At 39.3% G+C, this 72,089-nt stretch overlaps 1 long non-coding RNA gene across 1 annotated transcript; it reads right to left on the bottom strand.

Moving 5' to 3' along the window:
• Window positions 1-34,707: 34,707 nt before the first annotated feature.
• On the bottom strand, window positions 34,708-53,430 carry LOC140712609 (uncharacterized). Its single transcript, XR_012094322.1, has 5 exons — window positions 53,321-53,430; window positions 42,827-42,918; window positions 36,524-36,605; window positions 35,868-35,954; window positions 34,708-35,690 (listed from the first exon to the last, which is right to left on the bottom strand). It is a non-coding gene; the product is annotated as an uncharacterized lncRNA (long non-coding RNA).
• Window positions 53,431-72,089: the final 18,659 nt, after the last annotated feature.

Genomic DNA, 72,089 nt, shown 5'->3' with positions numbered 1-72,089 from the left:
GATAGACAGTTCTCAATCTAGGCTTTCCAATAGGACATTCCCCTTTCTTAGTTAAGATGGTGGTGAGAGCTTTGTGGCTAAGGAAGTGCCATCTAGAAAATGAATTATCTTATCCTGTCAGCGCCAATGCCAAAGACTGCACTGGGTTTACCACTGCTTTTCAGACTCTGGCCTATGGCCACCTTCATAAGAATCACCAGTGTCTTAGTTAAACTAGAGATTTCTGGTCTTTATACCAAAACTAGTGGGGGTGTATCTTGAAAATATGCATTGTAAAAATACTAACATAGATGCAAAAATCCTCAATAAAATACTGGCAAACCGAATCCAGCAGCACATCAAAAAGCTTATCCACCATGATCAAGTGGGCTTCATCCCTGGGATGCAAGGCTGGTTCAACATATGCAAATCAATAAATGTAATCCAGCATATAAACAGAACCAAAGACAAAAACCACATGATTATCTCAATAGATGCACAAAAGGCCTTTGACAAAATTCAACAGCCCTTCATGCTAAAAACTCTCAATAAATTCGGTATTGATGGAATGTATCTCAAAATCATAAGAGCTATTTATGACAAACCTACAACCAATATCATACTGAATGGGCAAAAACTGGAAGCATTCCCTTTGAAAACTGGCACAAGACAGGGATGCCCTCTCTCACCACTCCTATTCAACATAGTGTTGGAAGTTCTGGCTAGGGCAATCAGGCAAGAGAAAGAAATCAAGGGTATTCAGTTAGGAAAAGAAGAAGTCAAATTGTCCCTGTTTGCAGATGACATGATGGTATATTTAAAAAACCCCATCATCTCAGCCCAAAGTCTCCTTAAGCTGATAAGCAACTTCAGCAAAGTCTCATGATACAAAATCAATGTGCAAAAATCACAAGCATTCTTATACACTAGTAACAGACAAACAGAGAGCCAAATCATGAATGAAATCCCATTCACAATAGCTTCAAAGAGAATAAAATACCTAAGAATCCAACTTACAAGGTGTGTAAAGAACCTCTTCAAGGAGAACTACAAACCACTGCTCAGTGAAATAAAAGAGGACACAAACAAATGGAAGAACATATCATGCTCATGGATAGGAAGAATCAATATTGTGAAAATGGCCATACTGCCCAAGGTAATTTATAGATTCAATGCCATCCCCATCAAGCTACCAATGACTTTCTTCACAGAATTGGAAAAAACTGCTTCAAAGTTCATATGGAACCAAAAAAGAGCCTGCATTGCCAAGACAATCCTAAGCCAAAAGAACAAAGCTGGAGGCATCATGCTACCTGACTTCAAACTATACTGCAAGCCTACAGTAACCAAAACAGTATGGTGCTGGTACCAAAACAGAGATATAGACCAATGGAACAAAATAGAGTCCTCAGAAATAATACCACACATCTACAGCCATCTGATCTTTGACAAACCTGACAAAAATAAGAAATGGGGAAAGGACTCTCTATTTAACAAATGGTGCTGGGAAAATTGGCTAGCCATAAGTAGAAAGCTGAAACTGGATCCTTTCCTTACTCCTTATACGAAAATTAATTCAAGATGGATTAGAGACTTAAATGTTAGACCTAAAACCATAAAAACCCTAGAAGAAAACCTAGGTAATACCATTCAAGACAGGCATGGGCAAGGACTTCATGTCTAAAACATCAAAAGCAACGGCAACAAAAGCCAAAATTGACAAATGGGATCTAATTAAACTAAAGAGCTTCTGCACAGCAAAAGAAACTACCATCAGAGTGAACAGGCAACCTACAGAATGGGAAAAAATTTTTGCAATCTACTCATCTGACAAAAGGCTAATATCCAGAACCTACAAAGAACTCAAACAAATTTACAAGAAAAAAGCAAACAACCCCATCAAAAACTGGGCAAAGGATATGGACAGACACTTCTCAAAAGAAGGTATTCATACAGCCAACAGACACATGAAAAAATGCTCATCATCACTGGTCATCAGAGAAGTGCAAATCAAAGCCACAATGAGATACCATCTCACACAGTTAGAATGGCAATCATTAAAAAATCAGGAAACAACAGGTGCTGGAGAGGATGTGGAGAAATAGGAACACTTTTACACTGTTGATGGGACTGTAAAATAGTTCAACCATTATGGAAAACAGTGTGGCAATTCCTCAAGGATCTAGAACTAGAAATACCATTTGACCCAGCCATCCCATTACTGGGGATATACCCAAAGGATTATAAGTTATGCTGCTATAAAGACACATGCATATGTATGTTTATTGCAGCACTATTCACAATAGCAAAGACTTGGAATCAACCCAAATGTCCATCAGTGACAGACTGGATTAAGAAAATGTGGCACATATACACCATGGAATACTATGCAGCCATAAAAAAGGATGAGTTTGTGTCCTTTGTAGAGACATGGATGCAGCTGGAAACCATCATTCTCAGCAAAGTATCGCAAGGACAGAAAACCAAACACCGCATGTTCTCACTCATAGGTGGGAATTGAACAATGAGATCACTTGGACACAGGAAGGGGAACATCACACACCAGGGCCTATTGTGGGGAGGGGACAGTGGGGAGGGATAGCATTAGGAGATATGCCTAATGTAAACGATGAGTTAATGGCTACAGCACACCAACATGGCACATGTATACATATGTAACAAACCTGCATGTTGTGCACATGTACCCTAGAACTTAAAGTATAATGACAAAAAAATAACATTAAAAAAATACTCTTCAGGTGTTTTTTGTGCACATTAATTGTGAAGAAGTAGTTTGGACCCTGGCATGGGTCTCATGATTTATGATAGAACTCAAGAGATGTTGCTTTGTGAAGAAAAAAATGTCCTCTGTTAACTCACAAAGGGGGCCCTCTTGACCCATATACCCCTTTTAGACTAAAAAGCACAGGAAGAATAGGAAATAGAGGATTCTCACCACATACTTGCAGAGGGATAGGCAATGTTATATTTTTCCATAGGAAGAAGAGACTTGGTTATCTAGCAAGCTCACAGTCATTGTTGGGAGCCAGCTAGAGCTGCTTTTAAAATATACTTGGGATGTTGGGAGCTGGAGAACCCTAAAGGTAGCAAGGATGTAACTATTTTAATACTTTGGCTTCAAACCTTGGATTTGTGTGGAAGTTTGTGAAATACAATTAGCTACTCTAAACACAAACATTTCACTTTATATTTTGCCTTTTCCATATCAGGGCATGCAGGTAAAAGCAAAATTCAGGAACCAGGAAAACAAGAAGTGCTGTAATATAATATAACCCTCTATTCTGTTATGACTCAGCAGAATCACAAGATTTGAGCTCTGGAGGTGTTTTCTGTCCATCAAACAAACAAAGCCCATTCCACAAAGGTAGTATGTATGCAACAATTATCTTCAGCTTCTCAAACAGACATACACAAGGCAAAGAAACAAACAATTCCCCTCCCCATGAAACAGGGGCCAAGGTCTGACAATGCACATGACAACTGAATGGCTGCCAACACTGCTTCTTTCTCTGAGTTTTCCTGAAAGTCTTTTTCTTTTTGTGTGTGTGAATAACTAAAGGAGAAGCAGCTGCCATAGCAAATAGGATTCCAAACCCCATTAATGTTGGTGACTCATCAGCCAGATTCTTTTCTCCATGTCTGAAAATGTCAGGAAATTAAAAAGGCACCGTGGCATCTCCAGGAGACGAATCCCAAATCAGAACTGTAACCACTTCTAAATATTCTTGGCCTCATTTGGAAATTGGCTATCACCTGAGACATGGCCTGGTTTGTAGTCCCATCTGTAGAGGGCAGGACAGACTATCAGTCTCACTGAGTGAGCCACTTAGCCCACCTTCCAGTAGTGCTGGGATTATGGGGTTGGAGGTATTGCTTGCTATTTGTGGAGTAGATAAGGCAGCTAGGTGCGGCCTGGGTACTCAATGAGGCTTCCTTTAGAGAAGAAAAGACAGCAGTAGTCAAAAGCTGAAGCCACATGCACTCTTCACTTTACTAAATGACCAGCTGAATAAGACATAGGTAGAGACAGATATTCAGAAACATCTGGATAATGGCTCTTTAATTTGTAGTCTTTCCCTGTAGATTTAATCCTAACATTTGACTTCCCAGTCTGTTAAAACAGACCTTATGATCCCATTTTAATTCAACCAGCTTCCTCAACCTACAATATGGGGGCCAGCCACTTTTTGTGTATACAACGAGAAAAAAAAAAATGTGTCTTCAGAAAAATAAAATTTCAAATCCTTCTTACAACACTGGAATGAGAAAAATATCTAGAAACCATAATATTGCTTATAAGGTTGTCAGATTCTTGGCTAAAGTGAATCTTGGCTAGAAATCATTTATTTAATGAGCTCATTTTTAATTGGAGTTCCAGCTCTGAGCATGGATGAGAGGAGTAGCTAAGAAGAGTCTCTGTTCAAAAAGGAAAAACATGTCATGAACATCTGTACCAGAGCATGGGCTGTGGGAATCAGGGAAGGTTCGAGGGAGTTTATAGCAGGTGAGCCATGCTTTGATGGACTGGTAGCAAAGGGCATGTTGAGATGGTGAGGAACCATCTGGGAAGAGTGCAGGAGGAGAGGCTTAGAGTTCAGAAAACAGCCAGACTGAGGTTTGGTGTCTAATGGGGAAATGAAATTGGAATTGTAAATTATGAAAAGCCTTGAAAGCTAAAGGGAACAGTTTGGATGTCATTTTATGGTCAATGAAAAGTCACTGAAAGTCATCAGGAATAAGAGGATTCTTTTATTTGTTTATTTACTTTACCAATATTTATTGAATACTTACTATGTGCATTGATCACAGGCATACTTGACTTAGCAGTTTAAAAAGAAGCCCTTGTTGGCTTGTACTCAAAGAGAGAGGAGGGGAGACAGATAAGAAGCAAAGAGAAAATAGACACAACACAGCAGAGTGAAGAAGTGTGCTATTTTAAATAGGATTGTGGTAAGGGAAGGTCTTTCAGAGTCAATGTCATTTGGTGAACGAGCTGAAACAAGTGACAGAGTGTGTGAATCATATATGTCCGAGGGAAAGTCAGTCTAGCCAATGTCATTCCAGCAAATGCCAAGGCCCTGAGGCAGGGACTCATGCAAGGAAGACCAAGGAAGCCAGTAGAGTAGAACAGAATGAGCAGGAATAAATGAGAAGAGATTGAGGTCAGAAATGATTGGGAGCTAGACCCTTTCCAGCCATTTGATGGACTTTGGGTTTTACTCTTCATGAGATAAGAACCGCTGGAGGGTTTGAGTATGAAAGTCACTATGTCTCAGTTATGTTTCTAAGACATCTCTCTAGAGAATAGATTTTAGAAAGACAAGGACAGAATCACGAAGAGCAGTCAGGGGGTTTTTGCAATAATACAAGGGGGAAGTGAAGGTGGATTAAACCTGGGTGGCAGTGATGAAGGCGGTGAGTAGGGGTCAGATTCTGGACACACTTTGAAGGTAGAACCAGTGGGATTGCTGGTAGGCTGGATAGGGCAAGTGAGGGAAACAAAAAGACCAACAATTACTGCAAAGCTTTTGCCTTGAATAATAACTGAATGTAGGTGACAACTCAGTTGGGAAAAACTGTATAAGGAATGGGTGTGGAGGGATCAGGAGTTTGACCAGAGTTCATTGGGTATAAGCAGATTAGTAGCTATCTACTAATATTGAGTAGATATTAAGCAGAGAGTAGAGGATTTGAATCAGGAGTTTAAGGGGGAAGCCAAGACTGTACATATACATCTGAGAATTGTCAGTATATAGACGACATTTCAAACATGAATGTTGTGAGCTCACTTACGGATTGAAGGAAGATGTGAGCTCACTTACGGATTGAAGTTTTCAGAATGGAACTAACAGTACTCCAAAGTCTAAAGGCTAAAGAAATGAGGAATATCCATTTATTAATTCTAAGAAGGAGAAGTAGCGATGTAGGAGAGGAACCCAGAAAAGAGTGGAGTCCTCACAAATTCCTTGAGGAAGGCATCATTGTTACCATCATCACCTCTTTAAAAAGTGGATCCATGTTTCCATAGCTGGTATGTAGCAGTGCCCATGCTACTAACCATTATACATACTGTATCTCACGAAGAGGTAAGGGTTATCTGCACGAAGTGGAAACATACAAAAGCATTTTGTTTTGTAACCAGGTTTTTGAGCTCCATAGTCTAAAGCTATGTCTGACTCATGAATCTACTCCAGTATTTCTGGAAAGGAGGAAACTGGTGCTACGTCAAGGAAGAAAGAATTCATTTTGAGACTACAGAGTAAGATTTTTAACAGCAGAAGGCATTGCAGTATTTTTTATAGACATTAGCTAAATAGTTTACTATTAATGGTCAAACAAAAGAATAATTTACTGTTAATTGTTGAACAAATGAAAATGCTATGGTAGGAAACTCTAGTAGTAAACCGAGATTAATTTTATTCTGATTGAGACAATGAAGATATTGGGCTGCTAATTATATTGGGGAGTGAATTGATATATCTCATTTTGCTTTTATCATATAGAATAACTGACTCTATATCTTGTTTTTCTAACAACCTAAGCTACATTGTTTCCAGTTCTGGCCCTGGATTATTGGACTCACTAAGTGACCTTTGGCAAGTCACTGAACATCTCTGGACTCCAGTTTACCCGTCCAAACCTAAGGGGTCTCGTGAGTGAGATCCCTTTCAAGACCCCTTTCTATTAGGTTAGTGCAAAAGTAGTTGCGGTGTTTGCTATTAAAAGTAATGTCAAAAACCTCAATGCACCAACCTATATTTCTAGCATCTAGCATCCACACTTCACTATTTATGGCAAATGTATTCCTATACTGAATTCCTGCAATACGATGCACAACTCCCAAATGCCACGTCTTTCGAGCCTTCTAAATTACTTTAAAATAGAAATGCTGAAGGTGGCAGCCCTGTAGATAAAAATGTTAAATACTCCAAGTCAAGTTGAACAATTCCTGAAAACTCATGTTCTTTGTAATTTCCTTTTGGCTTTAATTTTCTAGGTAAAGGAAAAATGCCAACCTCTTCCTCCTCTAAACTCTCACAGCACTTTATCTTTGTCTGTCTTAGAACATTGATTGCTTAAAAAACTTACTTGCACCTACACACCTTAAGTGTTTCCATTATGAAGCTGTGGTTGAATAAACCATCTCCTCAGTGTATTCTTTCAAACTCAGAACAAAGTACCAATGGGTGGCTTAAACAACAGACATTTATTTTCTTGCAGTTCTGGGTTGCTAGAAATCTGAGATTAAAGTGTGAGCAGGGTTGATTTCTTTTGAGGTCTTTGTCCTTGGCTTATAGACGGCCAACTTCTGCTATGTCCTCATTTGATTTTCCTTTTGTATGTCTATGTCCTATTCTCCTCTTTTCATGACACCAGTAGCATTGGATAGGCCTATCCTAATGACCTCATTTTAACTAAATCCCTTTGTTAAAGGACCCATCTCCAAATAAAATCACATTTTGAGATACTGCAGTTAGGACTACAACATATGACTTTTCAGGGGACACAGTTCAATCTATAAGATCCAGGAAGCACATGTTTCCAATTCCCAACTTGATCTTGTTTCTGTGCACCACAGTGCTGACTGCTCACCCTCCATTCCTGAGAAGTTGCATCTGTGCTCAACTGATTTATAGGTAAGGTGGGATTCAAAAGTGATATTAGTAATAAAAGAAGTAGAAGCTGGCCGGGTGTGGTGGCTCACGCCTGTGATCCCAGCACTTTGGGAGGCCGAGGCAGGCAGATCACGAGGTCAGGAGATCAAGACCATCCTGGCTAACACGGTGAAACCCTGTCTCCACTAAAAAACAAAAAAAATTAGCCGGGCATGGTGATGGGCGCCTGTAGTCCCAGCTACTCGGGAGGCTGAGGCAGGAGAATGGAGTAAACCTGGAAACTTGTAGTGAGCCGTGATTGTGCCACTGCACTCCAGCCTGGGCGACAGAGCTAGAAAGAAAAAAAGAAGTAGAAGCTAATCTTTGCAGTTTAGTCAGTACTTACGCCTATCTACAAAGACGTGCTTCACTCCAACTTTGTAGACTTTCTAAACTTTATGGACTTCACTCTAACTTTATATAGACTTCCACTCAGTCTTTACAGAACTCTGAGGCTCTAACCTAAGAAACAGATAGTGTGTTTTTGATGAGCAAAATCATTCTTGGTCTTAGGGCAACATTTTGCTCCGAAAGGGATTCTGTTGCTTTCAAAATAAGCATTTCACTTGCTCTTTTGGAAGTATATTCCATATCGTTTACCTGATGCTCAGAGGTAAATGTATAAAAACGCTTGACCCTTCTCATACCTGGAGAAAGTCATGATGTATTCAACATGGCATTTAATTTCTGATAACTATAATCAAAGGCAGAAAATATTGCCTTAACACGTGTGTTTCCCTGAACAATCCATTATAGCTCTCCCATCTAAGCTTCTTTAACTCATTTTGGAGTCTTTTATAGAATTTTAAGCCCAAGGAAACTGTTAAGAAAAAGGCTTCCATATTTTGAATTAAAGGTATTATTTCAGTGGCATTCGGGAAACAGCAATGAGTTTAGTGTGTTCATGTTTCAACTTAGGTCCTACTCTTGGAGCTAGAAGATCAGAGCTTAAGTCACAGGTAGGCTCAGACCTTAGGAAATTAACTCCACCACTTCTGAGTCTTAATTCTTGAAGTAAGCAATTAGTGTAATGATTTTCTGCCATTCTTAACTCTTGGATAGTGTGAAATACAAAATGACAGAATTTGTTATTTTTAACAAGCTGAAGAGTGGGCTGGTCAGCTGCTCTCATCTAGGTGCTCTCATATGTCTATGGTCAGCTGTGAAAGGTCTAGGATGATCTCAGGTGGACAACTCAGCTCTGTTCCTTGTGTGATCTTGTGTTCCAACAGGCTCGTTTCCTCAAAGACAGAGGAACAAGAAGGAGAGAAGAGAATCAAGGCCTTTGGAGGCCTTGACTCAGAACTAGTGCCCTGTCACTTCTTCCTCATTGTAGAGGGCAAAATATATGACAAGCCAGCCCAGATTCTCCAGCCAGTGTTATGTTGATAATCTCAACTCCAACCCTTAGCCTACCTCTTCCTGGTCACGGTCACTTCTGCTGGTTGTAGCCTTTATCACTACTGCCTGCCAAAATTCAAATTCAAATATGGGCCCTCCTTTTCTGCTATGCCACTTTCCCTCTCTTCTTCTTCCGTTATCTCTACAGCCACTTGCTTCCCTACCACTTTCCCTGTGTTGGAGGAATAGGAAGAGAAGACTCCATTCTTGTCTAGAGAAGTTTCAAAATCATTTGGAAATGAGTGTTGACACAGGGCAGAATCAGATTGGGGCCATTTTGCAAACCATTTACTACCACAGGAATAACTGAACAATTAGGCCTCTGTTCCCATACAATTTGTGACTACTGTCTTTCTTAGGCTTTCCATGTACACAGTAAAACATTTTCCCATGATTTGATTCTAGTTTCTTGCCCTCTTTAGATGTGGAAACCATGCAGATAAGCTTCTTTCTCTGTAAGGTTACTATTTGGTGTTTTCTATCACTTCTAATTGAAAAGATACTGCATTTTTTAAAATTATAAAGTTTGGGATGACTCAGGGGAAATTTTAAGAGTTCCATTAGGAGCCACATGAGGCATACTTCACAGTTGCAACATAAACACAGTGAAAAGTGTACACTTTATTCTTTCCCTTCCTGAGAAGGCCATTATTATTTCCATTTCATTGTTTTCAAAGTAATTGAAAATGGTCAATTTTATGTTCCTCTATGGTAAACATATTGAGTGGAAAATTTCAAATTTAGCTATTTCTCCTACTTGAGAACAAGATTTGTATTGTAAGTCATTTGCAGTAAATGAACTGCTTGAACTATTAAACTGGAGGATCTCAGAATATATATATTTGTCAGCTATGATTTAAATCCCACCTTTTTTCAAAAAGAGATCCTCATCATTTATAATAAAATGAATGTATAGTAAGTTGTTTAAAATAGTTACAGAAGCATGAAGAAGAGGGAAAAGTGAAAACAGAAAAAAGCCCAAGCCAACAAAATTACTGTAATTTAGCATTAAATTAGACTTTATGCCTCCTAATTAGAAAGAAACAATTGAACTTCCAAGTCAGGAAAGTTCAATTTATTCTCTAGAGCAGTGCTCTTATCCCAGGGTTAATAACACAATAGTGCCACAAATAATTTGCTGTTAATAACTGTTAAAGTTGTTGAAGTATTTCCTTTTTAAAATATAGATAGAATGGTGTTTGGAAAAAAACTCTCAAATTTTTTTCTTTGCTCTCATACCACACAATAAACATAGACTTCTGTGACCAAATGTGTGTGCGTGGGAGGGTTTCTCTCCACCACCAAGTGAGCAATTAATCTTGCATCAGATATCAACTGGATGTCCTCCAATTCAGTGCCAACACTATCTACCTAGAGATAGCATCAGGTCTCACAAATTGAGGGCTCAGTCCCGTGAGGCTGCCCTCTTCACTTCAGACACCAGTCTCAATTCTGGGCCTTTGGAACTTCTGACCCACTGGCTTCAAGTTGGGGTTCCCATGACTCCTCTTTGGATTTGGTTAATTTGCTGGAACAAATCTCAGGCCAATGCTTATGCTTTACTGTTTTATTATAAAGGATATTACAAAGGATATAGATGAAGTGTTGCACATGGAGAGGTAGTAATGCATGATTTTTCTCAATCCCTTTGTTGGACTTGTGATGTGGGTACCCCATCTACATGGCCCATCGCGCTCAACCCCTTGCAGGAGGGAGCTCGTGAGTGAGAGACTGTGGGATCTAGCTGGCTGCTTTGGGCACTAGCAGAAGCAAGCTCTGTGTGGGCCCTGTGGTGGCACCCAGGTGGAGGTGTCTGCAACCCCTGAAACCCCAGAGCGCATGTACAGTGCTCTCTTAGCTCCACCATCTGTGGACAGCAGTGTGTTATCAGCTCAGTGGGCCCCTTGCCTCATCACATAGGGCAGCTGGCCTGTGCCAGTGAGGGCAAAGGGCCAGTGCGACAGCCTTTTTTTTGGTACCTGAACTCGGTGGGTCCTGAGCTTTTGTCCAGCGTCCAAGAAGAATGAGGTTGCTGGAACACTTGAAGGATGATGAAGGTGGAGAATTTTATTAAACAATGGAAATGGCTTTCAGAGGAGAGGGGAGCTGGAGTGAGGATGGGATGGGCAGGTAATCTTCCCCCAAAGTCTAGCTGGCTCTGGCTGGCTCTTCCCCGACATCAAGCCATCTCCCCAAAGTTAAACCATCTCTCCTCCAAAGTCCAGTTGTCCCTCTGAAGTCAAGTTTTCTCTCTCCAGTCAAGCTGCTTCTGTGTCTCTACTGACTGAATTTGGGGTCTTTATAGGCACAGGATGGGGGATGGGGCAGGTCATAGGTAGTTTTGGAAAAGGTAACATTTGATTGGTAGAAAGACATTATTCAGAAAGAACCAATCAGGAGACAGCAGCCAGACAGGGAGAGAAGTTCTCACTTTAGGCAGCAGGTTTCAGGCTTTTTGGCTTGAAGGTGGGTTTTCGCCAGGGATCTGCCCCGTCTGCCTAGAAGTTTTCTGCCTCCTATGTCTCTCAGTAGAAATGGAAGAGTACATTGGGGAGCTTCTGTGTCCTCCCTGGGAGCACCACACTCAAATAACCTCCACTTGTTCAGCTATTTGGAAGCTCTCTGAACCCTGTCCTCTTGAGTTTTTAAAAAGGATTCATTAGTTAGGCATGATTGATTAAATCGTTGGCCATAGGTGACCAACTTGACTTTCAGTCCCCTCTCCCCAGAGGAGAAATTAAGGAGGTGTCAGTCCCATCTCCCATTCATATTTTTGTTTTTTCTGTGACCAGCCCTCATGTAAAGCTATCAGTCAACATTAGCATATAAAAAGATAGCACTTGGGGGATTCCAAGGATTTTAGAAGTTGTATGCCAGGAAATAAGAAAGAAGACCAAATATATATATTTCACAATATCACAGATGGATTCATTTTCACCCACTTACTTTTCTAAGTGGGAAAGAAATGTATGTGTGTACAACTAGGTTGCTGTTTTATATCTATAGGAATCTAGCTACGTGTAAAATGTAAGTCATCTGATACATACATCAGAGTGGTGAGCAGATTGAAAGCTGCTGCCCAAAAAGATTCTTTGCCTGTGATCAGTTAATGCATATTGGTTTTTTGCCTGAATTTGCAACCTTGGGAGAATATCATAAACTTTCAAAATCCACAGCTGTCCAGGGATCGCCTATAAGGAGATGGTCATGAGTGGCAAATAGACAAATACTAACGATGTCATCATCACCTGGAATAAAACACTTTCAAAGCTGTTTCCTGCTTATTATTTCATCTTAGCCTCCCAAATTCATAAGAAGTTTAGGAAGGTATTGTTTTCATTTCACTGATGAGCAACTGGGACCCAGAGAGATGAAATACCTTGCAGAAGTTCACATCTTTTAGGAGCTAGAGCTAGCTTGATTATTTTTGCTCCTGAAATTGCTGGACTGCTCTGAATGCCCTGAATTTATCTTGGTAGAGGCCAGAGATCTCCACTGAATGTTCTTCTTGATTGGATAAAACCAACCTTGGCCTGAGAGAGGCTCACACTCACTTTAAATTGTGAGTTATAACCTTACAGCTGGCCAGGGCAAAGACTCCCTGGTTCAAGCTGTCTCTGTGCTCAGTGCGTTGAACCATTTATGTGAAAATCCCAAGGAGTTGCCAGGACTGAACTGAAAGAGTTAAGGTCTTCCCCAAAATGCTTGGTCTTGCCAGAGCAACTGACTCTAAAGGCTGGTTTGTTACCAACCCTGCATTCTTGGACCTTCAATGCAATATAAGTTGACATGAGGCCTAAAGAGTTTTCCCAGACAAGGCTTCATTGGAACTTACACCAGATCATAAAGGAGGTAGCACAAGAGAGAGAGAGAATTTTCTGGCTGGCTCCCCAGAGGGAGATGAAAAGGCAGTTTTAAAAGGGCTGAAGAGGGAAAGGAGTGGTGTTTGGGCATGTAAAGGCCGGGAACTGTTAGCACTTGGGCAGTTTGAGAGCATGCTTCTTCATAGGTTGCATGTCTTATTTGCATGTTGAGTCTCTACCCCTGGGTGTGATTTTTTAGTATTTTAATGAAGCTGAGGTAAAGGGTTGGTCATTCTCCTGGCCTTGTGCATATGTGGGAGTTAGGGTGGACTCTCTTGAGTAAGATTTATGGTGGAAATTGCTTATTTTAGCTTCCTCAAGGTCCTGTAGTCGGTGGTTATGGCTCCGTGCACAAGATTACGATGCAGGGTCTGAATGATCTGATTGGGGTCTCTGCTGGCCAGGAGCCCTTACCCTCAGCAGCTTGCAGTCCTTGGTGGGACGTGGTTGGGGGAAGTCTCATTCTTACTCTGTCTCAGGATGATAATTAAAAGGGATATCTGTTATGTCACCATGTATCTAGACCTCATTACTAAGATACCTTTAGCCTGGAAGAGACTAGAAGACAAAGCATTATGCTTTCTCTGTCTTGTTTTTTTTCCAAATGATTCATTAGTTAGATAATTATTGAATTTAAAGCATTTTTAAATCCTGAAATAAAAAATTTTATCTAAAGCAACAGAAAGCAGATGGTGTACGTGAATAAGAGAACCAGCTCAGAGTTATACACAGCTGTATTCTCTTCTCTGCTGCCAGAAGTGGAATTTGATTATGTCCGTGATTCACTTCCAAAATGACACATCCTTAACATCCTAGTGTAACACCAAGCTTTTGGCAGCGATGAAGCTAATCTTTGTCCTGAAAATAATACTGCCTTCTCCTCCTTACTCAGGAAATTAATTTAGTGACAAATTAGAGTGCAGTGTTCTTCATCAGCATCAAGATTTTCTTTAATAACTAGTAAAAAGCAGTGAATATAATAAAAGTGTTTACAAAGATAATCAATAATGTCAGAATGCAATAACTGAGATTCTATCAATATCAGGTTCATTTTGGGGTAGAGGTCTAGTATATTGCTTTAGAGGGTAGCCTCTGGCATTTGACAAATCTGAGTTCAAATTCCTAATTACCGTGTGAGATCAGAAAGTTGTCTCGCTTTTTCTCCTTTGAAATCATATAATAGGCAAGACGCAGTGGCTCACGCCTGTAATCACAGCACTTTGGGAGGCTGAGGTGGGCGGATCATGAGGTCAAGAGATCGAGATCATCCTGGCTAACATGGTGAAACCCTGTCTCTACTTAAAAAAATACCAAAAAAAAGTTAGCCAGGCATGGTGGTGGGTGCCTGTAGTCCCAGCTACTTGGGAGACTGAGACAGGAGAATAGCGTGAACCCGGGACGCAGAGCTTGCAGTGAGCCGAGTTTGCGCCACTGCACTCCAGCCTGGGTGACAGATCGAGACTCCATCTCAAAAATAAATAAATAAATAAATAAATAAATAAATAAATCAGATAATAATATTTACCTTAAAGAATTGTTGTGAGGATTAGGTAAGATTATGGAAGTAAATTTCTCACCACCGTACTAGGCATGTAGTGAGCACTTAATAACTGGTAGTTGAAAACAAAAGTTAATGGACTAAAAGATGGGTATCCTTTTGGGCCTTTCTGATAATCAATAATCACTTGCATAATTCTGAAGATGTCCATTGAAACAAAAGATATCCAGAATATTGTGGTACTTAGACTTAGAAATCGTGTTTCTAACATCAGTACATGGTTGACTTTTTGGTACTTTCTATGGTGCTACCAATTAATGTCAGGAAATAGTAAACGCAAACAATTACTTTTCTTTCCAATCTCTCTCTCTCCTTTTCTTTCTTTCTTTTTTTTTTTTTTTTGTATCTCAATCTTTCTCTGATGACAAGTGGCATTTAATCTACTAGGGCTGCTTGAACAAACTACACTATCTCTAAGCTCTCAGTAGCCGACAGCTAAATCTAAAAACAGGTGATTAAGCTGCTGGGCTTAGAATTGAAAGTATAAATAAGAGTTTATAAGACTTGGATGTTAACAATGACTCAATCTCAGGATTTTCCTTTTAAGGTCACTGTTCATATGGGGATAGAAGGCTGGGATTTTAACGTAATGCTCCACACCATGATTTTGTGCCCCAATTCTTCCACCATCAGGGACTGTTGTTTCTTGGTACTGGAGGTGGTGTTTCAAATGATTACCAGGCAGTTAACAAGGAAACCCAGGTGCCTGATGTTTTATTCCTGCCTGTCTGACTCATTGCTTTGTGAGTGGTAAATGTCAGGCAACAAGAGAGCTGGTGACATCTTATGGGACAGCACAGGTATGGAAGTCTGGGACTGATTTATATACTGGGCCTTGCCACTCATGATTTCTTAGACTCCAGTTTTATAATTTCACATAATTGAATAACAGTAAGGAGAGGCTTCTTCCTGAAGAACATTTCTTATCACGAATCAGCCATGTGGCCCCCGTTGAATTTCTTTGCTGGTAAATTGAGACTCTTGGCAGGAAAGTTAGAGGAGGGGAATACCTGCACTCTGTGTGTGTGTTGAGGGGATGCCTTCAGTGCCTACCTTATGACAGACACCAAACGTCAGTGGGTAGGAATCCTCACATCTCAAGACTTTGGGATTAAGCAGAATTTTCACTGGGGGACAGGGCCCAGATATATCTCCTGATGTGTCAGAGAAGGTCAGGTGGATGCGTCAATGGGTGAATGGGTCTCCACAGCCCTTCCCTCCTTGACAAGCACAGTTCAGTCACTCAAAGAGCACACTAGCACTTCAACCCTGGCTGTTGCCACCACTATCTATTAATGCACTTGGACTGTGTTGGTTCTTGAACTTTCCAAACAATCTGAGATCAACTAACAAGCTGCATACGAAGGGATTTCCAGGGTAAAAAAGAAAAGCTATTTGTACTTCATTAGTTACTTTTACTAGTATGAATAACCATATGGCCTTCTCGAGAGTTTCTGCCTCTGACCTAGAGATTTGTGTCTGTTCTAGTATTTTATCTGCCTGTACTAAACCAAAAGTGAGATCAAGCCAGATATTGGCAGATAGATTTGAAGAAGCACCTCCCATTTCTGATGATAACACCTCCTGTTGGATCTGAAAAGAATGTCTCTTTATTTCCATAATCTGGGCATCTTTTATATTCTAAGTCAGTAAACTAAATATACTTCACCAACATGGACTGAAAGGAATGACACCAGCACACAAGCTATGAAGGCCCAGCGTGTCCTGAGAGGGCATATATTCAAATTAGCCATCTTTTACAGATGAGGGACCTGAGGCTCAGATCATCATGGCTAAGCATATTCCTACAATGCACTTAGTTATAATTTCTTATTAAAAAAAAAAGCAACAGCTATGTTGGAATAATTGAAAAAAATGTCACAACATGTGAAAACACTACAAATAGAATATATGATCATCACGACACCTCAGTGAGAGTATTCTCACTATTTTATAGTTAAGGATGCTAAAATGTGGATTCCAATCTTGGCTCTCATACTTATGCACCTTGAGTCCTTGTTCAAATCGCTAACTTCTCTGGGATTCAGTATGAGGAGGTTAGACCATTTTCTATCTAAGGTTTCTCCCTGGGCTAAAATCACATAATTTGAGAGTATCATATAGCATAATGTCTGTGAAAAGCATTGTGAATTATAAAGCAACATTCAAATATTGGTTGGTGTTGTTATCTCTTCATGTTCCCGTCACAATGTAACCTCAAATGCCTTCAATAGAACATCATTTGTCTGAGTTTAAGTTTGGGGCACAAACAGGGAATTAAATTATTCAGCAGAAATAATGAACCTGAAAATACCCTTATTGAATGAGGAAAAACACATTTTGACAGTGTAGTTAGGACAAAGCAATACTATTGCTTATTTTTATAGGTAATTCATTTGCTGAGCAATCCTATAGAAACGTTTTGGTATGTTTTATTCTCCATTGGCCATGATGGCATAAAATCTGACTATGTAATATTATTCTCAGAAATTGAACCAGATATCTGAATACTAAAGTGAAATGGAGAAGAAAGAAATAAAGCTGAAATATAAATTGATTGGTCAAAAATTCTTTATTTTAAAATAATTTCACATATAAATAGAATTAGAGTAATTGTTGATTTACTTACTGTGAAATTAAAAATATACTATGATATATTGGACCTACATTTGTAAAGTAATAAAACTTAGATGGTATCTATTTAAGCTGTTGGTTGGAGAATCTGTATTGAGAAAGCTGGACATGGTTTGCTTTAGCTGGCTTTTTGCCAGCGCAAACCTTAGCGTGGTTCATGGGAAGTAGCCTGACAATAGCATAGTTGTGGAAACTTGTTCAGCTTTGAAACAAGTCTTTGTGATCTTTGCTTCAATATGGAATGCACTAGTTCTGAGAGATATGTTTAATCCCTTTTTCAAAAGACAATGTGGATAGTTGAATTCATGTTCCCTGTATAAGGACCCTGATTTAAATACAGCCACAGAAGCACTATGAATTCTTTCTGTGATGAGAAGGGACATAAACAAACCCAAAGACCAAGGAAATATAGTTTTGTTGATTCTTGCGCTTTATATATGGTTTCCATTCCTTGCTTCAAAATACATTCGCTGAAATTATGCATGCATTCTGGTGTGGAAACATTGATTGAATTCCATGTTAGCTCAGGGTCACAAGCCAATCAGGAAGTAGCATCATGGAGAGTATTAATAACCGCAAGTAGTGAGTCAAATTTGGCTCACAATAGTAAGTCCTTAGAACGTTAAATGCTGATTGAACCAGTGGAAATAAACAGCCATTTTCCTCTGATTAGTAGATGCTAAGAAAACAAAAGGCAGAGCTGACAAAAATAGTGATTATATTGATTATGTTGGGGCTCACATCCTTTACACAGATGAATTCTGTTGGCCAACCTATACCTTCTTAAGGAATCACAACATGAAATAAAGCCAAGGTTTGAGTCATAGTCCTGCGTGGTGTTGAAGAAACTGGCTTTTAAGTCATGATTCGTGAGGACTTTACCCTCGGGAATTAAGAAGTCTTTCTTCTTATCTAAAAGTTAAAGAAAAAGAAACTTTGATTCTTGATTGTTGTGATCCCATGGAACAACAAAACAAGTGCTTTCAAGTTATTATGATCATTTGTATTTTGAATTATATTAAATACATGATTAAACTTCATATTCTATTTGTTTTAAATCTAAAGGAGTTAATTGTCTAGTAACTCTGGCCTTGAGCTAGAAATTAGAAGTCCAGAAAGACTCATTTATTTGATTTTTAAATTAACTGCCTTTGCTAAAAAGCCTGGGATAGAAGCACTAAGGCATCATTAAATATAAAAAATATTTAGGTCGAGAGATGACAGTAGTAATACAAATAAGAAACCAGGGCAGTCGAAAAACAGCCCTCAGATAATGGTGCCTCATTAGTATATTGGAACAGTCAGGATTTTAAATAATGGTCCAAAACAGAAACTGGGCCACTTGATTGAGACTGGGGTGAGGGTTATAAAGACAAGGTCCTATCACAAGAACAACATTTTTGGGGCAAAATCCTTGCTTCTATTTCTTTGTGTTATAGACAAAAAATAATGAATGGCACAGTGCCACAACAAATCTCAACTGTGGAAAAGATAGTAGAGAAAAATCTGATCTCTGAGGTTGCCAGGATTGCAATTACAGTAGATCTTAAATAAATCCAAAAGAGCACTGCATGTGTGGAGAGAATATTTGGCATTCTTTGGTTGAATACCCAACATCTAATTTCAATGGTACTTCAGTTTCTTTTAGGGGTGTTACCTTTCCCTTATTCTGCATTTTTTGCGTGTGTGCAAGGTTAATCCCTTCTGCATGCCTCCATTTATAGAGCTGAGAGGTCCACAGCGTTTTTCTCTTCATTCTGACGTTTCAGTGGAATAGTCTTATGACCTAACCTTGACTGACTGGGGGCTTTCTTTTAGGACTTCGAAACTTGAAAGCATGAAGCAAGGGCAGAAGAAGAAATAGCTGAATAGAATTCTTTATGGTGGCAAATACGGAGTAATAACCATATACATTTTGGTATGAGACAATTGTCTGCTACTGGGTCTTAGCCTTCTGATGTTCCTTTACTATGTGGTTCTCCTACTTCTATCAATTTTGTGAGACTCTGAATTCTTTCCAATAACTTCCCTTTTGCTTAAGTGTCTATTTCTGTTACTTCCACCATGGAACCACAACCGTTCCACCATGGACGTTAAATATAGCCAGATTGCAGGAATAAATCTCTGCAATGAGCTCTAAGTTTCCCTGCAGAGTGGGGGTTATTTGAAAGCTCATGGAGATATTTTAAGAGTGAAAGCACTTTGAAAGGAGATGCATAATATTAGTATTCACATACCTTGGGTGTCTGATAATAATTCTTCCCAGGGATGAATTGCTCCTGGAAAATTTAAGACCTACTGAAATGCTACATAACCTAGACCTTGCAGGGTTAATAATAGAAACCACTTTTGTACCCACAGAAGAAAACACATAACTGTATACGGAAACACACTGTGCTCTTGCTTTTATTATTAAATAGGAAATCTTACTGATCCTTGTTCATAGCATTTATCTGGTTAAATATCTACATAAAAGTATTTAGCAAAATATAATGAATTAGTAACATATATTCAAAATTGGAAGAGACTGGAAATCATACAGTCCAGTCCATTTCCTGATGCTCAGATCCCTTCTATAACACACCCTGAACAGCTGTGTTGTTGAGTGAACACCTTTAGTTATTGAGTGTTTACTACCTTGCTAGGCAGCCTACTCGGTTGCTGAATAACTATGCTAATTTACAACATTTTTCTTGACTTTGCACCTAAATCTATTTTTCTTTAAGTTGTACGTATTTAGTAATCACAAAATTGGTCCCTGGTGATACAAAGAATAAATTTACTTCAAATATTTGCTTATAATTTCTTAAATTCTTTTTCTTTCTATATCTGTATCACTAAAGATGAAAAATGAGGCAACACAGATGATACTATCTTTTATACAGAAAATACTAAAGAAGCCACTAAAAATAACTGATGGTAGTAAACAAGTTCAACAAAGTTGCAGGATACAAAGTCAATATACAAAAATTAATTGTGTTTCCATACAATAAAAATGAACAATTTGAAAATGAAGTTAAGAAAACAATTTCGTTTACAGCAGCATTGAAAGGAATAAAATACTAAGGATAAAATTAATTAAAGAAGGGCTAATCTTATACACTGAAAATTAAAAAGATTGTTGACAGAAAAAAGAATATCTAAATATTTCTATGGAGTCTTCTGACACCTCGTTTTCATGAATCAAAAGATTTAATGTTATTAAGATGGTAATATGCCCCAAATTGATACACAGATTTAACAAAATCCCTATTAAAATGATATCTAGCTTTTTGCAGAACTTGTCAATCTAATCCTGAAGTTTATTTGGAAATGCTAGGAACCCGGGATAGTCAAAACAGTCTTGAAAAAGAACAAAGTTGGAAGACGCACAGATCCTGATATAAAAACATACTACAAATCTGCAGTAATCAAGACAGCATGTTATTGGCATAAGAATAGACTATAGATTAATGTAATAAAATTGGAAGTCCAGAAATAAATCTTTACATTTATGGTCAATCAATTTTCAACAAGAGTGCCAAGAGAATTCAACAGAGGAAAAGAACAGGCTTTTCAATGAGCAGTGGTGCTGTAAATGGATATTCACGTACAAAAGAATAAAGTTGGACCACTGTCTCACACCACATACAAAAATTAACTCAAAAAAGGGTCCTACACCTAAATGTAATTTTTTTTCTTTTCTTTTTTTTTTTTCCCGGAGTCTCGCTCTGTCACTCACGCTGGAGTGCAGTGGCACGATCTTGGCTCACTGCAACCTCCGCCCTGCGTTCCAGCGATTCTCTTGCCTCAGCCTCGCGAGTAGCTGGGACTACAGGCGCGTGCCACCATGCCCGGCTAATTTTTTGTATTTTTAGTATAGACAGGGTTTCACTGTGTTAGCCGGATGGTCTCTATCTCCTGACGTCGTGATCCGCCCACCTCAGTCTCCCCAAGTGCTGGGATTACAGGCGTGAGCCACTGCGCCCAGCTCTAAACGTAAAATTTAAAATTATAGCAATGACTCACGCTTGTAATCCTAGCAGTTTGGGAGGCCATGGCGGGTGTACGGCTTGATCCCAGGAGTCTGAGACCAGTTTGGGCAGCATGGTGAAACCCCATTTCTACAGAAAAACAAAAATTACCTGGGCATGGTGGCGCAGGCCGGTAGTCCCAGCTACTCAGGAGGCTGAGGTGGGAGGATTGCTTGAGGCCAGAACGTGGAGGTTGCAGTGAGCCAAGATGGTGCCACTATATTCCAGGCTGCGCGACAGAGACAGACACTGTCTCAAAAAAAAAAAAAAAAAAATTAATAAAATAAAAATTTTAAAAACTGTAAAATTATAAAGGTCTAAGGAGAAACATAGGATTAAATCTTCATGATCTTAGATTGGGTAATGGTTTCTTAGATATGACGCCAAGGGCATGTGTGAAAAAAATGAAAGTAGATACACTGTATTTCAAATTTAATGCTTTTTTTTTTTTGCTGTAAATGACAGTATCAAGAAAATGAAAAGTCAAGTATAGAAGGAAAGGAAATATAAGAGACTTATATTCACAATATATAAAGAACTCTTAGAACTCAGAAATGAAAACACAAATAACCAAATTTCAAAAATGGGAAAAGCATTTGAATAGCCATTCCTCCACAGAAAATATACAAATGGCCAATAAGCACATGAAAAGTGCTCACTAGCCTTTAGGGAAATGTGAATCAAAACCACAAGATACCACTTTACATCCACTAAGATGGTTATAGTCAAACAGTATCAAGCATTAGAGAGAATATGGAGAAACTGCAACCCTCATACATTGCTTGTGGGAGTACAAATTATTGCAGCTTTTTTTGAAAACGATTTAACAGGTCCTCAAGGATGTCATATGACTCAACAATTTCATTCTTAGGTATATATCCAAGATAAATAACAAAACATATGTCCACACAAAAATGTGTACAGGAATATTCATAGCAATATTATTCATAACAGACAAGAAATGAAAACAACCCAATGCTTATCCACAGATGAACAGGTAAATAAAATGCTACATTCATATAATGAAATATTATTTGTCCACAAAAAATGAAAATATCTGTACACTCGTGTTCAGAGCAGCATTATTTATAATGGCCAAAAAACAAGCCAAATGCCCATCAAGAGATGAATGGATAAACATAATGTGGTATGTACATTTAATAACATATTATTCAGCTTTTAAAAGCAATGAAATTCTGATAAATGCTACAACATAGAAGAACCTTGAGAACCATGTGCTGAATGAAAGAAGTCAGACACAAAAGACCACATATTATATCATTCCATTTATATGAAATGTTCAGAATAGCTAAATCTACGGATACAGAAACAAAGTTAGTGGTTTCTTGGGGCAGTTGGGGGGAAATGGGGAGTGGCTGCTAATGAGTGTGGGGTTTCTTTCAGGGGTGATTAAAAATGTTTAAAGATTAGATATGGGGGTTATACTACCCTGAGAATATATCAAAAAGGGTTTACTTGTACACTTTAAATGGGTGAATTTGAAGGTATGTGAATTACATCTCAATAAGGCAATTTAAAACAAGTTAAAACAACAAATGAACAAAAAAATGGGCAAGACCAAGTATAAATCTTTTGACAGTTTAGATACTCCTTTTCTGTTATTCTCCATCTCCATCACCCCGTGTGATTTTTTTGCAGCAGCAATCCGAAATTTTGTAATTTCATCATTTGCTTCCTTATTATTACCTGTTTTGTTGACTAGCTTTTGAGTTTCTTGAGGGCAGGGATTATTTCTAGCTTGTTTACCACTGTATCCTCAGCACTTTATATAGTGCCAGACCCATAGATATCCAATAAATATTTGTTATTGTTGGTGGGCAAGCTGAAAGTCATTTCTAAGCTGAAACTAATATGTTAGGTAACTCATGCAGTAATGTCCAAATGGTTAAGTATTCACCGAGTCAGTCTAAGCTGCTCTATATTGCTCATGAAAATATTTTGAGACCACATCAACAGTCACATAGAAATCTAATACTTAATATCCATGGTATTGCACTGGAACATTAACAAAATGGAATTAGTTGAGTTGGCATAATGTTCTTGATGAACCTGAAACAGCACAGGAGTTTCACAAGATGGAGATGAGTTTATCAAGAGTTCAAGAAGCTCAAGGACCGTGTATCAGCCAAAAGCTTTACACATAATCCCCGTGCCAATGATTCCCAAAACACTGACATTCCAGTAATGATAATATTACAGCATTCTTCAGTTTACAAAGATCTTTCACATGTATCTTCATTTGGCCAATAGCCAAGCAAATACAAGTCCATCCCAAAATCTAGACAATAACCTGGGGTCCTCCTCCTAGTAAAGATTCTAGTTGCCTAATCACTGTGTATAATAAAGGACAATGCTCTCATATGTCAGTAATAGGAACCCTGGAGTCACTGACCATGTTTTAAATTCTTCAGGGACACTTACAAATCCTGCAGGGAAACTCTGTGCTTCATTCATCCAGAATCTTGCTCTCTGTTATCTTACTTTCTGGCTTCCCTGCATGGTATCATTTAATATATATCACCTATCTATGATCCCCCTCTTTCAAAACATTTTTTTAGGATCCATGGCCTAATCACTATTCCCTGCTAACAAAGCTATCACCAGGTAGTTCCCTTATCATCTCCACTTTCCTATGGACTCATCATTGTTGTGATGACCATTTCCTAGTGGTGGGAACTTTGATCTTTCTCTATGGGTCTTTTTGAAAACCATCTAAAGATATATGTGGTCTTATTTCCTAGTTAAACAGTGACTATCTTTGATCCAAATCAGTCATTATAATATTTTTCTTTATACTAAATATTAATACTGATAATTATTAAGAAAAGAGAAAAAAGGATTGGAAATAGGAAGCAAATGAGTGCTGGAACAAAGATAAAATTTTTCTTTGCTTAGTTAGGAGAAGGCCAAAATGAAGCCAACATTGCTTTATATTGCCGCCTCTTAATAAAGAGGAATTTTTGCTTTCTGCTTTGGGGACTAATTATTTAATTTTTAAGCATGTCATTGCTTTTATAATAGGTACAATCATTAAAATATTGTCATTTAGAATAAGTAAGTGAAAATGATTAATCGACCCTAACCCTTAAAGGGGACAGAACAAATATTTCTGACTCTCAAGACCATTTGATTGACTTGGTAAATGTTTCCTAAACCTGTGGCTTAATAAGAACATATTTTATTTTTTAAATGAAGAACTTCACAGAAACCTACAAGATTTATCTAAGTAGTCTCTTCCATGTAAATAAATGCCCAAGTTCTATAACTGAAACAGATTTATTGCCCCTTCCTCAAAATTATTTTAAAATTAAAGAAGTGCTTTGAATCCCATGGGAAGGGAAGGCAGGGGATCAGATTTGAATTTCTTCACCAGTGTGCCCTTTGGATGGTCATTCCTTGGCTTGTGTTGTAGAGGAAAAATGTGAGATGAGTTAGAATGATTTCTCCTTGATCATGAACTTAAGACAGTATAAAAAAATAAAACTTTAATTTAACCTAGATTTTCTTCCCCAAAGACACAAAAATCAAGTTATTTTCCCTTTATAGAATGACTATTATATGAACAGGAATCAATTAAAACTCCTGCTGAACAGAATTATTTGTTGGGTAGAATTTGCTGTTAAAAAATTCAACAAAGCAATGTTCTTTGCATCATTCCTTTAGATGTGAAAATTGCTTTGTTGTATAGAATGCTTCTCTGCAATGGTTTTTGACTCTACTAGCACTTCAAGATTCTATTATTCAGTATGTTGTTTCATGGTATTAATATCTCTTCCTTTCTAGAGAAAATGTTAACAAGGTTGAAATTACCGTAAGCTGATCTGTGACTACCAATATTTCAAGGGCTCTGATGATTTTAGGGCTTGATTTTGGTGCATTACTATTTCTTCTCCTGGCTTGATTATTGTACAGTACTTGGGATATTGTTCAGTCTTTTCTTTCATAGTAAATAAAATAATGATTTAAACTGTGGAAATGAACACTGGATTTGGCATTAAATGAACAGAAGTTGAACACTACCTCTGGCACTAATTGTCTGAGCTTGAAAAATCTACTTAAATTCTTGTATTCTGATTTCCTCAAGCAGAATATGGAGATAGATTGTAGTCCCTGAAATGCAATAATGCAAGTGAAATGTCTAGAAACTAGAAAGCACAAACAAATATTATGTGGCTTTATTACTGTGAACTAGTTAACCTCCAAAGGTTCCTTTTTTCAGTTTGTTATTTATTAACAGCAGAACTGTTACTTACTAATATTTATTATTTTATTGAAAATGTACTATACGGAAGAGATTTTCAAATTTATTCAGATGGTGGCGCACATGAATGGCATGGTGCTCTTCGCAGAACACCATGAAATACTGACATATTTAATTTCATCACAGAAAGTAGTAACATTCAACTAATCAAAAATATGTATTAAATCTATGGATGTAATGTCAAATCATAACCAAGAGCACACATGTCTATGAAAATAGTTTTTCCATTTATATTGTAGATTCTTTGTTCATTCATCATTGGTAATTTTTCTGTCATCAGTTAGTCTTCCTTGCAGATAAGAAGCAATGGTTGGCAAAGATTTAAGAAATACTAATGAGGGAAATTCTATTTTTTCCTCTTTTTACTTTTTTTGTAGAGACAGGGTCTCACTATGTTGCCCAGACTGGTCTCAAACACCGAGGCTCAAGCGAACCTTCCACCTTGGCCTCTCAAAGTGCTGAGATTTCAGGGATGAACCACTGCACCTGGCACAGAAATTTTTAAATTGATAATATATTCCAAGAGTATAGATTCAACTCCTCTCTCCCTCAACTCTTCACTGTAATTGAGACAGGACTAACTCATGAATCTTCAGAGTTGTATGGGAGCAGAGATTGAGGACTGCCATCATAAAGAATGATTGTGTACCCAGGCCAGCCCACAGACATCTAATTAATCCATAATGTGGCTGTTCTAAAGATTATCTATTTATCTATTGAGATAAAGGTAGAGATAGGGACAGAAATAAAATTGGGGCTTGTGGGACAAATGTTCTAGACTCTGCCCAAATCTCTTTTGAGACTATATTTTTGCAACTACAGACTGCATAGACATAATAAGTACCCAATATATATGTGTTGGATAAATTAATGAAAGTATAAAGGAATAAAATGGAATTAGGGCCAGGAACATGACTTTACAGAAGGGAGTGAAAATTAGGGATAGTGAATAAATTAGTAAAAGTGTATTCTGATGTAGGTATAAAGCCCTTCCCCTGTCTTTTGAGCTTTATCTACATTTTCATGCTTAGTCTTTATGCAGAAGAGGAGGATTTCAATGAATAAATACAGGGTTCATTGGTAGAGACAGTGTACTTTGAAAAAGTGAGGGACCATGTGAGAAAGGAAAGAACTGAGTGGATGCCCCTGGAGGGAGACTCTCTTACATGCCCACTGAGAAGAAGATGGGAATGACTGGTAAAGCTGGGATGCATGGGAGATTGTGAGGTTGGACCAGCCCTGGGCTCCTGCTCTTTCGGGGGCAATGAGAAAGCATGAAAGCAAGTGTCCAGGGCCTCTCACAGCATACAAAGCTAAACAAGCCCTGATGTGGTTTGGATCTCTGTCCCCACTCAAATCTTATGTTTAATTTAATCCTCAATGTTGGAAGTGGGGCTTGGTGGGAGGTGATTGGATCCTGGGGTGCGATTTCTCATGGCTTAACACCATCCCCTTTGGTGCTGTCATCAGGATAGTGAGTTCTCCTGGGATCAGGTTGTTTAAAGGTGTGTGGCACCTCCTGTCCTTTCTCTCTGTCCTATTCTGGCCCTGTAAGGCAAACCTGCTTCCTCTTCACCTTCTGCCAGGATTGTAAGTTTCCTGAGGCCTCCTCAGAGGTTGAGCAGATGCCAGCACCATGCTTCCTGTACAACCTGCAGACCAATGAGGCAATTAAATCTCTTTTCTTTATAAATCATGTAGTCTCAGGTATTTCTTTATAGTAGTGTGAGAACAGACTAATACAAGCCCCAGCAGTCTTTTGCGCTCTAATGAGGCTCACCAACCACTTTGTTTGTTTGTTTTTCTCTCCATCTGGCAACAGGAACTTGGTAAGCCCATGGGTCCCATGAATCCTTTGGCTCTGAAGTATAGAAATGCTTTGGCTCCTTGAGGCCATATCAATAAGGGCTTGGCTAATAAAGGTGGCAGTAACAGCACAGGTCATTTATAAACTCAGTGTTTTTAGATTAGAAAAATGCTGTTTTTGAAATGTCAATGAAGGTAAGTTCTAATCGTCTTTATGGGTGCTTTTACGATTAAAGAAAAGCAGCCTATAGATTCTTCCTTTACACAATGATGAAAAACACTGAGGCTGAAAGCCCTAAGAAAGCTTTTATTGTTGCTTATATTAGAAAGAAATAGTCTTACTACTCCAGCGAAGACTTGTTTAATGTAAAAATTGCACTGTTTCTCTTCTCTCTTTCCCTATTATCTTATCTAACCTTTTCTATATAATCTCAGAAATGTATACTATTGCCAAAAATCTGTTGGCTATTTGGCCAAATAATTCCCTGAACTAGAAGAGTCAGGCTTAAAAACATGCCCTTGATTTAGGAAAATTTGATAATCTATCTTGCATCTTCTACTGACACATGCTAATTAATTACTATCAGAAGTGAGAAGTTAAACTGTTTTCCTTGGAAACATCTCTGTTTTCATGGCTTGTGCATTAATTTTCATCAGACTTTTACCTTCTTCTCCTCCTGACCATAATGCATCATGGCATAAAGCACCTTATGCTCACTCAAAGGTCACCAAACTCAGGGTCAGGGGACTGAATTCTGATCCAGACATGACCCCATTGGATAAGTAACTCTTTTTCTGTGGACTTTTATTTCCTTATCTTTAAAACAAGAGAATGAGACACAGGGAATACTGTCATACACTGAACCAGAACTATGCTCCATCTTCCATAGGCACCGGGGTCCTGGACCTGGCAGAGCTCAGCTACCCTCCTCTCTATTGTACTTACAGGCTGATGTGCATGTATAGATGCCCTAATTTCCCTAAAGAATTGGCAATGCATGTGTTATTCATGAATGTCTCTAATTAATAAAGGCAGTAGGGATTTTCATGCTCAGTGCGAGATGGCTCGTTATGCTGGCAATGTCAAATTTGCCAAAAAAACAAAAACATAAACAGCTTCCCTCAGGTAGTGCTGAAAGAAGGACAAAACAATAAAGATAGTGACTTAGTTATGGGCAAATATACCTCATGGAAATTGTGCAGGACAGAGTGGAATCATAGCCATGACATGGTGTCCTCATGAAAGATAAATGGTCTGATGTGTTGCCCCCAGTCCCTCTCAACCTATTTAGGGGCACTCAGGAGGGTGGCTGGCTCCCATGATTATCGGCATATCCAAGACTATCTGGAAACCAAAGGAAATTAAGAAAAGCAGACAGTTATTTTATTTTATTTATTTATTTATTTTTGAGACAGAGTCTTGCTCTGTCATCCAGGCTGGAGTGCAATGGCGCAATCTCAGCTCACTGCAACCTCCGCCTCCCAGATTCTCCTGCCTCAGCCTCCCGAGTAGCTGGGACTACAGGTGCCAGCCACCATGCTCAGCTAGTTTTTCGATTTTTTTAGTAGAGATGGGGTTTCACCATGTTGGTCAGGTTGGTCTCGAACTCCTGACCTCAGGTGATCTACCCGCCTCGGCCTCCCAAAATGCTGGGATTACAGGCATGAGCCACGGTGCCCGGCCCAAAACACAGATTTTAAAATGTGAACTTGACATAACAAGAAGCTAATTATTCAAGATTGAATTATTGTTTGAAATTCTTTATGCTCTCCCTGCATCTGTATCTATGGTATCTATGTGCATTGCAGTGTGACTCGGCAGAACCACCCACCAATCTGGTTGAAATCTGTTTTCCTACCCAGTGATGCTGGACTGGATTTTGTGACTTACTTTAGCTAACACAATGTAAGTGGAAGTGGCAGTGCCAGGTTGAGACCTGCGTTCTATGATTTGTCACCAGGACATACCCTGTATTGCTGCTGTTTCGATGAGAATGAAGAGTCATGTTGAGCAGATGTGAACCCAGCCCAGAGCTTTCAATCAAGCCCAGGTGACCTGAAATCCAATGCAGCACCCTTTTATCCACCCTTTAGACTCATGTATTCAAAAAATAGTTATTGATCACTTACTACGTGGCAGATACTGCTCTAGTCACTTGCGATACAGAAGACATAACATTTCTTTTTTGTAATAAAGTTTGTCTTTATGTAACATACGTAAGCCCTACATTTTGCTGTGCGTTGTTTAATCTAGCCTCATTGTGGCCATAGCTGACCAAAATCCTTAGAAAGGTGTACTTAATGTGTCATGAGATGAGAATAGTCACTAAATTGGATGGTAAGTCTCTCCACTTTCCCCTTCCTTCTCTCTTTCTGTCTCCTTGAGCCCTTTCCTTCCTCCTTCATTTATCTTTTCTCTCCCTCCTTCCCTTTCTTCCACAAATATTTATTTAAAGTCTACTATGTGTCTAAAAGTGTTTTGATGTTGAGAAAGGAAACCAACACAATCCCATCCTTATGAAACCTGATGACTAGGATGAGTGTTTTAAAGAAGTGCAGTGTGACAGGTGTATCCCAAGGAGGTTAACCTAGGTTGGAGTGTCAAGGAGGATTTCCCAGAGGACAGGAGAGTTCAAGATGGAAATGTTGAGTAACCTGTGTGGACCGAGGAGTGGAGGGTTGAGGGAGGGTGGGAGAGGAATTTTCCATGAGACATAAGAGTGTGCACAAGAAATCGAAGACAGGGAAATGTAAGCTTTAAAAACAAACAAAACAAAACAAACATCATTATCGTCAACCACAATCAAAACAGTAGAGTGTAAGGCAGAGATTGAGGGAAAGTGATGTGAGAGGAAAGTGGACTTCATGACTTACCTGGGAATAAAACTTGAGTCGTTATAATTAGTAATCACTGAGAATCAATTTAACCCAAGAGTCATATAACTATTTTAGGAGAATGGGAGATAATAGGAGAACTAGGAAGAGGGACATTTCCCATTTTCTTCTAAGAGAGAATTTAATAGATAACTTATAAAACTGGAAAAATAGCTGTGTGATTCTGTTATTTGAAAGTTTTGAGATGCAGATTTAAAGAAATAGCTAAAGAAGATGATAGTGAATGTCAACGAAGAGGGGTGGGGCAAAAAGATGATTATTTTTTTCCTCAACCATAAACCTGGTAGAATTTAACTTTAGAAACCATGTGCATGTTTTATTTTTGCTTTAAAAATGGATGCTTAAAAAAGCAAAGACAAATGCAGTTGTTTGGCTTCTGATATGCACAATTTTCTTTTACTGTAATATTCTGGAGAAACACAAATCAGTAACTTAATCTGACAATCTGGGTTTCAATCATTAAATTCTTCAGGGCAGGAAATAGCTTCTATTGCAGAAGGGCATGCATGGTAACCAGTGAGCTGGAGTCCTCCTGCAAAATAGTCGCAAAACTTGCCAGAGGGCTCATGAACACCTGCCAGTCAAACCCTGGAGTGCGGTCCTCTTCCCTGGCCAGCCCTCATCTCATCTTCCTTGCCTTTTGACCTGGACACATGGGAATTTAGTCCAATTCTTCCTTCACTGCTGCCACCTAATTCTCCAGATCGGCAGCCCCCACTGCCCTGTGGCTGCTAGAACACATGGAAAACCTTTCCAGCTTCTTGCCTCCCTGCTGTTTCTGAAGTAAGCAAGCAACCTCTTTTGGCGTCTTGGACTTTTTATATCTCCCTTCTTCAGAGAGCAGATGGGGAATGACAAAAATAACCAACGTTAGGGAAATGACTGGGCTCTAAGCATCTCTCAGAGTAAGTTCTAGCCCAAGTGGTCATGGTGTTCACTAAACAGTAACAGAGCCTGGCTTGCTCTTCTCCTACTGCTTCTTAGGTTCTTGTTCTGAGGAGTTCTTAGGGCTGCCTGCTCTGTAAAAAGGTGGATCCATGTAATGATGAGTTTTATCACGACACAATTGGACTCCTCATTCAACACATACTGTTATTCATGTGGTTCTATGGGCACTAGCCTCCTGGCTGTTACTAGAACACATCAAACACCCTCCTGCCTCAGAGTCCTCTCTCCTTGGGCGACGCCTCTCACAGATAACCACGTGGTGCAAACTTTGATTTCTTTCAGATCTTTTCTCCAACATCACCTTGTCCATATGGCCTTTCCTGACCACGTTATTTAAAAGCACAACCTTCTCCAAGCAGTCCTTGTCCCCAGTCCTGCTTTACATTTTCTGTAGCACTTATTGTCATTTAAAATGCTGTATTTTACTTATTTGTTCATTGCCCATCTTTCCCTTCTAGAAGGCAAGCTCATGACAACAGAAAATTTTATCTCTTTTGTATCCTAGGTGTCTAGAACAGTATCTGGCATATAGTAAGTGCTCAATAAGTATTTTTTGAATACATGAAGTAATAGTATCAATCAATAATAGATCTAAACTCAAGTCCAGTGAATAGTCCAATTTATTGAGCATTTTCCATCAAATGAAGACCAAAAATGTGAGAAATACTTTTGATCGATTCAACACTTTACCTCAGGTCCAAATAATGGATAATGTAAGAGGGAGGAGAGTTATGATTATTTTCTAATAGAGTAGTGGGTATTTAATAAATGTTTGCTGGATGACAGCTATGGATAGCAGAGGACATGCTTCCACTGAAATATATATTCTCAAGTTGCTCCTAAAATTCAAATAAATTCATTGTAAGTGAACAGTCTTAGAAGCTGAGCATGAAGGATGTGTGAGGTGTAAGGAGAGGAAGCAGAGGCTGAGCAGCTGACACCAGATTGTGTTTAGTCCTTTTGGCCATGTGAAGTATTTTTGATCTTTAACATGAAGTGATTTGGTCAGGTTTGTGTGTTACAAAGAAATCTCCCTGGTAGAAGTGGGTAAGATGCATTGGGAAGCCTGGCAGAAATGGCTAGGTCAATCAGTTGATGGTCATGCTTCAGGTTAGAGATGGTGAGGACCCGAATAAGGTATTGATAGTGTGATGGAGAGGAAGGTGCAGAAATTTCAATATTCAGCAAGTCAAACCTTCATACACTTCCAGTGGGGTCGTAAAATGGCACAGCAACTTTGGAAAACTGTTTGCCAGTTGCTCAAATATTAAATATTGGAGTACCATGTGATCCAGAAATCTGACTCCTTAAGTATCTACCCAATAGAATTGAAAACACATCCGTACAAAAACATGCATATAAATGTTCACAGCAGCAGTATTCATAATGGCCCAAAGTGGAAACAACCTAAATGTCCATCAACAGATGGAAGGATAGATACAATATGGTATATCCTCCCGACAGTGGAATATTATTCAGCCATAAAAAGGGATAAAGAACTGATACATGTTATCAGGTAGATGAACCTTGAAAACATTACACTAAGTGAAAGAGGCCAGTCACAACAGACCACATATTGTATGATTTCATTTATATGAAGTATTCCGAATAGTCAAATCCTGGAGACAAAAAGTCAATTGATAGGCACTTGGGAGGGGGAATACAGGGACTGACTGTTAATGGGTACAGGATATCTTTTTGGGGTAATGAAGAAAATGTTCTGGAAATAGAGAGTGGTGATGGTTTCACAACTCTTTGAATATACTGAGAGCCACTTGACTACATTTTAAAAGGGTGATTTTTGTGGTATATGAATTATGTATCTATAATGCCATTATTTTAAAAAAGGACATTCAGCAAGTAAAATGGACAGATCTTAGTGTCCTCTGGTTGTGGAGGAGGAAGGCAAAGGTAGAGTAGAAGAAACTCGAGCCTTTCAGTTTGTAAAGCTGATGAGCAGATGATGCTCCTTTCCCAAAGAAAGCATTTTTAGGGAAAATAGGGGGGATACGAAGGGAGATGCTAAGAAATAAATAGGAGGCTGGACAAGTGGTGCCCAGGGAGTAAACCAATGGATGGAGTAAAAAGTAAAATTTTTTTTTGTTTTGCTTTTTAGAAAAACATTTAAAAATATTTCTGGGGAAGGAGAAGTGATGGAAAGAGTACAATACTTTTTAAAAATATAACCAAATAAATCAAATTTGATTAAGATGACAAGTAAAAATTGGCCAAGAAATACTAAGAAATACTAAGAAGTAATAAAAAAAAGTCATTTGGAGAGAATAGGTTAGAAATGGCACAACTTTAACAAAGAGATTTATTTTGGCCCATGAAATTTAGTTCATATTTTACCACATTCCACTGGATAAACTGCATGGCCAAAATGGAAAAAAAAAGTTAAAGTCAAATTTGATCTTTAAAGACTTTATGAGTTTAGAGGCCCAGAAGAAACATTCTCAGACATAAACATGCAGATCTTATTTCGTGCCAATTCTGTCAACTTTAGAATCTGATAAGAGCATGAATACTTTGAATAAAACTGACTTTCTTCATAGGCTGCACAATCTCCAGCACTGGCTTCTCCTGACCCAGCTTGCTGCTGTTTTCATCAGTGCAGGGACAAAGTAAAGGGGTTGGATCTCAGGCATGTCTCCACGTCTAAGCTCCGAGGCCGAGCCTTCCTCCCTAGGACTCCTCCATGTTGCCATGGTATCTTTGAGTCACCAATACCACATCTCTATCCTTTATGGTGCAGGATAGTTTGAGTTAGAAGGAGTTGGAGAGGAAATTCCTATTTTTATGTAGGAAACTGTGTCCCCTTCTAATCAGGTGAGCTCATTCATGCATTAAAGGCCAACCCCAAAGAAGTGTGGGAGAACCATGTGACTTCAAACCATTGCTCTATGCACTGAAACCTATATTTAAAGTCATATTAATAGTTACCAGTATTTGGATATCCACTAGGTGCCAAATGGAATATAAAAAACCGAAGCTTAGTTATTCAGATGGAATAAGCCACATGACTGGTAAAAGGTAGAATCAGGATTGGGTATAGGGCCATCCATACCTAAATCACCCTTTTTTTTCTCCACTGCATTAGGTACTTTTCCCAATCCCCTTCATTAATAGCAAACATTATCAGTTTCACCAGGGCATTCTTTCCCGAACATTATCCCAAGGCTGGGATATCATAATACTCAGAGTCCCATAGCTCTCTGCAGCTCTCAGGAACACTGTATTGGTCCCAGAGCCCATCGGCAATGCTGCCTTTAAGCACTATGTCATCTAACTCATTTTAAACAGACAGGATTATATCCTGAGGTCGATTCCATCCATTTTTTGAGAAGCTGCTTCCTTTTCTTTCCAAACTGCCCTTTGGCAGCCCAACCTTGCATAGCTAACACCCCTCCTGTTTGGTAGAGCCAAGCTCACATTTCATTTAAGAATTACTTTATTCAGAAGTATGTAAGCTCAACTTTGTGACTTTGGAGACATGAAGCACAAAGAAGAAAACTTGAAGCAATACCTGATTAACACTGAATAATTCAGAATTAATCAACGTGTATTTTAAGCTGAATGCCTAAGCTAACACATTCAGAATATGAGCCATCTGATCGCTCAGAAAAATAATGAGAAGAAAAACTGAAGTTCAAACAGATTTAGAATCAATGTTTTAATTGTAGCAACACTTCATAGTCTTCTCATTTTCTTTGTTTCCCACAAATGTATTTTCTCCCCAGATCCTTATGTTTTACTTTTCTTTTCTCTATGATAGTATTTATTTTAAGCTGTACTATCATGTTGTTGTTTCTCAGTTCTCCACATCAACAGAGAGGTATCTGGCAGCATGAGCCAACAGAGTCATAGGCAGAAACAGAGGTAGAGTGAGTAGCCATTACTAAGAACAAGAGGCTTTGTGGAGGAAAACACAGCTCTAGAAATTGATTAAAACTCAGAAAGCAACAGGTGATATCATTCCATAAAAGTCAAGACTTTGTGGGATACAAAGAAATACTATCAGGCAAGCAATAGTAATAAAAATAATTGCATTATTTACTTATTTTTTAAAAATAATGACAAAGAGGACTAATTTATAACCCATCAACACATTATGTAATGCCCCCTTTATCATGTTAATCTTCACTCTAGAATCCTCTCACCTCCTTCATCTATAGCCATATTTTTTTTTCTCTCTATTAACTCTCAGCTCTTCTTCTCTGCCCACCCAAGAACACCCAAAGTTCCTGTTAAATGATGATTGCTTTTTATTTTTCTCCCCTTCCCTCTTCCTTTTCGAATCCTTTCTTTCTCCCATCCTTTCCTATTTTTACAAATTTACATGACATATTTACTACAGAGAACAACTGTACTTCTGTGGGTTATGAGAGTGAAGTACTTATGCCATGGGGGCTGCCAAGGTTTGAGATGTCTGATAAAATTGCGTATGGTTTTCCCATGGTGCTTCCTTCTAGTGGGCAACACTTTGTCCTTCGAGTGTCAACAACTCAAGTGATTCTTAAAAAAACTTCTTTTGATGCCTATTTATGCTGTAAAGAAATGAAAAGTTCAAGGTTCCTCTGCTCACTTGATTGCCTGAGTCATAGCTTATTTATCCAGTTTGAAGCAGTGCTGGACCTTCAGTGAGAAGAGAGATGTGGCTGAACATGTTTATAGAAGCAGAAGCCCTTCCTACATTTTTCCAGAAACCCAACGTACCCATATCTCATCTGCAAAAACCCAGTGATGGGGTGAGTTTAGATTTAAGTTAGAAGTTCAATGTGTTAATCCATTTTGTGTTGCTATAAAAAATACCTGAGACTGGGTAGTTGGCTCATGGTTCTGCAGACTGTACAAGCATGGCACGAGCATCTGCTCAGCTTCTAGTGAATCCTCAGGAAGCTTCCGGTCATGGTGGAAGGTAAAGGGGGGAGATGGTGAGAGAAGGAGTGAGAGGAGAAGGTGCCACACTCTTTAAACAACCAGCTCTCACATGAACTAATAGAGTGAGAACTCACTCTTTGCTGTAAGGATAGCATGAGGGATCTGCCTCCATCACCCCCACCTTCTACTATTGCCCCACTCCAACATGGGGGTAAAAATTTCAGTATGAGACTTGGAGGGGAACACACATCCAAACCATATCTCTCAATGAAGTCTTTTATTCTAGCTATGAGCCCATCATTCTCCAGCATGCTAAAATATTCAGAAATTAATTTTAAAATGTTTCACATGTGTTAAAATAAGGTCATAAAAACTGGATGAGCATGACTGGGAACTTACTAAGCAATTATGATCAGGCTCTAAGGCAAGTATAGTAAAATCAGTTATTAGGGAGTAGATGAGTTACCTGTTAGCTGTGCGAACTTGGGCAAACAACTCAGTTTCTTCAGCTTTAAAATGAGGGATTATGTAATCTTACCTCTATTAATCTTTTCAGCTATAACACTTCAAGATGTTAAGTTACCTACTTGGATTGTTTTCATGTCTCATTTTCATGTCATCACATAAACTTCTAAAGTCGTCCTGCTTTCTCCTCTATATAGTTTTGGTCTGAAGAGACAAAGAGAATGTAATCCACATTTATTGTGCCAGAGGAAACTGTAAGATTAATATTATAATCTCTAATTACTTTAATTAATACTATCATCTCTAATTACTTTAACAAATGTTGTTTATTTCTCCTATTTTTCTGGACTACCTCTAGCTTTTTCTATTTCTCATAGCATTTAATTTTAAAGCATCTGACATTTTCCAAACCTTGAAGGTTATATTTTCTCTCTATGTTCATCTTGAAGAATTATCTTTGTTTGCATTATGTATTTATGCTGTTTAGTTAAAAGCATTAGCAACTTCTTAACGTGTATTCATGAGGCCTTTTTCAAAAAGAGTCTTGGCTTTGTAGTTGGTGGATTGATAGATGTGGTTGCTAAAATGCTGACATTCTAAAAATAAATCTTAGTTAAATTTACAATACAATTACATAACACCAAAAGGAAGAGTTCCAGAGGTATCTGTTGCAAAGGTATTTTTGCCTTAGTTAATGATACTATGTCATCGGATTAATGCACTGAATTACTGAAGCTGCCCTCCTCTCCACCCTCTCCAATGTGGGGAAGTACTTTATAAAAAGTTGTCTGTCACACTTGACAAAACTAAAGCAAAAGCAATGATATGCAAATAATTTATTATCTATATTCTTAAAGAATTGTTAATTTTCACCTAATAGTAGGAAAATTAAGGATCTCTCAGCTTTTCCAGTCATATGGGTTGAATTAGCCTGAACCACACACACATGAATGTTTTGGTCTGGCCAGTAATTCCACTTACATGAAATTTTGCTTCACATTAGACAATAGAATGAAATAAGATGTCAGGAAAATAGAAATTATATATATATTTTAATATTTATTTATTATTATACTTTAAGTTCTAAGGTACATGTGCACAACGTGCAGGTTTGTTACATAGGTATACACGTGCCATGTTGGTTTGCTGTACCCATCAACTCGTCATTTACATTAGGTAGTTCTCCTAATGCTATCCCTCCCCCACCCACTGACCTGGCCCAGTGTGTGATGTTCCCCACTCTGTGTCCATGTGTTGTCATTGTTCAACTCCCATCTATGAGTGAGAACATGCAGTGTTTGGTTTTCTGTCCTTGTGATAGTTTGCTTAGAATGATGGTTTCCAGCTTCATCCATTTTAAGGCTATGAGGGTCCCAGCCAACTTGCAAAATGCACTTTGATTCTCTCTGATTTTGATGGGGCCCTCTTCAGCCTTCTTCTTGCTAACATAGGAATGACATTGGCTACCTGTGATAGATTGCACATTTAGACCATTAATCCTTCCTTTGGCTCTCTCCTCATCATTTGTGACATGACTTTGCAGCTCCTCCTATCAAGTGGTGGAGTCTACTTCTTCAGTCCCAGAGATTGCACTGGTCTTGTGACTTGCTTTGATCCAAGAAATGCTGTGGAATCATTCCAGTGCCCATCCTAGAACCAAAATATTTTGCAGGCCTCCCCTTGCTCTTGGCTCCCCATATGCATCATTTGAACAAACTCAGGCCAGCCTGCTGTATGATGAGAGCTCATATGGAGAAGTCAGTTGAATTGTTCCAGCCAAGCCTCCAGAAATGTGACCTAAGATAGCCAAGAATGCCCCCAAACTAGCCCAGATCAGAAGAATCACCCAGCTGAGCCCAATCTACTTTGTCACCCAAAAGATATATAAGTTGGGTTAATGGTCGTTGCTTCATGCTTGTAAGTTTTGGGGAGGTTTTTTGTTTTTGTTTTTGTTTTTTTTAAAGCAGCAGGAGATAAGTGACATACTATCCAAATTGCTTCACTGAGATGTTCTCTCATAATTTTCACCTAAAATTTCCCATGTTATAAACTTGTAGTTTATATTCCTTAACAACTCAAACTCTCCAAATGGCTTCATTAAAACAAACTGAACAGGTAAAGTACGTTCTGAATAAATGTGAATGATTCTCCTAGAGATAAGTTGCATTAAAAATGGAAACCACCCAAATTAATTTTAATTTCTAGAATTTGGGAATGATACCTAGATTGTTCCTCCTCACCCCAAAACACTTCCAGGTTGGACAATGACAAGTAATGAATGGAAATATTGGCCTCTTTGTCATCCCAGTTTTAATTTCTCTTAATACAGAGTTTCAGTAGGTAAGGTAGGAAATGTTTATTTTTAACATTCAATTATCTCTTTCATACCTTTTGGAATTGAAGCATCTTCTTTTGGCATTAATTTTTAATAAAATTATTCTTAATCTTTATTGGAAAAAAGCAATGCATGCTCCCCCAGGAAAAGCTAGCTAATTTACTTTTCCAGCTTATTTGATAAATAAAAGTTATATATATTTAAGGTATACAATGTGATGATTTGATTGATGTATACATTGTAAAATGATTTTACCATAAACAAATTAATGAACACAAACAAATAACCTCACATAGTTACCATGCGTGTGTATGTGTTGATAAGATCTACTTTTCTTTAGCAAATTTTGAGTACACAATAAAGTATAATTAACAATGGCCATCATACTGTACATTAGATATCCAGAATTTATTTATCTCATGATTGAAACTGTAAAAGCTAAATAACATTTATTCTTTTTGCATTCATCAAGCAGTTATTTTAGGCTATGCATTGCCCTAAACTTTCATATACATTGACTTAGTTCATCTTATAGCAACATTATGCAGGAGATAGTATTTCCACATTTTGCAGATGAGGAAACTGAGACACAGAGAAGCCAGCTGGCTTGCCCAAGGTTGCACAGGCTGCATAGACCAAGCTTCACCCTGGTGTTCTACTATGTTCTCCAAGGAGACACTTGGTATCATTATTAACAGCATATATTTCACTCATTTAAAATGCTTTGAATTTTTATATGGTAAACACAGTCTTAGACAAACATAATAAACATATTGCAGTATTTAGTACATAATACTATTTTATAAAACAAAGGCATTTATCAAATATATTGGCCCCAAGTATCTCTCCCTTAGTTTTTATATATCCTTTAATAAATCAGTTTGTGTGACCTAGATAGTTTCTAGAGCCATCCTCTATCTAACTTAGAGCTTGACTATACCTTTAATTGATAATAGAGTAATAGCTCTTTGCTGTATAAGTCTTAGAGGACTGACGAGATAATTTTGCAGAGTGCTTTTCAAGAGCAGAAAAATATAGTGTTATATTTCAACACATCTTTTTCTTTGCACTATTTTTATCACTGAGTTTGAGCAGCAGGCGGATAATGAACTTACCCTTAAAGTGATAAAACTCAATCATGTATTTAGACAATGAATCAGTCGTTCTGCAATGTTCAATGGATAATTTAAATGCAGAGTTTGCTGCAGAAGGAAACCTTCTTTGCCTATATAAAAGCAAAAACATTTACCAGTAAAACAGACCTTTTATCCAAGAGCTGTAAGGCAAGCAGATTCACCACTGTTGCAGCATCACAATATTCCTCATGAGAAAAATTAAACTCAGCTAATTGGTTGCATTTACAGTCCATGCAACATTTGCACTTAAATTATTAAGCAGCATTAATGTTCTAGAATCTCCCTAAGAAAGCCAGAAACCAGGCTGCTTTGTAGGCTTTCTGTGATGACTCATCTTAGACTTAATGACAGAGACACAGAAGGCAAAAATCTGGTCTCACCGTACCTGCTTCCAGTCCTGCTGCTGGACCAACCTACCAGCAGCACTTGGGTTAAAAATCCTACCAACCACAAAAATCCACAGAAACTGAAGTACCTGACAATGCCATTCATGTATCCTGGTCAGCAAGAGTTTGTGAATTTGGAACATGTTCTAAGATTAAAACAAAGCTCTAAGTGATACCAGTGTTTAGAGAGCTAGCGGCATTATATAGCTCTGCGTAAACACCACCAGCTTCCTAACTATTGTACTAGGCCAACATGCAAGACCAGCACTGCTTTAGTAGATTTATACTCTAGTAAATTCCTCAGTTAGGATGGGCTGATTCAATTGCATTCACTTCCGATTTGAGCCCTCAGGTTCTAAGACCATGGGTACTCATATCTAGATCTCAGGCATTTCACTTGATCTTGACAAACTTCAGGCACCTCACTGATCAGCGCTGGTTAAGAGACCAGCATTGTAGTTATGGCCAGCTCTAGAATGTGGTTAAATCTGACTCTGCAGCTGGATTTCCCAAGTGGAATCCTGGTTCTGTCACTTACTAGCTATACGGGCGTGGGGACAAAGAATAAGCTCAGTGTCTCTGTTTCCTCATCTGTAAAATGAGGATAATGATACATACATACTGCATAGAGTTGCTTGTGGTATCAGTGCATGCAGAGTGCTTGGAACAGTACTGACCACGCAGAAAATGCCCAATTTTTTTTTTTTTTTAAATCACACTTATTATTATGGACAGAGTAGGAGTGAAAGTCCCTGCATTGCAGTGTCATTTTTGAGGGTTAAATGAGAACATATGTGTGTGTCAATATGTATATATAGCATGATGCTGAACAAAAATTAAGCACCAGCAAAAGTGATTAATAACAGCTGCCATTTGTTGTGAGCTTACCTCATGGCAAGCACTGTGACAGTGCTTTACCCACACCCTCCCAGCAACTCTTTGAGGTAGGACTAGTAATACCACTATTTTACTGAGGAAATAATTGAGGCATAGAGAAGTAACTCGACCAAAATTCAGGAAAAAAAGTGGTCATATTCATTACAATATGGTGTGCTGCTATGAAGGATAAACCCATAGCTCTTAGTGGCTTAATGTAATAGAATATTATTTTTCATGTAAAATCCAAAATGGGTGATTCTAATTGGTGAGAAGCCCTCCTTTAAGCAGTGATGCAAAGATTTAGGACCTTTCTCTATTGCGGTTTTACAGTTTTTCACATTTGGTCTCCAAGGCCACCATTGTTTCGCTGCCTCAAGGAGGCAGAAGGAGAAAGAATGTGAAGAATTACATATGTTATACAGGCAAGGCTAAGCTGCACAGCACTTGTGTTGATGTTTCATTGACTAGAATGTAGTTATGGTCACACTTACCTGCAAAGGAGGCCAGGAAATGTAGCATTGTTGTGTGCTGAGGAAGCAGAGGGTTTGGTGATATCGGCCAATTGTCTCTGTCATGCTGGCAGGGATGGGAATCAAACCCAGGCATGTCTGATCCCAATCAATTGGCTAATATACTCTCTTTCTGCCTTTATGTCTCCTCTTTTTCCAAAAAGCAGTTTGGAAGCTATAAAACATCACAAAAATACAAATTGTTATCCCTATCATCTCCCTGGTATACACTCAGCCTTCATAGAGCTGAATCCTCTGACCCCACTGTAATATAATTTGTATTAAAAATACTTTTATAGAGCTTGTATCATAAAAGAACAGCTTTAATGATCTGATTCATAAAAATTCCATTTGTTTGGCTGTTAATACTCTTTAGTATTGGATCAACAGGTGCCATTCACTGAAATTCACTCTTTGGATCTGTCGTCTACTGGGTGTTTCTGTATTTTTCAGGTTCTGTCTGCTGAATACTAAGTTAATTGAATCAACTATATCAAAAATTTCACCTTTTAAAACCTCTAACTGAAAAATAGCAAACAGCCAATAGTGACTAAATTTTTGATTGTGTAGTTTAGAGGTTTGTAATTCTAGTCTATGACATTTAGATTTGCCCAAAATTAGATTGTCGTTCCACCGAAATTGCTTTTTGAAAAAAAAAAATTTTTTTAGCCTCAGGCTGCATTAGCTCATTTGAACACACAAAAATGTATAAAATACCATGGACAATTTCAGATATTAAATAAGAACGTAGCACCCAGCAATGTCTAGTATTAAATCTCCCTAAATGAGTTATATACAACAAGGCTCTGTAAGAGTGGGTGAATTTTCAGTCACCTGATTCCACTAGCTCTATATCACCTATGATAAGAATCAGAACTATCAGGTAGATGTTTTGTACTTGATAGAATGTCTCTTGATTACTATTCAACATAAAAGCAGAGCTTGAGAATATTGAAATTCTCTCCTCTTCTAGTGTGTGACATTTTAGAAAAGGTCACTTTATATGTCACAATATCGCATAACATTCTTCCGAGGAAGAACAGGCTCAAACTTCCATCTAAATAAAGACTGAAAATGAAAACAAAGACGGGTGATTCTTCAGAGTTAACGCTAGTCTCTGACTGGTAGAGTTTTAGAAGGAGAAATACAGATAAGGAAGCATTCAGTCTCAGGGACTCACATGAGGTCAGGAATTATACAGCGATTCCATTCTACGGTAGACCGCTTTCACCCTCATTTTGGTCACTGCTGCTACAAGACGTCCTCCTTCCCCTGGAACAAGCAGAAGACAATTCAGTATCAGTTATCCTTGGCCTAAGGAATTTCCTACCCTCAGTAGGAGATGAAACCAACAGAAACCTGCCCACACATAAATGCTAGAAATAGAAATATTTCTAACATTTGCCCTTAGAAATATTGAGGAAAAAAATAGTGTAAAAAAGACTCCACGATTACTCTAGATGTGCGGTCTCTTTTGATATCAACCGTCTTCAATTGTTGCTGTTTTTTTAGGGATATTAGAGAAATGGCATAAGTGGAGATCTCCTAGAAGGAGGAATGTATCACACCGGCTACCTATCCTGGAGATGCTGCATACCCTCTTGTACCGGGCTCACCTTCACTGTGCACATGCACTGTCATTTCCACACCTTCTAACTGGGCCACTTTTGCTGCCCCTCAGGAAAATAGAGAGGAGGTAGGAGGCACTACAGGTGGTTCTCATATCATTGCTAATTCAGAACTTTTCATTGTTTCCCACTTGAATCATAAAATTCTTGAGTAGCTCTTGTTGAGAGGCAACATAATGCCTCTTTTCTACTAGGGTTCATCCTTAGCAAAATCAGGTAGAATGAAAAAATGTGTTCATTGTCCTTCATTCATCATTCCCAATTTTTTGCCTGGTTTGTAAGACAGACAATCTGTCTACTTTCAGTACTGGCTATAGAATTATGTGAACTAAATGCCATAAGAGTCCACTGAAAGGTGTTATTAAATGGGGTACAAGTACTTGTGGAAAACCTCAGAGAGGAGGGTTTGAGGCTGAGCTATTTGAGTAGATACAGGGGAGAGGAAAGGGCACCCCAAATCCATTCATTCTATTGGCCATAATCTTGAATGGATGACCAACTGATTGACTCTCAGATGAAAATGGTGAAAAGCTTTATAATGATATCTGCAACGAATATTTAGTCGTTAGAAGCAAAACACATTATAACAATCTCATTTTCATGTTTCATAAAGTGTCATTCTTGCCATTATGAAAAAGAAAGCTATTTGTGCCACTGTGAAAATAATGTCTGGTAAAGACAACTGAGCCAAATTCTGATCTCTTTTGTCCCAGTGTTTTACAAAACTAAGGAGATTCAAGTAAGAGCTCCAAATGCAAAGGCTTGACTAAGTTAATATTTTTTATATGAATGTTTAACAATCATATTCTGATTGTACAACAAAATCATACTAGAAAAAAGAGTGTACTCTAATGTATTTTTAAAGGAGATAGAGAGACTGGGGTGAGAGGAATAGAAATCACTGGTAATTTCTAGAAATGAGTGCTCATAGATGACACTATAGTAATCTGCTCAGAGCCCTCTGCCATGGCTATGCACCCATGCCGCAGCTCTGGATAATTTGGCTGCTGACAGCTCATAGCTTTGCTCCGAACTAGAAATTGCCCTTCGCTGCAGGGTATTGCTTCACCAAGTTCACACTCTGTCTTAGTCCATCAGGGTGCCAGTATGGTTGGGTTCTGGTGAGGGCACTCTTTTAGGTTTCAAGCTGCCAACTTCTTGCTGTGTCTTCACATGGTAGAAGGTGCAAACCAGCTCTCCGGGGGGTCCTTTATAAAGGCATTAATCCTATTAATGATGCCTCCACCCTCATCATGTAATTGCTTCCCAAAGTCTCCTCTCCTAATACCATCATCTTTGGAGTTAAAATTTCAACATACAAATTTTGGGGGGACATAAACATTCAGTCTATTGCTCCAGTTAATGGCTGGTTGGTGTAGTTATAAAAGTTCTGGCTTCAGCCGGGTGTGGTGGCTCGTGCCTGTAATCCCAGCACTTTGGGAGGCCGAGGTGGGTGGATCACAAGGTCAGGAGATTGAAACTATCCTGGCTAACACGGTGAAACTCCGTCTCTACTAAAAATAATACAAAAAATTAGCTAGGCAGGGTGGTGCACGCCTGCAATCCCAGCTACACTGGAGGTTGAGGTAGGAGAACTGCTTGAACCCGGGAGGTGGAAGTTGCAGTGAGCCGAGATGGCGCCACTGCACTCCAGCCTGGGTGACAGAGTGAGATTCCGTCTTAAAAAAAAAAAAAAAAAAAAAAAAGTTCTGGCTTCATTGTCTACATTTGGAGAAACTCTGAAGGGCCTTTCCCATTCTGGAACACCCTGTGGGACTGTCTGAAGCATCCATTGCAATCACATTGCAACACAGCTTCTCCCTCTGCCCAGTCCTGCTTCCCTCTCTTCCATGATGACTAATCCCAGAGATCAATTCCAAAGAAAATCTCTGCGCAGGCAAAGTCTATCTCTAGGAACAGCATCCTTTATCATTTTGGTATATCTTTCTGTATTAGTCCACTTTCATACTGCTGTAAAGAACTGCCAGGCCGGGCGCGGTGGCTCAAGCCTGTAATCCCAGCACTTTGGGAGGCCGAGACGGGCGGATCACGAGGTCAGGAGATCGAGACCATCCTGGCTAACACGGTGAAACCCGTCTCTACTGAAAAATATGAAAAACTAGCCGGGCGAGGTGGCGGGCGCCTGTAGTCCCAGCTACTCGGGAGGCTGAGGCAGGAGAATGGCGTAAACCCGGGAAGCGGAGCTTGCAGTGAGCTGAGATCCGGCCACTGCACTCCAGCCTGGGCGACAGAGCGAGACTCCGTCTCAAAAAAAAAAAAAAGAACTGCCTGAGACTGGGTAATTTATAAAGGAAAGAGGTTTAATTGACTCACCGTGCAGCATGGCTGGAGAGGCCTCTGGAAACGTACAATCATGGTGGAAGGCTAAGGGGAAAGCAAGGCACCTCCTTCACAAGGTGACAGGAAGGAGAAGTGCTGAATGAAGGGGGAAGAGCCCCACATAAAACCATCAGATCTCGTGAGAACTCACTCACTATCACGAGAACAAAATGGGGGAAACCGTTCCCATGATCCCATTACCTCCACCTGGGGTCTCTCCCTTGACACGTGGGGATTATAGGGATTATAATTCAAGATGAGATCTGGGTAGGGACACAAAGCCTAAACATATATTTTGTGTGTATATTTTGCCAAATTGGGATCACACTCAATATATATGCATTTTGTAATCTTATTTATATTTTGAGCATTTTAATTTTGTTGATTCATTTTTAAAGTACACATTATTTAGTAATTTCATAACATTTCTGTTTTGTTTTGTTTTGTTTTGTTTTTTGAGACAGAGTCTCGTTCTGTCTCCCAGGCTGGAGTGCAGTGGCGTGGTCTCAGCTCACTGCAAACTCCACCTCCTGGGTTCACGCCACTCTCCTGCCTCAGCCTCCTGAGTAGTTGGGACTACAGGCACCCGCCACCACGCCCAGCTAATTTTTTGTATTTTTAGTGGGGATGGGGTTTCGCCGTGTTAGCCAGGATGGTCTCGATCTCCTGACCTTGTGATCCGCCCTCCTTGGCCTCCCAAAGTGCTGGGATTATAGGCGTGAGCCACCCCACCCAGTCAATTTCATCATATTTCAATAAATGGATGTGTCATAATTTATTTAACCACTCTCTAATTATTCAATATTTACGTTGTTTCTAGTTTTTCCATACCCAAATAATACCATGATGGCCTCAAACAGCTTTATAAATCTTTGACCACTTAAGCTTATTTCATGAGGTTATATCCTCAGAAGAGGAATTACTGGGTCCAAGAATATAAACTCCGTCAAGAATTTCAACATATGTTGCTAAACTGCTTTTCAGAGATGGTTTCAATATTATGTTTCAATGGATTTATATTTCCACTACTATTTAGGATAGTACTGATCTTATTTTCTTGACAAAATCGAGTATTTGTTATGTATCCTTAATTCAGTTTGGGCATTGCTCTTTAACACCAACTTGCTGCTTGTGGGTTGAAGTCTAAAATTAGCCATTTCATTAGACTGTACCTTCTCCTCCAAGATTCATGCAAACTTGCTACCTCACTATTTCAGTACTTTGATGTAGGCCCATGCTATAAAATCTGTACATCAATGTCATGCTAAGCACTTCCCCTTACTTTGAATTAGAGTTATTTTTGGAGACTCTGATTATTAATTTCTTTTTTTATACTTACTGAATTAGAAAAAAAACATGGTGACTAATTTCTTTTTTTCCATATGCTCAAATTCAGGCCCAGGTTACTAATTTCTTGATCTTATTAATCTTTATATTTTCCCTAGCACCAAATATGAGTCCTTGTATATAGCAAGTATGCAATAAAAGTATTTTGTAACATAATTCATCGTCTGTGGTCATTCATCAGCATGTAAACTATGCAGTTTTTCACTTGGTGGGGAAAAGAATCAGTGCAAATCACTGAAGTATCCAGTTAACTACTCATCTTCCTCCATTATAGATGCAATAGCCTTCTACAGAGCAGCTGTGAACCAATTTGATGAACAAATCCTTTGATGCTAATGTATTTTGTTTTGTTATTTTGGTGCTGAGATCAGTTGACTCTTAGTGCTTAAAGAGTTCAAAGCAGAAGTCACAAAGAATATGATTTTCTCATTTACTTTTTAATATTAATATATGTATTTCTATAAATATATGTTCTTAAAGCTATAGTCTTAGACTTATAAATTAACAGTAATTAATATATTAACATAGCAAAGTAAATATCTAATGACATTTGTTTGACAATGAAATAAAATCTATTTTGGGCAACACAAGTCGGTGGTTATTATTAATAATTAATCTGAATAAGACTAATGATTTAACCACATTGTGATGACTGTTTTGTTCAGTCCACATGGAACTGTATTTTAAGTAGCTTAGACCAGATTCTCCCCCTGTGCATTTCTATTCAAGGGGAAAATCCAAAAATCTGTTCTGTTTTAGAGAACATAAAATTGCAATTTCCCACTCTGACTCAGATCTCCTGTTTCTATTCACTAAGTTCTTTATAGAAAATACATGTTGGCTAAAATCAATGAAGCAACTCTAAAACTCCTAAACAATGCGCTGGTACAAAATAATTAGCTTGGGAGCTCTAATGTTTCAGTGGGTAAGCAGGCCAATTTTCTCATCCAATACTCAAAAACTCTAAAATGTTGGGTAGTAGACATTCATTTTTGAAAGGCAGTGTTGAATCTAGGGTATTTTTATTTACAAGTTTACCAGAGGTTATATGGCAGTAAAATGCATTTATAGAGTAAGGATTTTCTATTCCCTCCAGTTCATAATGTAAAATTGCAGTGGGCCATGTTGTGATAAATTTAAGATGGGTAGGAGTTTAAGAGCAAGGCGAAAGTGAGGAAACTCAAGGATAGGAATCATAACCACTTTCCCAAAGTTACTGCCATGAGTCTGCAAGCCCCAAGATTAAATGCCTCTGCTATAAATGCCTCAAGGCTCTCTTTCTTTATTTCCATGCAAATAGAAACAAGCAAGAGAGAAATGAGTTGCCTTCAATAATCAAAACAAATCAATGTGCTAATGAGAGAAAGGGTAGAAAACATAGACAGCATTCTCCATCCCAGGAATGTAAATGGATGTCATCATAAAATCAAAATACAATTGCACTTTATTAATCTAGAGCCATCAGTAAAAATCTTCCAATAGTAGCTACCTGCAATTTAGTAAGATAAGTCTTAATGCTTCCACCTCTTTCAAAGAGAGGTAGAGAGCAAATCCAAGACTGTATGATGAATGTTCATATATTTCTTCACATTGGCGAGATCTAAAAAGGATACTTAAAATGAGAATGAGACGTGATTATAGAATGTAAATTGACTTGCTGTTAGGATTTGGCAAGTAGGTAAAAACTTGTACAGGCACCAGTACAAACCAATGTAGTGTCTTATAAGGGATACGCCTAACCATAAAACAGTGGATTAAAAGGTTGAACTATTTCTTAAAGCTTTGGCAATTACGGAATAGCTGCTGGCTCACATGATGTGTTCATGATATTACTCAAAGACATGGTAAATACACACACTTTTAAATTTGATTGTTATCTTAAAACATGACTAAGTCTATTCAAAATATACTGTGTCAGAGCATATAAACAAACTTGGGTTAGTTGAAATTAGTGGGTAATCATGGCTAAATTATCAACAGTATGCCAAATTTGGTTCCAGTTGACTATTACACATTCTGAACCTAACATATTCTGAATTTATGGACTTTTGCACTACAGGTGATTTTCTTTTTCATTTTCGTTTTCTGTTTCTTTTTCTTTCTTCTTTCTTTCTTTCTTTCTTTCTTTCTTTCTTTCTTTCTTTCTTTCTTTCTTTCTTTCTTTCTTTCTTTCTTCTTTCTTTCTTTCTTTCTTTCTTTTCTTTCTTTCTCTCTCTCTCTTTCTTTCTTTCTTTCTTTTTTTTTTTTTTGGTGTAGTTTTGCTCTTGTCATCCAGGCTGGAGTGCAATGGCACAATTTTAGCTCACTGCCACCTCCGCAGAGGTGAAGCAAGCTTTTCTCCTGCCTCATCCTCCAGAGTAGCTGGGATTACAGGTGCCCAGCTATTTGACAAATTTTTGTATTTTTAGTAGAGATGGGGTTTCACCATGCTGTTCAGGCTGGTCTCGAACTCCTGGCCTCAGGTGATCCACCCACCTAAGCCTCCCAAAGTGCTGGGATTACAGGCGTGAGCCCCCGTGTCTGGCCCAGGTGATTTTTAAATACTATTACTGCTTTTTTGTTTGTTTGTGTCAGTTAATGTGTTTTTAAATGTAGGGTAGAACCAAATAGAAACAGGAATTAAAAAAAAAAAATCTCTCTTTACTATTAACCTACCAAATTTGCAATAAGTAGCCACCATTTGCCTGGGAAAAGAGGGAAAAATTATAAAGGCAGAGAAACATCTAATTTACCATCAATCTTTAGAGAGAATGCATTTGGATTGCTACAAAAACAATTTAGATTAAATTGTATTAGATACAACAATCACTGAGGATTGACCTTTTAAGAAATCTGGTAAGTGTGCTTCTCTAAAACATCAGAATTTTCACTCTTACTGCTAGCCAAAATTTAGCTTTGTAATTCCTTTGTCTAAATGTTTCTAACCTCTGCATTACACACACACTTACGCATACGCGTTCCAGGAAACCAGAACAGAGATTGGAGAGAAGAGACTTAAATGTGGGAAGATGTCTTTTGAAGCCCTCAATTGTCAGTTGAAAACATTCTACTGTACCTCCAGGGAGGCCTGGAAAGTTGGAGCATTCATGACTTGGAATTTGATAGAACAGATGTTGTGGTAGGCAGGATAATTACCCCCACCCCCAAAGTTTTCCACGTCCTAATCCTTGGAACCTGTAAATATGTTCGGTTACATGGCAAAGGAAAATTAAAGTTGCAAATGAAATTAGAGTTGCTAATCAGCTGACCTTAGATAGGGAGATCATCCTAGATTATCCAGGTAGGTCCAATGGAATCACAAGTGTTCTTAAATGCAGAAGAGTGAGGCAGAGGGGCCAGAGTCAGACAAGGAGGTATAATAAAAAAGTGAGGTCAGAGTAATGCAATGTGCAAGGTACTAAACCCTCATTGCTCACCTTGAAGATAGAGGGAAGAGACCATGAGCCAAAGAGTAAACACAGCCTCTAGAAGCTAGAAAATGCAAGAAAACAGATGCTCCACCAAAGGCTCTGGAAAGGAATGCAGTCCTGCTGATGCACTGATTTTAGCCCAGTGAGAGCTATGTCAGACTTGTGACAAACAAAATGGCAAGATAACAAATTTATATTAAGTCACTAAGTTTGTGCTAACTTGTTATGGCAGCAATTCGAAACTAAAATGAATAGACTGGGGTGCTGTTGGAACACATGTCTACAAATGTTGAAGTGACTTTGGAACTGGGCAGTAGGAAGAGTCTGGAAGAATTTTGAGGAGGATGATAGAAAATGCCTGGATTGCCTTAAACAAACTAAATATGAGTCTATATGTTAATGACTTTGCTAGTGAGGGTGTGGAAGGAAGAGAGGCACATGTTACTGAAAGCTGGAAGAAAAGGGATTCTTGTATAGTGGTAGAAAACTTATCAGGATTGTGTCCTACAGGTGTGTGGAAAGCAGAATTTATAAAAGATAAAACTGGATGTTCGGCTGAGGAAATTCCAAATGGTGCGTTAAAGGTGTGGCCTTGTGACTTTCTGCAGCCTCCAGTAAAATGCAAGAGGACCCCAGTGTATGTTGTTCTCCTCCCTGTGTCTGTATGTTCTCATTGTTCAGCTCCCACTTATAAGTGAGAACATATGGTCCTGCATTAGTTTACTGAAGATAATAGCTTCCAACGCCATTCATGTCCCTGCAAAGGACATGATTTCATTCCTTTTTATGGTTGCATAGTATTCCATGGTGTATATGTACCACATTTTCTTTATCCAGTCTATCATTGATGGGCATTTGGGTTGTTGAGGGGTTAGGTGGGGGAAGGAGAGCATTAGGAGAAACAGCTAATGCATGCTGGGCTTAATACCTAGGTGATGGGTTGATGGGTGCAACAAACCATCATGGCACACATTTACCTATGTAACAAACCTGCACATCCTGCACATGTACCCCAGAAATTAAAATAAAAATTTTTTTAAAAGTAAGAAGAAAAAAGCACACTGTTAAACTGAGAAACCAGGATTGATGTTCATGAAATTCTCAGCCTATTCGTATTGCAAAATGTCAGAATGTTCAGTTACAAAAAAGCTATTTGAAGAGATTAAATGTATGAATTACTTATCTCCTCAGGCATCTCAGCAGAAGTTAAAAACAGAGATGGGATTATCTAGGAAAGAGCTCTAGAGAAGCCTCTCATCTAATGAAGTGAATCTCTGTGATATACACAGGAAGCCCACAAGTTTCTTAAAGGTTTTCTACCAGTAGCAACACAGCTTAGACTTAAAAATACAGACAGTATATAAAATAAAAGTGGATGGTCGAGAGAGAAGGAAGAAGCAATTCAGTAGCCTGACAACAAAGAAGCCAGAAACACTGGAGCAGATGTTAAAGTAGAATTCACCTGGAAAAGTCCTTTTATTTCTTCCTGCAAGAATTGAAAGAATTAAAGACTCTTGCAAGTAGAAAATACTAGTAGGTTATATAAGTTCAGACCTATTCACAAAAACTTAAGACACTGGTGGGGACAAAATAAAAAAGTGAGTTTATAAATGTTTGGATGATTATATATTGATGCTATTTAATATAATAGCAGTTATGTAACAATTCCTTTGGTAAGGTGTATATAAAAGCTTTTGGTTTGACTAGTATTACAACACTTTTTGTTAAAATAGACCATCAGAAGATGGGACTCTTCTGTAATAAGTTCAATACATGACAAACTAAAGTGACAAAAATATATACAGATTGACCAAAGTTGTGATGACTTTATGTTGCTAAATTCTTCAATTAAGAGAGAGACAGCCTTGATTTAAAAGAACAGTGGAGGGTAATTCTTTCAAAGAGTTCTGCTTATTTAACCTCTGCTGCTTTACTTCTTAAATTCCTAATATAAAAACAGCTAACATTTGTGAAGGATTTATTATATTCCAGGTTCCATGCCTTATGCCACTTAAATAAATTATTTCAGACATTTCCACAGACACCATAAGGGAGGTATCTTTACCATCCCTACTTCTCAGATGAGGAGATTGAAGCACAAAGAGTTGAACTAATTTGCCCAAGTAGTAGGTTGAAAATTAGGGATTTAGATTCAGCTCTACAGGACTCTGGAAACACAGCTGTTAGTCACAACATTATCCCTTTTAAGTATCTGAAAATTAACAACTCATATTCAAAGCTCTCTGATAAAATTGAAGAGGAGCGTGCCATTCTAAAGCATGGGTTCTTCAATATAGTAAATAGGTATAGCATCTTCATTATAATCCTCCTGCCTGAGTTTAGGGAGATAAAACGGAATGCAATAGAAAATACCCTCTCTATGTCGAGATAATTGCCCATACACCTCCAGAAAGAAATAGCTGTCATCACTAATATTGATTACGCACATATTATGACCCCAATACTGGGCCAAGTGCCTTCCATACTTTTTCTTGTTTAATCCTCACACTTGAGAGAGCCTGTTTTGCAAGACGAAGAAACTGAGGCACAGAACGCTTACCAGTTGGCTTGAGGCCCCACAGCTAGTGACTGGTTCTGAGCCAAAGCTCTAGAGTCATCCTGAGACCACCGTGATTTCCAGCTTAGGTGTAACTATTTCTTTGTTTTCTTTTCTTTTCTTTTTTCTATTTTTCTTTTTTCTTTTTTTGCATAGGAAAAAATATGCCAAGTTAAATAACCTATTTATTTTGGGTTCTATTTAAATAAATGTTGGGTGGGATTCGGGAGGGAAAAAAATGTTGTTGCACAGCATGGAGAAGGCACGAATGCTTTATGCCTGAAATATCCTCTGGCAGCTCAAGACAAGTTCTAGATTGTTCCTGATGGGCTATTGCCTCATACTATCCCAGTGTTGAATACACCATTCACATTGTTGAATGTTTTCCTCACCTCATTTGTCTGAACCACCTGAAAATCCGGGACAGTTTTCCCCTCATCCATTTCCAACACATTAGTATTGCTGTCTCCCCAATCTGCTATCTCAAACTGCAGCTGGCGCCTCGGGTCTGTGTGGGCCCCTGAGTCATAAAGAGTGGGTACTTAGCAACTAGATCTGATAAGCACAGGATGTTCTATCTTTAATGGATGATTTACAGTTTGAGTTTGGCCTTCTGTTTCATTCGTTAACATTTTAGATTGTAAACTGATCTAAAAACAGTTTAGATTGAGGAATAGACAGGAAATCATCTCTAATCAAGGTCTAACTGACAAATATTGTGGTCTGAAATTTACCCTAACATTTTAGTATGTTTTATTTCCCCTTTTTAGCACTGATAGTAACTTTAGCTGTATAATAACAAATTTTAGAGGTTGACTCAACATTTCCCTGGTCTAATTTTCTTCTTCATGTTAGGGAAAAAATAAATGAGTAGTTGCTAAGAAATACTAATAGCTACCAACTGGTTTCCTGACATTTGAGCAAGCTTAGAAACCTATCAATAGTACATTATGAATTAAAGCCAGTTCAGATAATTTCACAGCCACATCAATCATTGAATATTATCGATAAACTACAAAGGGAAAAAGACTGATAATATTGTATAGTATCCCTCCCAGTCTCCCACCTGCAGAATCAGGATTTTCATTAGCTTAATTGCTGCTGATATGCACCCATGAGACCAGATACCCTGAGAAAATGTCAATATTCATCAAAAGTAGCCTGTTAAAAAAGATGATATCTCATAACCCATAGACTGATTGGACAACTTCCTATATAGCATAATATAAATGATTCCATAAGAAAGATTCTTGTCCTAAATTTCTTTTCTGCTACTTTGACCACAAAGTATGTGGTTCTCACATTCCATATTCCTTTGATATAGAAGGTATTTGTTGAAATGGAAATATCTGACAGGGGTAATACCTGAGGTCATGTAAGCATGAATACCTTGGAAGAGCAGTTTTTCAAGGGAAAGAGATCCAAGACTGCTAAGAGAATCAGGAAAGGCAACACAAAGGAAAGCTGGTATGGAGGGGGAGCCAGAGATTAACCTGAGATCAATCGGCAAGTTGGGGCATGGTGAAGAACTGAGTCAGGGTAGGAAATAGGACAAAGGGGCAATGGAGAAAGAGAGAGGCAGAAGCCAAGGGTTTTGGAAGAGCCTGAGAAGCTGGCAACTTCGACAGAATCTATACAAATACTGTGGACAAGTTGGCAATATGTATCAAGAAGTTAAACTTTTTAATGCCTTTGGTGTAGTAATTCTATTTTAAAAATGGATTCTAACAAAATAACTCTAACTACAGAACATTCACACCACTACATTGATAATATCAAAAACTTGGCAGCCACCAAGCTATCCAATCACAGGTTAATCATTGAGTAAACTGTGTCTATCTTCTTAATTAAATCCTATAAATACTTTGAAAATGATGTTTCAAAGAATATATAACAAAAATGTTTATGATACAAGGTTGAGTTAAAGAAGCAAAACATAAAACTGAATACATAAAGTAATTGTTATTACAAAAATGCATGAACATGTTGACTGGGGGCAAGTCAGACTGTTTTAAGTAAGTGTGTTTGGTGATGGAGGTTATAGGAAATTAACCCCTTCTCCACTCCGTCTATTATTTCTTTTGACAGTATATTTCCAAATGCTCTTTAATAAGCCAGTACTGTTTTTGTAATGAGAATTATTTCTTGAGTAGCAACATCACTGTGATCCCAAGGCTGAATCCCAATGCTAGCTAGGTATGCATTAATTTTCTCTGAAAGTTTTGGGTTTAATCAAAGACCCGCAGTCCTAGAGAGAAGAGGGATCTCTTGGATTAAGGATATAGGATTAACTCTTCTCCCCCAGTAGAGTCTCTAAATAAGAATAAAAATGTATTACCAACATAGGAAAAAAGAACACATTGGGCATGTTATTATCAGATCAATTTAGTTGTGTTCTGTCAGATGAAAACTAAAAATGTAGATAAGTTTTGGTGGGAATTGCAATGTCATTAAAATAATTATTCAAAGTTTGCCAAAAATTTCTCCAGAAAGGTAGGCCCTGTTCTCAGGGTGATGTGGGGACACTTGAGTCATCTGTCATCTTAAAAGCCCAATCCTGGCTGATCTTGATAGTAAGCAGATGAGCGGTTATTGTTACCATAATTGGATTTTGTTAGGACGGGAGACAGAAATAGAGATGAATCTATTTTCTTCTCTCAGAGATTTGACATTTTAAAATATATCCCTGCCAGTGGAGAATTTGGTGAAGGCTGCTCTTTTATAGTGGAAATCTTAAAGAAAAACATGTTGCGTGATGATTCATGTGAGGGTGCCAGCCTATTTAAATGAGGACAAGGTATTATTTTAACGCTGAAAGGAGCCTAGGAGTATCTGACACTTCAGAGGAAAAGCATTTGCATTTGTAAATTAAGTTGATTGAACCATCATTGAAATGGAAGGCAGCATAGAGAGAGTGTGGCCAACTTTGGAATTAAACAAAGCTGGGTTTGAATCCTTTATCCAATGCATATTATCTGTATGGAAACAAATCCAAATATATTGCACCTCTTTGAGCCTAAATTTGTTTATAAAAAGTAAATCACAATAACGAAAATAAAAATGACCAGGCACTATGTCAAACACTTTATATTACCTCATTTAATTCTTACATTGAATCCAAGAGGAAAGTACCATTAGGAAGAAATAAAACCACGTATGTATATAAAACATCTGGCATATTCTATAGCACATACAGATGGGCACATTAAGTTTAACCCGTTTCCCCTAACAATAAGATTCACAATCCTGGATCACAACCTGCTAAATCATCAATAGTGAGTGGTTAGTCAGAGTACATAGCTTTGGACATACATGAATAATTTTGGCTTACTAAAAGCAAATCCTGAATCAAGGATTTCAGTGCAAACTTATTTGAGGAGTGGAGAAGTGAGAGAGGGAAAGGAGGAAAGTCAATAGAGGGTGACTTGATAAGTGGGTCACTGCTTTGGACATTTGGGGCTCAGTACTACTGGGGATCTTCTACGAGACTGCATAGAAAATAACTCAAAATTTACTTCCAGGAGGCAACAGAGCTAGAAAACTTGTCACTGCTTGAGGGGCACCCCTGGGGCATTAATTTCTCTTGCTTCTGCCTACCCTGTGTTCATTTTGGCCGAGCAAGATCCTATACCCAGAAAGGAACCTATCTGGTAACCTATGAGGTGAGCAGAGGGGATGCTGACAGCTTCTGCTGTCACTAGGCAACACCTTTAGTAACAACAGAATGTCAAATTTACTCTGGAAAGAAAGGGTCACCAAATTGCGCTAATTGCACACTTCCTTCATTTGAGAAGCTCCTGTTGCTGAACATTTGTGCCTTGCCTAGACTCAGCAGAAATCACACCACGTCTTTGCATATACATGAGCCACAGACACACAAAGAGACCATTTAACAGATATTTGAGCTGTTGAAACAAACAAATAAAACCTGTTGCTACTTGTCCCGAGCCATGCACTACAGCCAAGGACACAGCTGTGACGTATTAGGCAAGGTTGTCACCAAGAAGGGAACATCAGCAGAGAGATGGTGGAAGGACAGGAGAAAGGAATTTACAGTGTAGGACCCCAAAAGCAAATGGAACTTGGGGACCTGGAAGAACTCAGAGCAGACCATCCTGCAATAGCATAACCAGCGAGTGACAAATTCACCTTCCAAGTCATGCAATGGCCTAGAGGCAGTAAGTGTTTGGAACTAGGCAGGTGAACATGCTGAAAACGATGACTCTTGAAATCTGACAAACCCTGTGCTATGTCTCAAGGTGATTTGCCAGGACTTACCCCCAGCAAGCGGTTCACACATGATACCCACTATGCTGGTCTTCCAGCAAACTGGGCAAAGAGCAGGCCAGTGTGGGGGATTGAGAAGGAGTTATTAGGGCAACTGAGGGAGAGACATAGGTCCTGGAGAGCAAGGATGGAGATGGGAGGGATTCGGCAGTCCAATTCATTCAACAAGTCTCCAAAAAATGAAGAAATCATTGGCTCTGCTTTTCAAGGAGCTCATGTTCTAGGAGGGGAGAGGGATGTACAAGTCAACAATTCAAATATCTTCCGGTAAATACAGAATACAGCCACGATACAGGTTAAACGGGAGGATGCTTTGGGATGACAGAGGAAGCACGGTTACTTAGAGTCAAGGGAGGTTAGAGAAGACACCCTGTATTTGCTAATGCCTTTTGGAGTTTGGAAGGCGATTCAGCATGAATATTTAGTCTGGGTATGTGAGATGGATGGGTCAACCTGGAAACAGAAAGGGTATCAAATGTAAGCTGTTATATCAAATATTGTTTCCCTATAGAGAAAGAGAAAACAAGGGCAGGGAAAATGGGGCACCAGCTCACTGGCAAGCAGAGTTAAATAAGCCAACATCTAGTACCACATCCTATGGATGCATATTTATTCTTTGATAATAAAATTTCTTTATCCTATGCCTGGTAGTATGTTTCAAAAAATTTTTGGACCTTTGCTAAGAAAAGAAGGAGTTGGTTTCATTCATTATTGATTTTTTTCATCTTTAATGTATTTGCATGAGATTCAAAGCCTTGGAGCTACTGGCATAGCACCCCTTTGTGACCTGACCTAGGGATATTGTCTCAAGAAGGGAAGGAATGTTTGAGACGGACATTTGAGAGAAACATTCCTCCTTATCTTGAGAAAGCCTGGGGTGTGTGTGTGTGTGTGTGTGTGTTTGCATGTGGCAGCTGGGGAGACGTCCTATTAATCTCTCTTTCATTGAAAACCTTGTCTTCTCTCTAAAAGGCACTCAGAACACTTGCCTTTGTTCAGCCAAGCCCATTTTCCCTTATCAGAGAGATATAAGGGAAGGTCTTAGCAGTACACAGGAGGGACACTTTGGCACTCATTTTTATAAACTGCATCGTGTAATTGATATTGGAAGTGCATTCCACTCAGCTGGCTGCAGTATCGGGACTTGGTTTCTTGGACAATGATCACACACATCCAACGTCAGGAGACCGGAGAACCGCCTGGCTACAACTTGAGTGCAATCTGGTGCTATCACCCATGGCCCGGAACAAACACAACTATGCCTAATGTCCCTTGGACTCTGGGTGGAGGTGTGAAACGTCCTCCTGTCAGTCTCTCCTTGACACTGGGAGACAGAACAGCCTGGGGATCTATAATTGTCCATTAGAAAGAGCTGAGAACAGGCTAGAATAGAGAGAGGGCTGACAATATTAACTAAAGGAAAAGAATAAAACCAATTTGATAAGCTTTATTCTAAGGTAATTCTTCCCAAGTCAATCTAGACATGTATTTGGTGATACTTTATTATTAGACACGGTGTTTTAGGATGCCCTAAATATGGATTTGGATAAAACAATGCTTGTAAACATTTAATTGTTTTGCATTTGTTTTAACATATTACAAACAAGAAAATCAATAATGAGTGAAGCCAACTCTTTCCTTCTTTGGAAAATGTTCAAAAAAACTGGAAGTATATTATTAGTGACCAGAATAAAGGAATTCTATTTTTAAAACAGTGGAATATATATAAACAGGCACTAAGAAAGCCTAGAGAAATATCTGAACCCAGCTGAACTCACTTGGAGACCCCAAGTGAGTAACGAAAGAGGCCAAAATGAAGTAGATTAGTGGATGAACACTTCTAAACTGTGTTTCTCAAATTTAGTGTGCATATGAACAACCGGGCATCTTGTTAAATGTATTGCTGGTTCAGTAGCTCTTAGGTAGGGTACAATAATCTGCATTTCTAACATGGTCAATTTCTTTTCCTTTTTCTTTTTCCATTTTTTTTTTTGTTTTGTTTTCGTTTTTTTTTTTTTTTTTAGATAGAGTCTCTCTCTCTCTCGCCAAAACTGGAGTGCAATGGTGTGATCTCGGCTCATTGCAACCTTCACCTCCCGGGTTCAAGCAGTTTTCCCGCCTCAGCTTCCCGAGTAGCAGGGGTTACAGGCACCCATGATCATGCCCAGCTTTTTTTTTTTTTTTTTTTTTTTTTTCTGTAGTTTTGTAGAGACGAGATTTCACCATGTAGGCCAGGCTGGTCTTGAACTCCTGACCTCAGGTGATTTGCCTGCTTTGGCCTTCCAAAATACTGGGATTACAGGCATGAGCCACCACGCCCTGCCAACATAATCAATTTCCAATAGGTAGATGCTTACTGTTTGGGCAGTTACACTTCAAGTAGCAAGGGTCTAAAGTGATAACTGGTTTGTGACTCTACATCATGGGCCTCCAGTTACTGTGCCACTCTAAAAATATGACTTTCTGCATATTTGTCTGTTAGAGATAAAGAACTTTGACACCATTTTACCATGAAGAGTCTCTGCAAACAGAAAATCAATAGTAGAAAGTAAATCTATAAGATCTGTGACTGATCCAAGTTTTACACTTACTAACTGTGTGACCCTGAATGAGTTATTCAGTTATTCAGTCCTTGACACTCAGTTTCCTCAGTTGTAAAATGCATAGAACAATCTCTGTATTGCTATATCCAGGGGTAGTTTCTAAGATCAAATGGTATGGCTAACATTAACTGAGTGCTTAGGATTTGCCAAAAACTGTGATAAACCCTTTAAATGTATTACCTCATTTAATATTTGCAACAATTCAACAAAGTAAGAACTATTATTATCATATCCCCATAACCCCAAGGGTATGTGGGGCTCCTGGAAAATATTTCCAATTTGGTTTAAAGCTGTATTACAAAGTTCATGAAGAATGTGAAGAATATAGTTGAAGATTTAGAATTAGGAGTAGAGAATAGGAACATACATATAGTCTATTCCCCAATCGGACAATGTGAGGGTTCTTTGTAGTGTTCAGGCAGGTTCAGGAATCATCTCTTCATGTCCTTTGTTATCAAACGTACTACTCTTGGCAACTTAATATCTCCCACCACAGGAAAAAAAATAGCAATGTCATGTGCATTGGTTTTCCAAGCTACATAAAAAATTACTACAAAGTGGCTTAAAACAACACCCATGTATTAGCTCACAGTTCTCTAGGGCAGAAGTCTAGACAAGGCATAGCTGGGTTCCCTGCCTGGGTCTCACAGACTGCAATCAGGATGTTGACTGTGGTATAAAAGGTTAGGGCAAAAGTAATTGCGGTTCTTTCCATTACTTTCAATGGTTTTTGCCACTACTTTCAATGGCAAAAACCGCAATTACTTTTGCACCAATCTAATTATGTTAGTCCGTTTTCATGCTGCTGATAAAGACATATCTGAGACTGGGTCATTTATAAAGAAAAGGAGGTTTAATGGACTCACAGTTCCACGTGGCTGGGGAGGTCTCACAATCATGGCAGAAGGTGAAAGGCACACATGGCAACAGGCAAGAGAGAACTTGCGTAGGGGAACTCCTCCTTATGAAACCATCAGATCTTGTGAGATTTATTCACTATCAAGAGAACAGCATGGGAAAAACCTGCCCCCATGATTCAATTACCTTGCACTGGGTCACTCCCACAGCATGTGGGAATTAAGGGAGCTACAATTCAAGATGAGATTTGGTTGGGAAAACAACTGAACCGTATCACTAATATCAGACAATGTGAGGGTTCTTTCTGGAGGTTATGGGACAGACCTGCTTCCAAGAACCTTCAAGTTGTTATGAGGATCACTCCAAAACAGTATTTTTTGTGGCTGCCGGACTGAGGTCCTCATTTTTATGCTGGCCGTCACACAGGGGTTGCTTGTAGCTCCTAGAGGCCACCCATTTATTGCTATATCACTCCTTTCCATAAGCTGTCTTGTACTTCAGATTTCTTTTGTTAGGAAGAACTCAGACTTTTAAGGACTCATCTGATGAGATCTGGTCCACTCAAGATACTCTCTCTCTCTTAAAGTCAAACGTATCATGTAATATCACCTAATCACAGGAGTGAAATAGATCATTTCCACAGTCTCAGTGCACACCCAGGAAGAGGAATCTCGCGGGGGCCGTCTCAGAATTCTGCCTCCAACACCATCGCTCTTTGGAACCATTTATATTAAAACAATAGAGACCTTCTTACCACTATGCTTTCGTAATGTCATTTATTTAATGCTGATTATATAATCATTTGTAATCATGCGTCATCCATGTGCTACCCAAGAATAGTTATTTCCAGTAGCTCTCTAACAGCTACTTCTTTCATTCTTTGTTGATGATTGCAAGTACAAGTCTTACTCAGAATATGCAGAAAAATCATGTGAATAATAATTCATTTTCTGGTTATGTTCATTTAACACTCAGAGGTTTTTAGCATAAATGTACAAAACACATTTTCCAACTCTATCTCCTCTTGAAATCTTTAGGTTGTAATCAATGCATCCCTAGACTGTGGCATTTTTTTTGAGATGGAGTCTCGCTCTGTCACCCAGGCTGGAGTGCAGTGCCGCAGTCTCGGCTCCCTGCAACCTCCGCCTCCTGAGTTCCAGCCATTCTCCTGCCTCAGCCCCACGCCTGGTTAATTTTTTTTTTTTTTCTTTTTCTTTTTTTGTATTTTTAGTAGAGATGGGGTTTCACCATGTTAGCCAGGCTGGTTTCAAACTCCTGACCTGAAGTGATCCACCCACCTTGGCCTCCCAAAGTGCTGGGATTACAGGCGTGAGCCACCGTGCCCAGCCAAACTCTTTCAATGTCGACTGCATCTCTGCCATCTCCATATCATGAGGAAGGGAAGAGGATTATGCACAGACTGATAAGAGCAGTCCCATTTGTATTAATGCAAGGAATGGTCAGTCTTCATCTGGAATGACTTAGGACTGGTAGATGTGCATGACACCATTACATTAATTGGAGGAAAGAAAGGACATTGATTGGAAGGACCTACTGGCATTGCAGAGGAATGACCTTACAAAATGAGAGGGTCATGACCATCCCTGGAGGATTTGACATACGGAGTGAAGACTGTAGAGGGGATGGGCTGACTGCTCTGAATGTCATCAATAGGGATACACAGAGTAAAAAATGTCTGCCACTAGCACTACCCCCTTGGGTGCTATAGACCAAAGGTGGCATCATGATTAGAATCCAAATGGCAAGAGCCAATTAATATGCCCACATACAGAACTTAAAACCAAGGGTTGGCAACAGACCACCCACAGTTTCGAGCCCTTAACTTGTCCTCTGTTGGAGGTCAGGGAGAGATCCCATGAGACTGGTGACCCACTATCATGGGATCCCATGAAATAAACACTGCTCACGTCAGCAAAAGCAATCTCCATGCCAGGCCATAATTCTGGAAATGGAGGCCCAGATGACCTCATAGGTAAAATTCCTAGAGCTCTGCATTGTATCTGGTCAACCCCATATGCATGGTAGAGGGGTTGAGTGCTCTCTTATGGGGACAAATGGAGCTTCTGGGTTATATGTATCCTGGTCTAGATTTGGGGTCCTCTGCCTGGATAGCACTGCCAGCCCTGGCTCGTTGTAGGTACTGGAAGGATACATAAAAATTTTTAAGGAACCCTTTTCCTCCCTACCCTCTACAAGGCAGTACCCAAGGCAGGGGCTTTACCTACTTGGATCAAATAGTGGCACTGCTTATTACCATTCTTGTTTTACAGATGAACAGACTGAGATAGGAAGAAATTAAGTAATTTTTCCAAAGTCAAACTGCTAGCAAGTAGCAAGAGATACAATCATAGAATCTAGTTCCTGTACTCATAACCAATATACTACATGATCTCTGAAGTACTGTAGTATATATGAAAGAACTTTGTGAGAATGAAAAATGTTATTTCTCAAATTTTCATAAAATATAGAAGTGCTCCAAAAAATGCATTCTAGTTACAAATGTAAAGAGCTGTGAAGGCCAATTATTACATGATAAAAATACCATGACCCCCCACCAGTGTTTATTAAAAATAAACATGGCAGGAAATATATGGGGAGAAGGATGTAGTAGGAAGAGAGTCCTGGCAGCAAAAACCATGAGCTTTCATGCAAGGCAGCATACTCTGCTTTGTTTATGGCTGAGACCTTGATCAAGAGGACTTAGAAAAAGACTGAAGACTGTGATTTACATGGTCAGAAAAGAGCTACAGAGCAGCTGGATATTGATAGCATTCTTCTTGTTTTATAAGGGAGATGAAGAATAAGTTAGAGGTTTTTAGAAACAAATCACAGAGGAAACATCCATGGTAGAATTTGGCCTGAACTCAGCAACAGACCAACTGTGTCAATTGATCCAGAGGCAGTTTCATGAAGTGTCAGAGTAGCAGCATCCATTCGCTCCTAACATTAGAAGCCTCATTTTTATACTTAAAAGAGCTACTGATGAAGAAGTTGTGATTCCGACAGTGATGGAGAAACTAAATCTCACATAAATAAAAATGATCAGTCTTTGAAAAAAAATTTAAAATTTTTTTGAAGGCACTAAAAACATAAATGAAGTTAAAGGGAATATGAGCAGTAAAAGGAAGGAAATCTGTAGAATAAGTACTAAATTTATAACACTTTTCCATAAAGGCTCTTTCCAGTCTACACAATGGGGATGGCTACAATTTATATACAAATCTACAGTCATTTTGACTCGAGGTATCAGAGAACACTATTTGGGCCACCAGAAAGGGTGAAATTGAGAAAGATGTCCTGAAAAGGGAGAAACAAAGGGAAAAAATCACAAGTTTGCACATAAACTTTTCTCAAATATCTGTCTGCTACAAAAACTACATGTGTGCAAAGAAGACGATGAGGAGCACAACAGAAAAAGCAATGATTGGATGACCTCAAAAGCTAAGCCGAAATTTTAGCTGGTGTCCACCACAGGGAGTTTGGAGTTTGAATGCTGACAAGGTAGAAGGCCTTAAGTGTAAAGATTAGGGTTCTAGGATTGGGATTAAGGGGAGCAATAAAATAGATCCTGACACGGTTTGGATCTGTGTCCATGTTGAATTGTAATCCCCAGTGTTTCAGGTGGGGCCTGGTGGGAGGTGATTGGATTATGGGGTTGGATTTCTCTGTTGGTGCTGTTCTTGTGATAGTGAGTGAGTGAGCTACCGTAGTAGCTTCATTGCTTATTGTGTTTTACCCTGATTCTCACATCCGACTCTAGCCCTCTCATGTTTTCACAGAACGTGCAACATGGCACCTCCTATTGCCATGAAAGTAGAGTATGCCAGTTTGAAATCATCATTTTATCCCCAGAGTGAGCACAGTGTCTGGCTTCTAATGATTATTCAATAAATTATCTCAAAAAAATTAAATGAATGAGTGTTTCGCCCTAGATGTGTCTAATCACTGCTCTCATACATCCTATTTTATCTCTATTGCCTAGCCTAAATTCCCTCTACTTCTCTACACCTTATTCATCCTTTATAGCCAGACTCAAGTCTTAACCCCTGTGAGTTTTTCCCAGATGATAATTCTGGTCTCTCCCTTCTCTGAACATATATTTAACTTTCAGTGAGATCATTACTCATTACTGAGGTAGGAGGCAGGGCTGGACTACGGAGGTGGGGCTTGGGCACTGGACCAGATTAAAGACTAACTGAAACGAGGAAGAGGCAAAAGCACCTCTTCATAAGACACACCCACCAATGCCATGTCAGTTTGCCATTGCCATGGCAAAACCCAAAATTTATTGCCCCTTTATCATGGTAATGGCCTGATGATCTGGAAGTTACCACCCTTTTTCTAGAAATATCTGCATAATCTGCTCCTTAATTTGCATGTAATTAAAAGTAGGTATAAATATGACAGCAGAACTGCCTCTGAGCTGCTATTCTGGGCACACTGCCTATGGAGTATCCCTGTTCCACAAGGCTCAGTACTTCTGCTGCTGCTGTACACTGCTGATTCAATAAAAGTTGCTGTTTAACACCACCAGCTCACCCTTGAATTCTTTTTTGGGTGAAGCCAAGAACCCTCCGGGCATAAGCCAGCCTCAATTTGGGGGCTTGCCTATCCTGTGTCATCTGGCAACCACAAAGGGATGAAGACAGCAAGTGAGAGGCAGCAAGACAGCAGAGATAGTGGCCATCAGTGGAGACATGAGACAATGAGACAGCAAAGGTAGTGGCAATCAGCAATTAGAGTGAGACAGAGGTGGTGGGACAGTGAGACAGCAAGAGATGGTGAGACAACAGGATGGTGAGACAGAGAGAGGGAGCAATTGGCAATAGATAATGAGACAACAATTACAAGTGGCAGAGCTGTAACGCTGATGAACTGCTAACACTACAGAGCTGTTAACGCTAGCCAAAGGCTCTTTGGAGAGCCATCACCCTTCCTAGGGGCAGCAGAGCTGAGTGAAAGGGCAAGGGGCCATCATGCTGCCACCTTGTATGAGACCTGTCATTCCTATCAGCAGGCCTGCAGATCTCTGGTCCCCATGCTGGCCCCCAACATGGCAGCCAAGCTCCCTCGAGCTGAGAAAACCTGGAGAGACCTTCACCCCAGTCCCACACGGAAGAATGGTCAGCACTATTTTGGCTCTTGCAGATGGGGTGAGTGTCTCGTCTTCCTCCTAACCCCACAATATGGGGTAGGCTAGGGATTAAAAGCCTCTGGCTAAGTGGTCATTTAATAATCCCTCATTATTTGAGTGCCCTAAAACATGACCTTGTCACTCCTTCCCATGGTCCTTTGTCCTCTGACGCCGTTTTAGTGCTCCAACAACCAACAACCATTTTATTTTTAGTCTTAAAATGTATGTTATGTTCACAGTCATGTTATTGTATTTTATTTTTGCTTTCACTCCATGGGCAACTGTTTAAGGCAGGACAATTGGTTGTGAGAGGTCCCCTGCTGTGTTGATTCTGGGATGCCAGATTCACGTTGCTCTGTGTCCTCAACCAGTCCTCTGTGGTTCACTGTTGGCTGTCCCTCAGATGCTCCTGAGTTTTCTGCATTTGGTCAGTCCCAGGTACTCCAGGATTTCTGGCTTTGATGTGGGGACCCTCATTGACTAACACTCAGATAGTTTGGGTTGTTGCCATTTGGTATTGTTGGCTGCCCTCCAGACGCTCTAGGGTTTTTGGCACTGGCATTCCTTCTATGATGGTTTGAGTTGGAGGCCCACCCTAGGAGAATCCTGGTCTTGCTCTTTCTTTTTTTCCACCATGAAGTTGTTATTTTCTGTAACAGCATGTTCTTTTTTACTGTCACCTTATTTACTCTTCCTTCTATACTTTGCTTAATACATATACGTCTTTGGTTCTATTTTGTTCCCTGACAAACATTTATAATCCTTGTAATCGTTAACACCGTGCTACCTATACTTACACCTTTTCTGTGGGAAGTGGAAATCTAAAAGGGAAAAATAACAGGGGCCCAGTTGCTTTCCCTCTTGCTACATTTAGAAAAACTTCTGTGTCCAGAAAAATCTCTATTAGTCATGGGAACAGTGACAAGCAACTCAGAAAACTCGCTACGACTGTGTCTCTTATGCTATTGGAGCAAATTTTTAAAATTCAGCTTAAAGAAAAGGAATTAATTTTCTATTGCATCATTATTTGGGTTCAATACAACTTAGAAAACCAACAGATTTAGCCTAAACATGGTTCTATATGTTGTGATATTTTACAATTGAACTTACTTGGTAAAAAAAAAAAAAAAAAAAAAAAAGGAAAAATGGGAGGAGGTCTCTTATGTATAGGCTTTTTATGGTCCTTTACTGACTCACATCACTTCCAGGCACCAGGAAGCTGAGCCTAAGGCAGCAGTTGCCAACCTTTTTGGCACCAGGGACTGGCTTCATGGAAGATAGTTCTTCCACAGACCAGGGCTGGGAGGGGATGGTTTCAGGATGAAACTGTTCCACCTCAGACCATCAGGCATTAGTTACACTCTCATAAGGAGTGTACAATTTAGATCCCTCACACGCTCAGTTTGCAACAGGGTTTGCACTCCTGTGAGAATCTAATGCTGTCATTGATCTGACAGGAGGCAGCGCTCAGTCCATAATGCTTGCCTGTTGCTCCTGCCATTCATCTCCTGCTGCATGGCCTGGTTCCTAACAGGCCACGGGCTGGTACCAGTTCATAGCCTGGGAGTTGGGGACCCCTGGCCTAAGAGATCACCTCCTAACTGCTCCCCCTAGAAGGCCTACTTTTTCCCCAGAGTCTTCTCAGATCCCCAATGCTGAGGGGGGCTCCCACCAATTTTCTAATGAAGGATCCCACCCCAAGATTGTCAGGCACACCTCTTCCTTATTCAACTAGCTCCATGCTATACCCGCCTCTGTCTGAGAAAGTAAGTCCAACCAGAACCACTGGAAGTGGAACCCCATATCAACCCCTAAAGTCAATCCTGTGCCCATGTGTCCATTGAGGGAGGTAGCTGATAGGAATGAGGGAACACTCAGAGTACATGTGCCGTTTTCTCTGTCTAATTCGCTTTATAAAAGGAAAAATTTGGTCAGCTTTCAGAGGATCTAGAAAAATTTGTGGAGGAGTTTAAGCTGACCATGTTCTTTAATTTAACTTGTATTGACTTACTAATATTTCATCCACTTGCTGTGCTGTGAGAAAAGAGTGAATAAAAAAAGGTGTGATTAGGCCAGTCAATTATGACAAGGTTAGAGAAATAACTGAGGGAAAAAATAAAAATTTTGTCCTGTTTCAGGGTCATTTGGTTAAAGCACTCAGGAAATATATTAACGCAGGCCTAGGCTCTCCAAAAGGGCAAGCTCTCTTGGTTATACATTTTGTTACACAATCTGCCCCTGACATTAGGAGAAAGCTATGAAAAGCAGTAATGGGACCTCAAACCCCTATTGTCAACTTTTAAACATAGCCTTTAAAGTTTACAACAATAAGAGGCCAGGCGCAGTGGCTCACACCTGTAATCCCAGCACTTTGGGAGGCCGAGCAGGTGGATCACTTGAGGTCAGGAGTTCGAGACCAGCCTGCCTGGTGAAACCCTGTCTCTACTGAAAATACAAAAATTAGCTGGACATGGTAACATGTGCCTGTAATCCCAGCTACTCGGGAGGCTGAGGCAGGAGAATCACTTGAACTCAGGAGGTGGAGGTTGCAGGGAGCTGAGATTGTGCCACTGCACACTAACCTGGGCAACACAGTGAGACTCCATCTCAAAAAAGAGAGAAAAAAAAGTTTACAACAATACAGACAGAGCAAAAAAGGTGAAAAAAGAATTAAAACAGGTAGACAAAAAGTACAATTGTTAACAGTTGCATTAAACCCCCTGCCATCTCAGAATTACCCATCCCAAAAAAGTGTTATGAGATTGGCATTTGGGAGACCCAGACAAGAGCCCCTGACTTGGTGACCACTGGGCCAGAATCAGTGTGCCTACTATAAACAAAAGGACCATCGACAATGAGACTGTCCTAACTGTTCCCTGTGACAGAGAGAAAAAGACTCCCCATTAATACTACAGTTAACCTTCTTACATTGGCCCCAAATTGCTACCTTGCTCAAGTAAGTTTAAAGGGGTCTTGGACCCTTGACAAGACAGACAGCTTCTGGCAGTGGCAAAGAAGTGGCCACCTTAACATTTTTCTTCAGTGTCTTCACTGCTGGGTGAGCTCTATGGCAGCTTGGGGACTCCAGGGTCTCCTTTTGAGCAACATGGTTTACCCTGTCCCTTCCTTACTTGATGCTGTGGGATCCTCTTCCCTGCTTCATCCTGTCTTCCATACCTACTGGTGCAAGCAAAGTTTCTGAATTTGTCATCAACATTCTATCTTTTGATCTATCCAAAAAAATCTCACAGTCAACTCCCCAGACCTCCTAGCCAACCATAGTGATCTCAAAGTACCCAAACCCCCACACTTGTTATATAGAACTCACCTCCACTTAATGGATTCCACGTGAACACCCCCTGCCTCTATTACCTGGACTTGGGAAGTTGGGTATCTATATCTCCACTTGATATGGTTTGACTGTGTCCCCACCCAAATCTCATCTTGAATTGTAGCTCCCATAATCCCTGCATGTCATGTGAGGGACCCAATGGGAGGTAATTGAATAATAGGGGCAGGTTTTTTTCCGTGCCGTTCTGGTGAGAGTGAATAAGTTTCATGAGATCTGATGGTTTTATAAAGAGCAGTTCCCCAGCATATGCTCTCTTGCCTGCCGCCATGTAAAACATGACTTTGCTCCTCCTTCGCCTTCTGTCATGATTAAATCTCCCCAGCTAGGTGGAACTGTGAGTTCATTAAACCTGTTTTTTTTTTAAATAAATTACCCAGTCTTGGGTATTTCTTCATTGCAGTGTGAAAATGGACTAATACACAAGTGCACTAATGAGTCTATATTTTGCACCCACTGTTGTGTTAATGACCCAGAAGGGGAGTTTCTCTGTGATGCTGTAAACCAACTCTAGTTGCCAAGTTCTCAACGCTGCAGCAAAGTAAATGGAATTCCACTTGTAAGTGAGAAGACCATAAATGGTGTCTTCTCCTGGATCTGAACATAAAGAGGAAAAAAATAATTGCCTAATCTAGATGGTGGACATACCAAACCCTTCTGGAAAGCAAAGATTGTTCCACCACCCCAATTGGAATAGGGAAAGAATATAAAGACTGAACTTGGCAGTGATAATAGACATCATGCCCTGTAGGGCCTCTATTTTTGCTTCAAATGTGCTCATTTTTGTTGTGGCCTTGAATGGAAAAATTCACACTCTGTAACCATTCCCAACTACATAGGGAGACACCTGTTCTTTTAGGAGAACTTGGAACAGAGGTGAATTTACATTGACTACCCTTGCCCCTCAAGGGGTCAAAGTCTAACCCCATAGGACCAGGAATACCAGAAGTAAATGAAGAATTGGATTAATTCTAGCAGGAATTGGGGCAGCAATAGGACTAGTAGCACCTTGGGTTGGCTTTGCCTACCATGAGTCAACCGTAAGAAAACTTAACTGAAACCCTAAAATCCTTAGCCACAAACACAAATCAGGCATTAAAGGGAATTGAAGAGTCCCTTGACAATGTGGCAAATGTAATTCTCAATAAAAGACTAGCATTGGATTATTTACTAGCTACACAAAGTGGAGTCTGTGCAGTTATTAATAAAACCTGCTGTACTTATATTAACAACTCTGGAAAGATTGAGGTTAACAGTTGAAAGACCCTTTGAGCAAGCTACTTGGTTACATAGATAAAACCAGGGCACTGACCTCAGCTATATCTGGTTGACTATCAAAAGCGCCTTCCCTCCCAGCACTTTGGAGGCCAAGTCAGGTGGATTGCTTGAACTCAGGAGTTTGAGACTAGCCTGGGGAACATGGCAAAACCCCACTTCTACCAAAAACTTAGCTGGGCATGGTAGCACATGCCTGTGGTCCCAGTCACTTGGGAGGTTGAGGTGGGAGGATTGCTTGAGCCTGGGATGTGGAGATTGCAGTGAGCCAAGATTGTACCATTGCACCCCAACCTGAGTGACAGAATGAAATTCCATCTCAAAAAAAAAGTGCCTTCCAAATTCTCATCTGGATTTTACCTCTCCTAGGACCTCTGATAATTGCCTTCTTATTACTAATTTTTGGCTCTTGTTTAACTTCTTGGCAAAGTTTGTGTCTTCTAGATTATAACAGTTCCATGTAAAGAAAATACTGGGACAAATTTTCCCATCCATCCCATCTACTGATCTGAAAAATGAAAATGTTCTGATTCTGGACCCCTTAGATCAGGTGTTCAGAGAGTTTTGCTCCTCCAGTGCTCTTTTGCACCTCTTAAGGTTAAGGAAGAAGAGTATCTAATCCCTGAGGGGGAAATAAGGTCAGAGGCAAACTCAACTCTGGAAGTAGGGCTTGAGCTCTGGACCAGGTTGAAGACTAGCTACAACAGGGAAGAGATGAAAGCACCTCCTCATGAGACATGCTCACCAGTTCCATGTCAGTTTACCACCATGGGCACACCCAGAAGTTACTGCCCCTTTTCGTGGCAACGACCTGATGACCTGGAAGTTACCATTCTTTTTCTAGAAATGTCTGCATAATCTGTCCCATAATTTGCATGTAATTAAAAGGGGGTACAAATATGACTGCAGAACTGCCTCTGAGCTGCTACTCTGGGCACACTGCCTATGGAGGTAGCCCTGTTCCACAAGGAGCAGTACCTCTCCCGCTGCCGTGCAATGGGGCTTCAATGAAAGTTACTGACACCACCGGCTCACCCTTGAATTCCTTCCTGAGTAAAGCCAAGAATCCTCCCGGACTAAGTCCCAGTTTTGAGGCTTACCTGCACTGTGTCACTACTATTTCTTATTTTGTCTTGGTTAATTCTACCTCTCCACTGAGTAGAAAGTTTCTTAATAACAGATACCTTGCCTTGGGTCTCCCACAGGGCCTAGCAGTGGTGTTTTTGTTTGTTTTTGGCAGCACAACCCCTGTCCTCAACTTACTGAAACGAGGTCCAGGTAGTTCATTCCTCCAAAGAAAAGAAAGATCTATTTTGCATATACTACTCTTTTTCTTCCCCATGGCTCCTCCTTCCTTTCCAGAGACTCATGAAAAACAATAAATAAGGTACCGAAAAGCCCTGACCTTGTTTTCTAGACTCATCTTCAGTTTTTTTAGGGCTTGTTCATATGTTTCATGTTTGGTGGTCTATGACTTACTCTTGCACTGAAGGTCTTACTGGTTACATCATAAGTACCAAAAAGTCAGAGAATGTCCAATTTAGACACAAAGGATTAAAAATCCCAATCCTCTCCTCCAATCCATGAGGAATCTAGGATATGCCTGATTGCCCCAAGAAGACATAGTTCATACA

This window comes from Chlorocebus sabaeus, chromosome 10, assembly GCF_047675955.1.
Source record: "Chlorocebus sabaeus isolate Y175 chromosome 10, mChlSab1.0.hap1, whole genome shotgun sequence".
NCBI lineage: Eukaryota > Metazoa > Chordata > Mammalia > Primates > Cercopithecidae > Chlorocebus > Chlorocebus sabaeus.
Note: the sequence above shows the minus strand (reverse complement) of the source record. Positions and strands in the feature narration are given on the sequence as shown.